The sequence below is a fragment of the Spinacia oleracea genome, chromosome 6 (genome assembly GCF_020520425.1).
Source record: "Spinacia oleracea cultivar Varoflay chromosome 6, BTI_SOV_V1, whole genome shotgun sequence".
NCBI classification, from domain to species: domain Eukaryota; kingdom Viridiplantae; phylum Streptophyta; class Magnoliopsida; order Caryophyllales; family Amaranthaceae; genus Spinacia; species Spinacia oleracea.
In genome coordinates this window covers 57,154,354-57,226,442 of record NC_079492.1, presented here as the reverse complement: position 1 = coordinate 57,226,442, position 72,089 = coordinate 57,154,354, and the positions used below count along the sequence as shown (strand labels likewise).

The following is a 72,089-nucleotide window of genomic DNA, read 5'->3' as shown; positions in this document are numbered from 1 at the left end:
ATAGTATACAAAACTCCAGTTGTTGTTTTTATATTTGTTATACAGGTTGCGTTATTCTATTATTGTTTTGACAGGTTTCTATATTTGGTGCAAGGCACTCTAGGTATCCCTAAACAAAATTAGAATTTTCCCGCCAAAAGTGCTTTGTTGCAGCGTACATATATATTGTACGCTGCAACAAGGGAAAAAATTTCGCAAAAATTCAGACTTGTTGCAGCGTACAAATAAATGTACGCTGCAAAAAGTTGAGTCTTTTGCAGCGTACATATATATGTACGCTGCAACAAGTCCAAATTTTTGCCAATTTTTTGGCACTTGTTGCAGCGTACATCTAAAAGCCCGCTGCAACAAATCACTTTTTGCAGCGAACTTGTACGCTGCAACAAGTTCAGACTTGTTGCAGGCCCCCCAGTTGCAGCATACGATGTACGCTGCAACAGGGGTCTAAAAGCCCGCTGCAATAAGGGTTTTTTCTACTAGTGGCTGTAGGAACTTACTATTTGTCGTTGCCCTCCGGGCTAGTTTTGGAACTGGAAGAATGTTTCCATGTTCCAAGTCTTACTAAAAACATCATTTCAGTTTCTTGCTTAGATGCTAAGGGATTTTCCTTTTTAATAAAAGACAATAGTTGTTCGTTTTATTTTAAAGAGATGTTTTATGGATCTGCTAGATTAGTCAATGGACTTTATTTATTAGATCACGACAAACAAGTATATAACATAAATACCAAAAAGGCCAAAAAGGATGATTCAGATCTCACCTATCTGTGGCATTGTCGATTAGGCCATATAAACTTGAAACGCTTAGAAAGACTTCAAAAGGAAGGAATTCTAGAACCATTTGACTTAGAGGATTATGGTAAATGCGAATCTAGTTTACTTGGCAAAATGACAAAGCAACCTTTCTCTAAAGTTGGAGAAAGAGCAAATGAACTATTGGGTTTAATCCATACAGATGTATGTGGACCAATGAGTACAAATGCTAGAGGTGGTTTCAGCTACTTTATCACTTTCACTGATGACTTCAGTAGGTATGGTTATGTCTACCTAATGAAGCATAAGTCTGAATCCTTTGACAAATTCAAGGATTTTCAGAGTGAAGTAGAGAATCAATTAGGCAAGAAGATTAAGGCACTGCGGTCTGATAGAGGCGGTGAATATCTGAGCTATGAATATGATGACCATCTGAAAGAATGTGGAATTCTATCAGAATTGACTCCTCCAGGAACACCACAATGGAACGGTGTGTCGGAACGGAGGAACAGAACCTTGCTAGACATGGTCAGGTCAATGATGGGTCGGGCCGAAATTCCATTAGAATTTTGGGGACATGCACTAAATACAGCTGCACTCACTATAAATAGAGCTCCGTCTAAAGCTGTCGAAAAGACTCCATACGAATTATGGTTTGGAAAGCCTCCAAATGTGTCTTTTCTTAAGATTTGGGGATGTGAAGTATACGTCAAACGATTAATTTCGGACAAACTTCATCCAAAATCTGACAAATGTATCCTTGTGGGCTATCCAAAGGAAACAAAGGGGTATTACTTCTACAATACATCTGAGAACAAGGTGTTTGTTGCTCGAGATGGTGTCTTTTTGGAGAAAGATCACATTTCCAAAATGACAAGTGGGAGAAAAGTAGACCTCGAAGAAATTCGAGTCGAACAACAAACTCTAGAGAATGCTCAAGATGACATTCAGGATGAAACTCAGAGATCTTTAGAAGAATCTGGTGAGAATCATGGTCAATCTAGAAATGTTACCCCGCGTAGATCGCAAAGATATAGATCTCAACCGGAAAGGTACTTAGGTATTTTAACGAACGAGAGCTATGACGTTCTATTACTTGAAAGTCATGAACCTGCGACTTACAAACAAGCTATGACGAGCCCTAGCTCCAAGCAATGGCAAGAAGCCATGCAATCAGAATTAGACTCCATGTCTGAAAACCAAGTATGGGATTTGGTCGATTTGCCAGATGGCTACCAAGCCATTGGAAGCAAATGGGTTTTCAAACTGAAAAAGGACAAGGATGGGAAACTTGAAGTTTTCAAAGCTAGATTGGTTGCAAAAGGTTACAGGCAAGTCCACGGTGTGGATTACGATGAAACCTTTTCACCAGTTGCAATGCTAAAGTCTATTCGGATAATGTTAGCAATCGCTGCATATTACGATTATGAAATATGGCAGATGGATGTCAAAACTGCTTTCTTAATAGGCGTTTTAACAGAAACTGTGTTTATGACACAGCCTGAAGGTTTTGAGGATCCAAAGAATGCTAAAAAGGTATGCAAGCTAAAGAAGTCAATCTACGGATTGAAGCAGGCATCTAGGAGCTGGAATATACGTTTTGATGAAGCAGTCAGTGACTTTGGTTTCATCAAGAACGCGGACGAATCTTGTGTATACAAGAAGGTCAGTGGGAGCAAAATTGCTTTCCTAGTATTATATGTCGACGACATATTACTTATCGGAAATGACATTCCTATGTTGAACTCTGTCAACATTTGGCTTGGGAAATGTTTTTCGATGAAAGATCTAGGAGAAGCACAGTACATATTGGGCATCAAGATTTACAGAGATAGATCTAAAAGGATGATTGGACTTAGTCAAAGCACTTATATCAATAAGGTGCTTGATAGGTTCAAGATGGCGGACTCCAAGCGAGGCTACCTACCCATGTCTCATGGAATGACTCTAAGCAAGACTCAGTGCCCAAAAACACTTGATGAGCGTAGACGAATGAATGGGATTCCATATGCATCATTTATTGGTTCGATAACGTATGCTATGATATGTACACGCCCGGATGTTGCGTACGCACTCAGTGCTACGAGCAGATACCAGTCAGACCCAGGAGAGGCGCATTGGACTGAAGGAAATAATGCCCTTGGTCCAAGTATGCATTCTATGATAAGTCTAATAAATGCGGTTCAGTATTAATTAACAAGTTAATAATTCAGTGAGATCAAGTGAGCTGAATGCCTAGCTAGAGGCCGCTTCAGTTCAAGTGGAATTAATGATATTAATCCACAGCTTACTCTTGACTGAACCCGTAGGGTCACACAAATAGTACGTAAACGGATCAAGTATTTAATGGCATTAAATACTCTATCTATGGATATTCGGAATCGACGGATCTTGGTTTCAGTGGGAGCTGAGATCGTCACAGGAATGAAATGAATACTCCGGAAACGATGATATTGCCGGAAACGGAAATATGGATCGTATCGGAAATATAAATATTATCCAAGTCGTAGATGTTGCCGGAAACGGAAACATGGTACGTATCGGAAAATATTATCGGAAATGGAAATATTACCAAAATCGGAAATATTGCCGGAAACGGAAATATTGTCAGAATCGGAAATATTATCGGAATCGGAAAATAATTCCGGAAACGGAAATATTAAATATTTGTTCGAAACGGAAATTAATTCCGGAATCGGAAATATTAAATATTGTTCGTATCGGAAATGAATTCCGGAATCGGAAATTTAATCGGAAGCGTATCGTACGAATAAGCATCGGACGAGGCCTGCCGGACGAGGGCCCAGCACGAAGCCAGGCCATCGCCCAGCAAGCCAAGCGCGCCACACAAACAGCCAAGGCCACGCCAAGCCCAGCGCAAGGCCAGGCCCAGCAGGCCGTGGCAGCGCGCACAGCGCGCGCAGCGCGCGCAGGAGCTACGTGGGCTTGTATCTCGCGTAGGCCACGCTGCGTGGGCTGCTGCTCGCACGCACGCGCATGGGCGGCCCATCGTGGCTGCCATGTGTGTGTGCGTAAGTGTTTGTGTTCATGCACGATTCCTAAATCATGCAGAGTTCGGTTAATGATTAAGTTCCTAATTCTATTTGATAAATTAATTAATTAGAGTTCTTGTAGGAGTCTAGGTTTAATTAATTTGTATCTGAATAGGATTCCAATTCCCTTTCCATACCCCTATAAATATGTGGCTTGGGTTCACAATTTATAACGAGTTTAAAAGTATTCAAAGTGAGTTTTTGAGAGAAAAATTCAGCCACACATCTTGCTCAAAAGTGCCGAAAATTCTAGTACCTTAAGGGCGATTCTAGTTGGTCAATCTTAAGGCGGATCCGGACGTGCTGTGGACTATCTACGGAGGGACGACACTTGGAGTCCTAAAGACTTGTTCTTGCTCGGTTCGGGCGCAGCTAGGGAGGGCACGCAACAAAGAGTATGCATCTAAATTATGCTATATGATTATGTGTAAATAATATGTATTCCTGGGTTAATGGTTGTTTTCGCATGATTTATGTAATATCATATGTATCATAACCTAACAGTGGTATCACGAGCCCCTTATTATTTTCATAATCTAATTTGCATGAACATGGTTAAATATTACAAATTTGCAAGAATTAAAAGGGGTGATTAATTTTCGTAATTGTTAATTAATTGCAAATTGCGTTTATTTAATTATACGTACGCAGTTTTTCGGCAGTTTCTTCGTTACTCATCCAAATCGAGTGATTTTTTTGTCAATTCCGCATGTAAAAGGCATTCTAAAATTTTGACAAAAATAAAATTTTTCTGCCGAACCCAGAATTCTCAAATTCGAAGCCTAACTATGACTTTTCGAAGGTTTTAGTTTTTCGAATGCAAAATTTCGTAAATTTAATATGTTAAATTAAATATTTCCGATTCTTGTTGATAAATCTTGAATTTTTGATTGACCTACTGTATATGTTTAACAAGTTTGAATGCCTAGCCTTGTTAATTATGCAATCTAATTTGTAATTATGATTAATTTGTTGAAAATTAGAATAATTTAGAATTAATTTGATTTTCATAATTAATTATAATTTAATTAGAAACCTATGATTAAAAACCACCATAAAAATTGTAAATTTATGATAAATTTTAAATTTTTATGACCTAGACTTGAATCCATAACAATCGGAAATCAATTGAATAATAAATTTTCGATTTTTCGCCCTAAAATTATGAAATTAATATTATTTATTAATTTGTCATTAATTTTAAATATAAATTTTAAATTTTTATGCGATTCGTTCATAAAACTTGCACGCACAAAGCAATGGACGCTTCGTGTTACCCTTAAGGGGTGTTGTATAGTGCGGGCATGCGACGACGAGCAAGGGAGCTCGTCGCCCGTGCGGCACGAATGCAATGAGCAAGGGCGTAGTGCACGAGCACAAGGCAGCAGCCCTGCCTTGTGTCGTGGGCCACGAGCTATGAACAAATGGGCATGGGCGAAAGGCAAGCCTAGGAAGTCGCGTGTGGGCAGCAAGCGAGCTGCGCCACAACGCGCGCTGCCTCGCGCAAGAGCGCGCAGCGAGCGCAAGCTCGCGTGCCACGAGCGCTGCGCCCAGGGTTGCTCGCGCGCACAGCGAGCGATGTCGCGCGCCCAGCGAGCGATGTCGCGCGCCCAGCGAGCGATGGCTCGTGTGCACAGCGAGCGCTGGCGAGCGCGCACTGCGAGCGATGGCTCGCGTGCGACGAGCGTTGGCGCGCGCGCAGCAAGCACCACATCGTGCGATGGTTTGCGATGGAGATGCAGCAGCTATGCGACGAGCGCATGGGCTGCGCGCACATGGCCAGCGATGGCTGTGTGCGTGCGGCCCATGGGCGTGCAATGCGTAGGGTGTTTGCGTTACGATTAGATCGCTTTGAATGTTTAATTTGAAAATTTCAGTTCACGTAATTTTAATTAATTTTAAAATTAATAATTTAAATTAGTTTCTTGGATTTTAATTTTGAATATTGTAATTATAATAAATGTTATTTATTCTAATTATTTTACTAAAATTAAAATCATGAATTAATTTAAATAACAACTGAAATTAAATTAAACTTTTTGGATTCAATTATAAATTTATATGAGCTTTAAATTTTAATTAAATTTGTATGTTTCCGGTTAGACTAGAAATACATTTTTATGTTTAAAATTAGTAAAGCATATGAATTTATTGGTTTAAGTGGGAGCGCTTTTTAGTCATAAACTCTTGATTAGGTCTACAAATCCTTAAGGTTAAAACAACTTGATTAGAATTAATAAGGACTGAATAATTGGTAGATTATTGGTGCCCTTGATTAATTGCTGCAAATGTTTACGTGATGCATAATGTGTTTTACTAACCAGCTATGTGGGCCATTCATGATAATGAATGGGTGAATGGTATATATGTTGTATATGTACTGTTTTGCAGGTTATGAAGTGACTAGTATGGCCCAAATAGGATAGAAAATATGGTCTGCGTACCATTAATTTGAATGTAATTGGTCTAAAGTACCAAAGTTATTTTTCAATTCAAATATGGTCTGCGAACCATCAAATAGTTGTAATTAGTTATAGCTTATCCTATTTGAAGAAAATGGTGCCTCCCACGGAGATTTTCAAGACGGACTTTGAAGTCAAAGCTTCAAGATGAAGTCGGGCCATACTAGATCACATTTATCTTATGCATGTTTTAAGTTATTTATTGCTTTTAAATATGTCTTAAAATGCATGAGATGAAAAGCTTGATTATGTTGCATGATTAAGGATTTTAGTTCACTTAAAATCTAACCAACATAGTAAGAGCCTTAAGTTCCAAACTTAAAAATTGAGTTAAAAGGTGCCATGCCAAAATATACACTTGCTTGGATATCCTTTACATCAATCTAGTAATAGTTTTCGCTCAGCGAGGTGTTACTTATTGGTCCTAAAGGGGCAAGGTACACAAATAATTGTGAGTACATGTTAGTTTTGGTGAAACTCAACGATATAAGTAAGGAGTCCTTTTATGTCGTGGCAAAATCGATAGGTTTACCTAATAAGTTCTTAGACGTACCTATCAACCAAGAATAGTTTCTAGACTATTAGCAAAAGGCTTTTGCTTACCTAAGATGTTCTAGGATTAAGTCGACAAACTGTGCTTAATTCTTCAATGATTTTAGGATCTTCGAATCATTTTATTCACACCTGCCGGAACACATAACTTGAATAAAATGCTTAATAAACATTGAATTATGCATGTATGCTAGAATTTAAGTTTATTAAGAGAAACTGTGAATGGTTATTTATTTGTTTATTCTTTTCAATTGTAGTTTTTAATATGGCAAACAACAATTCATTCAACATTCGATCAATTCTCGAAAAGGAGAAGTTGAACGGGAAAAACTTCCTTGACTGGCAAAGGAACTTGCAAATAGTTCTTATGCAGGAAGAAAAGGAGTATGTCCTAGATGAGGCGATGCCCGAAGCTGCAGGCGACGGGGTCACTCAGGCAGCCCTCAATCGTTGGATTGATGCCAACAAGGATGTGAAATGTCTAATGCTCGCCACCATGAGTGTGGATCTGCAGAAAACGTTCATCAACTCAGATGCTTTCACAATCATCAGTGAGTTGAAGAACATGTTCCAAGATCTGGCTCGAGTCGAAAGATTCGAGACTCATAGGCAAATTCTTGAGACCAAGCTTAAGAAAGGCGAGCCCGTAAGTCCACATGTTCTCAAAATGATTGGACTCGTTGAGAATATGAGTCGGCTGGATCAGCAATTTTCTCAGGAAATGGCTATAGACACCATCCTCCATTCTCTTCATAGCGGGTATGATCAGTTCAAACTGAACTACAGTATGAATAGTCTGGACAAAACGCTCACTGAGCTTCACGGTATGCTGAAGACCGCTGAAAAGACGCTCAAAAGTGATAAGCAGGATGTGCTTATGGTGCGTGGGGGCAAGTTCAAGAAATCTGGAAAGAAGAGGAATGCTAAGAAAGGTGGCAACAAGGCCAGCCCAACTAAGCAAACTGGCGCCAAATCTGTAAAGAGGAAGGTCAGTCAACCCACTTCTGAATCCGAATGCTTCTACTGCAAGAAGAAGGGGCATTGGAAGAGAGATTGCTTGAAGCTAAAGGAAGATCAGAAGAACGGAACAGTCGTTCCATCTTCAGGTATTTTCGTTATAGACTGTATACTTGCTAATTCAACTTCTTGGGTATTAGATACAGGTTGTGGCTCACACTTATGTTCCAATCCACAGGGACTAAGAAGAAGTAGAAAGTTAAGCAAGGGTGAAGTCGACCTACGAGTGGGAAATGGAGCACGGATTGCTGCATTAGCTGTAGGAACTTACTATTTGTCGTTGCCCTCCGGGCTAGTTTTGGAACTGGAAGAATGTTTCCATGTTCCAAGTCTTACTAAAAACATCATTTCAGTTTCTTGCTTAGATGCTAAGGGATTTTCCTTTTTAATAAAAGACAATAGTTGTTCGTTTTATTTTAAAGAGATGTTTTATGGATCTGCTAGATTAGTCAATGGACTTTATTTATTAGATCACGACAAACAAGTATATAACATAAATACCAAAAAGGCCAAAAAGGATGATTCAGATCTCACCTATCTGTGGCATTGTCGATTAGGCCATATAAACTTGAAACGCTTAGAAAGACTTCAAAAGGAAGGAATTCTAGAACCATTTGACTTAGAGGATTATGGTAAATGCGAATCATGTTTACTTGGCAAAATGACAAAGCAACCTTTCTCTAAAGTTGGAGAAAGAGCAAGTGAACTATTGGGTTTAATCCATACAGATGTATGTGGACCAATGAGTACAAATGCTAGAGGTGGTTTCAGCTACTTTATCACTTTCACTGATGACTTCAGTAGGTATGGTTATGTCTACCTAATGAAGCATAAGTCTGAATCCTTTGACAAATTCAAGGAATTTCAGAGTGAAGTAGAGAATCAATTAGGCAAGAAGATTAAGGCACTGCGGTCTGATAGAGGCGGTGAATATCTGAGCTATGAAATTGATGACCATCTGAAAGAATGTGGAATTCTATCAGAATTGACTCCTCCTGGAACACCACAATGGAACGGTGTGTCGGAACGGAGGAACAGAACCTTGCTAGACATGGTCAGGTCAATGATGGGTCAGGCCGAACTTCCATTAGAATTTTGGGGACATGCACTAAATACAGCTGCACTCACTATAAATAGAGCTCCGTCTAAAGCTGTCGAAAAGACTCCATACGAATTATGGTTTGGAAAGCCTCCAAATATGTCTTTTCTTAAGATTTGGGGATGTGAAGTATACGTCAAACGATTAATTTCAGACAAACTTCATCCAAAATCTGACAAATGTATCCTTGTGGGCTATCCAAAGGAAACAAAGGGGTATTACTTCTACAATACATCTGAGAACAAAGTGTTTGTTGCTCGAGATGGTGTCTTTTTGGAGAAAGATCACATTTCCAAAATGACAAGTGGGAGAAAAATAGACCTCGAAGAAATTCGAGTCGAACAACAAACTCTAGAGAATGCTCAAGATGACATTCAGGATGAAACTCAGAGATCTTTAGAAGAATCTGGTGAGAATCATGGTCAATCTAGAAATGTTACCCCGCGTAGATCGCAAAGATATAGATCTCAACCGGAAAGGTACTTAGGTATTTTGACGAACGAGAGCTATGACGTTCTATTACTTGAAAGTGATGAACCTGCGACTTACAAACAAGCTATGACGAGCCCTAGCTCCAAGCAATGGCAAGAAGCCATGCAATCTGAATTAGACTCCATGTCTGAAAACCAAGTATGGGATTTGGTCGATTTGCCAGATGGCTATCAAGCCATTGGAAGCAAATGGGTTTTCAAACTGAAAAAGGACAAGGATGGGAAACTTGAAGTTTTCAAAGCTAGATTGGTTGCAAAAGGTTACAGGCAAGTCCACGGTGTGGATTACGATGAAACCTTTTCACCAGTTGCAATGCTAAAGTCTATTCGGATAATGTTAGCAATCGCTGCATATTACGATTACGAAATATGGCAGATGGATGTCAAAACTGCTTTCTTAAACGGCATTTTAACAGAAACTGTGTTTATGACACAGCCTGAAGGTTTTGAGGATCCAAAGAATGCTAAAAACGTATGCAAGCTAAAGAAATCAATCTACGGATTGAAGCAGGCATCCAGGAGCTGGAATATACGTTTTGATGAAGCAGTCAGTGACTTTGGTTTCATCAAGAACGCAGACGAATCTTGTGTATACAAGAAGGTCAGTGGGAGCAAAATTGCTTTCCTAGTATTATATGTCGACGACATATTACTTATCAGAAATGACATTCCTATGTTGAACTCTGTCAAGATTTGGCTTGGGAAATGTTTTTCGATGAAGGATCTAGGAGAAGCACAGTACATATTGGGCATCAAGATTTACAGAGATAGATCTAAAAGGATGATTGGACTTAGTCAAAGCACTTATATCAATAAGGTGCTTGATAGGTTCAAGATGGCGGACTCCAAACGAGGCTACCTACCCATGTCTCATGGAATGACTCTAAGCAAGACTCAGTGCCCAAAAACACTTGATGAGCGTAGACGAATGAATGGGATTCCATATGCATCATTGATTGGTTCAATAATGTATGCTATGATATGTACACGCCCGGATGTTGCGTACGCACTCAGTGCTACGAGCAGATACCAGTCAGACCCAGGAGAGGAGCATTGGACTGCTGCTAAGAACATTCTGAAGTACCTGAAAAGGCACAAGGATGACTTCCTGGTCTATGGTGGAGATGATGAATTAATTGTTAAAGGCTATACGGACGCAAGTTTCCAAACCGACAAAGATGATTTCAGATCACATTCTGGGTTTGTCTTCTGCCTCAACAGAGGAGCAGTAAGCTGGAAAAGTGCTAAGCAAAGCACCATTGCGGATTCTACAACTGAAGCGGAGTACATTGCTGCACATGAAGCAGCAAAGGAAGCTATATGGCTAAGGAAGTTCATAGGTGAACTTGGTGTAGTCCCCTCCATTAAAGGACCAATAGCCCTGTATTGTGACAATAACGGAGCTATTGCACAGGCAAAAGAGCCTAGACACCACCAGAGAGTCAAGCATGTACTTCGTAGATTTCACCTTCTACGAGAGTTCGTTGAAAGAAAAGAAGTCGAGATAAACAAAATTGGAACTGATGACAACATATCAGATCCACTAACTAAACCTCTGCCGCAAGCGAAGCACAACTCGCACACTGCAGCTATGGGAATCAAGCATATTGGAGAATGGCTTTGATGTCTCTATTTAATGTTTTAAAGTTTTAGAGTTTAAATCTTTGTAAAACATTATTGGTTAATCATTCACAATAAATGAAATGAATTCATTTTTCCATTTAATTTGTGGTTTATTAAATGATGAGTCCCTTCAATTTGACGATATATTCAAGATAGACTGTCAGGACCAGTCCTGTGACTAAGAAATGTCTATCAAGTGAACTTGAATGTCAAAGGTTGAAAATGGTCCCTAATCGGAGTTTTCTATAAAATTGGACGCATAGAAAACGTTAGACGATTAGAATGCAAGATGACTAGTAGTTCTGTTTCTTGAACTATGTGGACATGGCAATGTCATAATCATTTGCATAGATACTTACTTTGGGAAGACTAGTATCGGACAAGACCTATGAAACTTTACTGTAAGAGATGAAAGTCTGTCATAAGTAAATTTCATTAAATTATTAGACACTAAATCCTCAATACCTGAGTGATTTGAGATTACTTGTTTGAGAACTGGTTGCTTTGACGTTGACCAACCGTCGCACCGTAAAAGGAGGCTATAAAGGCAACGCTCAGGTAATCACCTATCAAACGAAGTCTAATCTCAAGATCGCAAGATTGGGATTGTCCTCCCATAAATCGGGATGAGATGCTTAAAAGTTGTACAAGGCCACTCGGAGAGCTAGAAACTGTAAAATGCATGGCCGTGCTCGGATGAATCATAGGCTATGATTATCTGTTTATTTGATCAGTTGAACTCTGAAACCGAGGAACACCTCTGGACATAATAAGGATGACAACTCTTACCTTATGTTCAAGAGCAAGCATCGAGCGACAAAGGAATTAGGAAATGCACACTTGTCCCTAAGGACAAGTGGGAGACTGAAGGAAATAATGCCCTTGGTCCAAGTATGCATTCTATGATAAGTCTAATAAATGCGGTTCAGTATTAATTAACAAGTTAATAATTCAGTGAGATCAAGTGAGCTGAATGCCTAGCTAGAGGCCGTTTCAGTTCAAGTGGAATTAATGATATTAATCCACAGCTTACTCTTGACTGAACCCGTAGGGTCACACAAATAGTACGTAAACGGATCAAGTATTTAATGGCATTAAATACTCTATCTATGGATATTCGGAATCGACGGATCTTGGTTTCAGTGGGAGCTGAGATCGTCACAGGCAAGAAATGAATACTCCGGAAACGATGATATTGCCGGAAACGGAAATATGGATCGTATCGGAAATATAAATATTATCCAAGTCGTAGATGTTGCCGGAAACGAAAACATGGTACGTATCGGAAAATATTATCGGAAATGGAAATATTACCAGAATCGGAAATATTGCCGGAAACGGAAATATTGTCAGAATCGGAAATATTATCGGAATCGGAAAATAATTCGGGAAACGGAAATATTAAATATTTGTTCGAAACGGAAATTAATTCCGGAATCGGAAATATTAAATATTGTTCGTATCGGAAATGAATTCCGAAATCGGAAATTTAATCGGAAGCGTATCGTACGAATAAGCATCGGACGAGGCCTGCCGGACGAGGGCCCAGCACGAAGCCAGGCCATCGCCCAGCAAGCCAAGCGCGCCACACGAACAGCCAAGGCCACGCCAGGCCCAGCGCAAGGCCAGGCCCAGCAGGCCGTGGCAGCGCGCACAGCGCGCGCAGCGCGCGCAGGAGCTACGTGGGCTTGTAGCTCGCGTAGGCCTCGCTGCGTGGGCTGTTGCTCGCACGCACGCGCATGGGCGGCCCATCGTGGCTGCCATGTGTGTGTGCGTAAGTGTTTGTGTTCATGCACGATTCCTAAATCATGCAGAGTTCGGTTAATGATTAAAGTCCTAATTCTATTTGATAAATTAATTAATTAGAGTTCTTGTAGGATTCTAGGTTTAATTAATTTGTATCTGAATAGGATTCCAATTCCCTTTCCATACCCCTATAAATATGTGGCTTGGGTTCACAATTTATAACGAGTTTAAAAGTATTCAAAGTGAGTTTTTGAGAGAAAAATTCAGCCACACATCTTGCTCAAAAGTGCCGAAAATTCTAGTACCTTAAGGGCGATTCTAGTTGGTCAATCTTAAGGCGGATCCGGACGTGCTGTGGACTATCTACGGAGGGACGACACTTGGAGTCCTAAAGACTTGTTCTTGCTCGGTTCGGGCGCAGCTAGGGAGGGCACGCAACAAAGAGTATGCATCTAAATTATGCTATATGATTATGTGTAAATAATATGTATTCCTGGGTTAATGGTTGTTTCCGCATGATTTATGTAATATCATATGTATCATAACCTAACATGGACTGCTGCCAAGAACATTCTGAAGTACCTGAAAAGGCACAAAGATGACTTCCTGGTCTATGGTGGAGATGATGAATTAATTGTTAAAGGCTATACGGACGCAAGTTTCCAAACCGACAAAGATGATTTCAGATCACAGTCTGGGTTTGTCTTCTGCCTCAACGGAGGAGCAGTAAGCTGGAAAAGTGCTAAGCAAAGCACCATTGCGGATTCTACAACTGAAGCGGAGTACATTGCTGCACATGAAGCAGCAAAGGAAGCTATATGGCTAAGGAAGTTCATAGGTGAACTTGGTGTAGTCCCCTCCATTAAAGGACCAATAGCCCTGTATTGTGATAATAACGGAGCTATTGCACAGGCAAAGGAGCCTAGACACCACCAGAGAGTCAAGCATGTACTTCGTAGATTTCACCTTCTACGAGAGTTCGTTGAAAGAAAAGAAGTCGAGATAAGCAAAATTGGAACTGATGACAACATATCAGATCCATTGACTAAACCTCTGCCGCAAGCGAAGCACAACTCGCACACTGCAGCTATGGGAATCAAGCATATTGGAGAATGGCTTTGATGTCTCTGTTTAATGTTTTAAAGTTTTAGAGTTTAAATCTTTGTAAAACATTATTGGTTAATCATTCACAATAAATGAAAAGAATTCATTTTTCCATTTAATTTGTGGTTTATTAAATGATGAGTCCCTTCAATTTGACGATATATTCAAGATAGACTGTCAGGACCAGTCCTGTGACTAAGAAATGTCTATCAAGTGAACTTGAATGTCAAAGGTTGAAAATGGTCCCTAGTCGGAGTTTTCTATAAAATTGGATGCATAGAAAACGTTAGACGATTAGAATGCAAGATGACTAGTAGTTCTGTTTCTTGAACTATGTGGACATGGCAATGTCATAATCATTTGCATAGATACTTACTTTGGGAAGACTAGTATCGGACAAGACCTATGAAACTTTACTGTAAGAGATGAAAATCTGTCATAAGTAAATTTCATTAAAATTATTAGACACTAAATCCTCAATACCTGAGTGATTTGAGATTACTTGTTTGAGAACTGGTTGCTTTGACGTTGACCAACCGTCGCACCGTAAAAGGAGGCTATAAAGGCAACGCTCAGGTAATCACCTATCAAACGAAGTTTAATCTCAAGATCACAAGATTGGGATTGTCCTCCCATAAATCGGGATGAGATGCTTAAAAGTTGTACAAGGCCACTCGGAGAGCTAGAAACTGTGAAATGCATGGCCGTGCTCGGATGAATCATAGGCTATGATTATCTGTTTATTTGATCAGTTGAACTCTGAAACCGAGGAACACCTCTGGACATTATAAGGATGACAACTCTTACCTTTTATGTTCAAGAGCAAGCATCGAGCGACAAAGGAATTAGAAAATGCACACTTGTCCCTAAGGACAAGTGGGAGACTGAAGGAAATAATGCCCTTGGTCCAAGTATGCATTCAATGTTAAGTCTAATAAATGCGGTTCAGTATTAATTAACAAGTTAATAATTCAGTGAGATCAAGTGAGCTAAATGCCTAGCTAGAGGCCGCTTCAGTTCAAGTGGAATTAATTATATTAATCCACAGCTTACTCTTGACTGAACCCGTAGGGTCACACAAATAGTACGTAAACGGATCAAGTATTTAATGGCATTAAATACTCCATCTATGGATATTCGGAATCGACGGATCTTGGTTTCAGTGGGAGCTGAGATCGTCACAGGCAAGAAATGAATACTCCGGAAACGATGATATGCCGGAAACAGAAATATGGATCGTATCGGAAATATAAATATTATCCAAGTCGTAGATGTTGCCGGAAACGGAAACATGGTACGTATCGGAAAATATTATCGGAAATGGAAATATTGCCAGAATCGGAAATATTGCCGGAAACGGAAATATTGTCAGAATCGGAAATATTATCGGAATCGGAAAATAATTCCGGAAACGGAAATATTAAATATTTGTTCGAAACGGAAATTGATTCCGGAATCGGAAATATTAAATATTGTTCGTATCGGAAATGAATTCCGGAATCGGGAATTTAATCGGAAGCGTATCGTACGAATTAGCATCGGACGAGGCCCGCTAGACGAAGGCCCAGCACGAAGCCAGGCCGTCGCCCAGCGAGCCAACGCGCACCAGCGCACGCCAAGCCTCGACCAAGCCCAGCGCAAGGCCAGGCCCAGCCAAGGCCTTGGGCGCGCGCGCGGAGCACAGCAGTGGGCCGAGCGATGTGCGCCTAGCATGGGCCGCAAGGCTTGCGCGGGTGTACGGTGCTCGTGCAATGCTTGTACGAGAATCCTGAAGCAATCAGGATTCGAAGTGTGATTAAATCCTAAAACTATTAGATAATGATTATTTAATTAGAGTCCTAGTAGGGTTATAATTAAATAAATTAGTATCCTAATAGGATTCCAAAACCCTTTCCATAACTCTATAAATAAGTGCCTAGGGTCACATATTTTCACAGATTATTCAAGTATTCAAAGTGAGTTTTTGAGAGAAAATTCAGACACATTTCTTGACTATAAGTGCCGAAAATCTTTAGTACCTTAAGGGCGATTCTAGTTGGTCAATCTTAAGGCGGATCCGGACGTGCTGTGGACTATCTACGGAGGGACGACACTTGGAGTCCTAAAGACTTGTTCTTGTTCGGTTCGGGCGCAGCTAGGGAAGGCACGCAACAAAGAGTATGCATCTAAACTATGCTATATGATTATGTGTAAATAATATGTATTCCTGGCTAAATGGTTTTTCCGCATGATTTATGAATTGTCATATGTATCATAACCTAACAATTATTTCGTTCGATGCGAGGATTCATAGATGTTTCTTTCTTGTTTTTATATCTGGGCAAAATTTGACAAGCAGAAAGATTCAGCGCCCAGGCTGGGGCGTTAAAGATATCGGCGCCCAGCTCTGGGCGTTGAAATTGATTTCTGAGCAGAATTTTGACAGTTTTTTCTTTCTTGATGTTTTCTTTCGCTTTTGCTTTGGAATGATGTAGACTATGTAACGGGCGCTTTATAGGGCGAGCGTTATGTGCAGTGGTTTGGTCGTAGTTTTGGTGACTCGCGATTTTCAGTTACCCTTGATAGTGGGGTGACTTTATATATTCTATGTAGTGCTTTATAATTTGGGAGGGGTTGTAGCCATACTAAGGTTCGTTTTACACGATTAAAGCTTAGGATTGTGCCCCTATGACGTATGTATAGCATTAGTGTCGAGAATTTGCGATAAAATCGTCATTTCGAGCATTTTTAGAGTGTTTTTCTCAAGCTCCCAATTGTAGCTACGGGATTGGCTTGGTGCTATAATGCTTGGCATACGTTTTTATGCATTCATGGCGACATGGATCATGAATAGTTTGAACCAGACTCGTTTAGTGCGAGGTACGTTCGAGTAGTGATTTGCTACTTTTCCTGTAAATATCGTATTGTGCGACATTGCCATGGTCAAGGTAGTCACATGTTGAAATGTGCCTTGACTAAAAGCTAGGTGCCTTTCTTTACCCATAATCATATTTAGAAATCTTTTTGGCTCACTTGCAACATCGAGATAAACGCATACTTAGCTTAAACCAACGACACTTTATTATGTTTGAAGAAGTTTTTGAAAATCATTTGAAAATTATTTAAAATCCGATTCCTACTGAGTGCAATCCGAGGTGTCCTAAGTAGGTTGACTTATAGAAGGGTTCGTACAGGATTACATGAGTGAATCAAAATACTGTTATAATTTTTGGAATGCTGTCTAAGGATTTGCTGGAAGCCAAGGTGCAGGCGTCAAGATATTACTTGTGCCCGTGTGGCACATGCGTTGGGCTTTTAGGGCTATCTTTCCAGAATGGCAGGAATATAAACCGTTTTCAAATTGACTTAGATTTAATTGGTGTATGTCCGTACAAAAGGTCAAGGTATATTTAGTTCTTTCCCTAGCTCTTTCATTTCAATTTTTAGCCCCAGTTGCTGTTATGTCTTCCCATTAATGATGCTTTCAGATTTCGATTTTAGATGCCCGTGTCATATGTCTGAGTAGGGTAAGCCTTGGTTAAGTGCCAAGTCCTATTGACAACGTCTGATCTTTTTTCAAAGGGGATTAGCAAGCATTTGAATTACCATGAACGGGTGCCCTGAGTTCGAAGGAACGATGGGGCGACGCCGTAGAACAATCCTCTTTATTGCAAGCTTACTGCCTTTACTACTTGTTGGCGATTATGACTGTGTCTAGTGGTGAAAGAAGGTCTTTAAGCGAACAACTATGTCTAGTGGTGAAAGAAGGTCTTTAAGTGAGTTAGTTTGCTTTAGGGAGGGTCAAGTCGAGTACTTTAGAGGTCATGGACGCTTGCGCTAGCCCCCATTCAATTGAGGCAAAGCGATCTTTTTGTGTCTTGGCTAAGTGCCTAGGAGTGTGAGTGCTCCTTCTAGCAAGGGTACGTGCCCTTATTATTTTTCGATGTGTGCTCATTTTGCATCTTGATGACTTGGATTCTTCTTTTGACTCAAGTTTTTCTTTCGACTTGGATTGCAAGTAATTAAATTTCAATAAGGGACTCTATTTCTTATTCTTGTTATTCTATAGGCTCTAACATTTTTGCAAATTGCTTGGACCGAATCATGGATTGCCAATAAGGGACTCTATTTCTTATTCTTGTTATTCTATAGGCTCTAACATTTTTTCAAATTGGTTGGACCGAATCATGGATTGCCTACGTATCCGCCTTAACTAGATTTAATTTGGAATCAGGTCTTGCATAGTTCTTAGCCAGAAAACGGTTTCTTAGAATGCCGATTTTAAACAAGTACGTTCTGAGGTGGAAACATATTATTTGAAGCGGTATAATAAGTGAAGTTTATTATTATTTTAATCTGCTGCCTTGCCGTAAGCCAAAAATTTGTTTTATATTTTTTTTTCTGAGTACATGTATTTTTTGGTGGTACGTATATCTGAATACGTGCTGTACCCCCCCCCAAGTGTTCGCTATTGTTCCGTGTATGTGCGGATAAAATGACGAGCACTTCTGGACAAATTTTAGCAAGTAGAGAGATTCAGCGCCCAGGCTGGGGCGTTAAAGATTTCGGCGCCCAGAGGTGGGCGCTGAAAATGTTTTCTGGGCGGATCTTTTTTGGTGCGCTAAATGCTTCTTTTTCTTTTTAGACGGACTTTTAAAGGCGCTTTGCAAAGTTTGCTTTTTTATTAATTTTTTTTTTTGTACTTTTCATTTGTCTTCTTTTTTATTCGTGACTCAAGACGGTTTGAAAGATGAGATAGGATAATTTGCATAGGTATTGGTCAAGAATGAGGATTATATCTGCTAGGACTCACAATTTGTAGCCTCAAGCTAGTGTCATGAGTTTTCATTGACCAAGGCCAATGAGTAGCATGGGGACGGCTCAAGGGTATATCAACAGGATGTATCCAAACAAGTTATATGGTCATTATGCTAATGGTGGTGTAAGAGAAGGTTTGGGCTTTGGAAGTAATGGGTATAACGCACGTGTCAATGGCCGTACGTGATTTGCAGTTGACGACAAGTTCAGGAACAAGAGTCGAGGTAATGGTTTCTTGGGTTATGGGAATGAGAACATGGATGGGTTAAATGAGCTGAACAGGGGCCCCAGAGCGAAGGTGTCTAAGAACATAAGGATAGGAAAGGGTAGACATCGTAGAACTTTATGTAGTTTTTGTGGCATGATTTGGATTGGTTGACTCAATTCTTTTTCTTCGTCCGCTCGGGTAAATTCCGCACTTTGGGAGGTACGGGCTAAGTATTTCATGGCTCGCTCTTTTCGCTCTCCCTTTTCTCTTTATATTTTCTCTTTTTGCTTGGGATTTCACCCCTTCAATATTTTTTATTTGGGTTAAAAGGTAGATGGTTGTGGTCTTTGAGTCACGAGGCGAGACTGAGTGAGCCTCGTTTGGTAGGCCTATAGTGGACCTTTAACTTTAGTAGGCCTAGGGTGGACCTTTAGCTTTAGTAGGCCTAGGGTGGACCTTTAATTTGTCTTACTTTGCAAGCGTATTTAGTCGTTTAAAATGTGCAAATAGCGTAGATTCAAAATGTTGTTTTACTTTATTGAAATTTAACGAAAGAATTACATCGAAAATAATTTTTTTTTGTTTCTTTTCAGACTCCAGTTTCTGGGATTTAATTGGAAGTTGTGATTTAGACTCGAACTTTCATTAATCTTTCTTATTATAACCCGTGTATGAATACAAGGAGGTGGCCTAGACTCAAAATAATGACGTGGCGTAAGCCTATAATACTTGACCAAGCAACTCTCAGACTTAGGCTAATTGGGCCATAACTTTTGTTGGTTGACACTTTAGATTTTAACCCTTGGGTGTTCATTTGTCACGCGCCATTTTGCTTAATGTTGGCAAGGTAGTTAATTGGGGAGATCGAATTTTCATTTTTGCAAGACTAGAATCATTAGTGCGGCTTCCCTCTTAGTGTGTATTGTTTTACCCCAATGGTAGCCTTATAGTATGCCGATCTGGGTATTTTCATGGTTGGTCATGTTGCATTCATGGAAAATCTTTTAGTCCGTACTTAGGAGTATTTAAAGGAGCGAGTGGCTCGAGAGGACTATGATAGTCGTGACCCAATGTGATCATAAGCCTTGAGGCCATTAATTTTTTGCTAATGGTATTGACACCTTAGGTTCACTTTGGGGGTTGTGCGACTATGGGGGAATGATTTTCTGAATGTGACTGTTTCGATTTTGCAAATACTATAATATATTCTTTTAATTGGTGAGAGAGAGTATTGAGGCCGTAGATTCTTAGCAAGGGATGACAATTACATATGGGTGCTTATTGATTTAGATGTTAGGAAGGGAGACTCAATATGGTTTAACCTTTTAACTTGCAGAACGACACCAAGCATTAGGACCGATTCTATGGATAAGACAACTAAGACTTAGGATTTAGATTGTACTTTGGCATAGCCTAGTCTAGACTCGGATTTACTTATTTTTCATTTGAACATTATTTTTTTTTCTTTGAAAACTTTATTCGAACATCATTTTTTGAATACTTTGCCCATGTGACATTCAAGGTTATTTTATTTAGCATGCTCGGTTTTGGTGCCGAACATTGTCGTCATAGGAGGCCTAATGACGACACAAGGAGTTATTTATTTTTTTATTTTTTAGTCGCTTTTAGAATCGAGTGCCTTTTCATACGCTCTTGCAGCAATTTTTACGAAAAGTTTCTTTTGCTACGTATATTTTTTTTTTACGTGGGCACCGAGGCTGTTGCGCCTGACCAAAAGGCCAGGCAGCAACTTCAGCGCCCAGCGTAGGGCGTGAGAAATTCTGGCGCCCAGCCAACGTCGTTGAAAATGCGTCCCTGGCTGGTTCTCGTTCTCTGTTTGCGTATACTTTTGTTTTTGCGACTTTAATTTTGCGTGCTTGCCTTATAACGTCCTTTACGCGTTGTGCAGCGTTCGTGGGGTTCGTTACAGGCCATCCTGAGCGTCGCTTATTTTTGTGGCGATCGTTCGGGTTTGCGGAACACGTATTTTGGTATAACTCTTTGGCAAATTGGTTTATGAATGTTCGGGGAATTTTTTAAGGTCGTTGGTTTTCTAACATTGTTTGCCACATACAATCATACATTTCGCTACACATAACTAACATTACATCATGAGGCAATAATAATATGTCATGTAGTTTTATGATGGGCTTCTATGGGTAGTACTTGCGCCTGGCTTGGTACCGCTTCTATCGCAGATCCAACACATGCCCCGGTCGAGGTAGTGTCTTCAACAAACGAATTTCGCCCAAGAGGCCAATCATGATGTAAGCCAAGGGGGCATGCACCAATGAGAGGGACCTAATGGGCGAGCGATTGGGTTTGGGACGGGTGTACTACTAGCGAAAGTGCCGAGTGGACAACATTCGAAGTGTATGCACCCCCCGGTTGGCGATGGGTATCCTTAGTCCAAACTCCCTGAGGGAGCCAAGATTCATTATGCGGTTCTGTCCGTTCGCATTAATATGCTGATATTCAGGTCGTCACAACTTGATGGGGAAATAAACGCGGGGTAGGATTTTTTCACCCTTCGGCTATTTTGATTACCTATGAGCACGAGTATTTCCTTCACTATCCCCAGTGGAGTCGCCACTGTGAGGGGGTCGAAAAAGCACGAGGCTAATGCGTGACCTCGTCCCTCGTGGGTGTGACGCTTCTATTTGTCAAATCAAGTGTAATTGGATTTCCTGTGAGTTTACACCCAATTGACTAGTAATATAGGAGTCGCCATTCAGTTTTTAACGACAATGACAAAACCCGGTAATCGTGACATAAAGGGAGTGCAATTATGTTTGACCACGACGACCGTAGGTTCCCTTGTGATCCCTGGTGTAGGGATCTCTCAACATACACCCGCAAGGTAGAGATTGAGGGTTCGGGAGACTGTAACTACCGAGAGGAGTACTCGCTCTTTGATAACTCCAGAGGCAGGATATCCTTACTAGCTCAGCATAAATAATTGAAGGGACATGTTTTAACTATTAAACTAATCTGAGTTGATTTTAACAATATGCAACATATAGTACTAGATCGAGCGCGATTATCTGATTTTGATTGTATTAAGGGACCTAGCATGATAATCCAATTTCCCAAAAATATCATATTTATTAGGCGTGATAGAACAATCAGATTTTGTTAGTTTAACAGTTCATAAAAAGGGCGAGGAAAGCAATTAAATCATAGAAAAGGGACACATTACGACGCACCCTTGAGAGGTGCGTCACGGTTCTCAGAGAACTAACCACTTTGACTTTGCTATTTCTCCTTTTATTTAACGAATCTCAAGTTATGGGACAGGATACGTTCTGTTCGATTTATGGATCGATTGCGACAGAACGCGTGATCATTTTTTGCAGCGTGAGGCTTAGGCTTAGGGGTTTAGAGTCAATACTCAGAATAATAATTGTGTGTCCTTTTTTTCACGTCGAACTTGGGCTATATTTATAGAAAAGAGTTCGTGGAAAGATAGAATTGTAGAGCTCTAATCCACGGGGAATTAGGAAAGAACACGTCCCAGGTAATTTCAACGCCTAGGCCTGGGCGCCGAAGATTTCGGCGCCCAGAGCCAGGCGTTGAAAATAGGATCTGGGCTGTTTTCTTAGTCAGATTCGGATTCCTAGAATCCGGAGTGTTTGAGACTTAATCGAGTCTGGGCCCGTTACGAACTCTAGGCTCGTTAGGATTTTAATTAATACGTGACTCTTATTTTCAAATCATATTAGGAATAGGATTCTCTCGTAATCTCTATCTCATTCAGGATTTATGTTGGAGTGCAGCACCTAATTCTGACAGGTGTCTATCTTTTATGACTTTCCACTTTTAACAACTACCCATTACGGCAGTTACTATTTTTAGCAGGCTTCCATAAATAGCATGTTTCTATAAATAGCAGGTTTCTGGTGAAATGAAAAGGGGTGATCGAGATTCGTTATTTTATAGGAGATGCGTTGTCAAGTGGAGATTTATGCTTTCATCATCGAACCTTCCCTTTCGGGAATAAGGACAAAAGTAGGTGTCTACAGGGGGTCTTTGAGGTCCAAGGAAGCAAAAGAGCCAATAGAGTCTCCCAAGTAATAGTGCGTGAGCCGATGCCCATTCACTTTGAAGGACCCGGAATCATCATTCCGAATCTCGATTGCACCATGGGGGAAGACCCGAATAACATCGAATGGACCGCTCCACCAGGATCTGAGTTTTCCCGGGAACAACTTCAAGCGGGAGTTATAAAGGAGGACCTTCTCCCCCTCCATGAACTCTCTCTTTTCGATCTTGGCGTCATGATATTGTTTAGAACGGGCTTTGTAAATGCTCGCCGAGTCATAGGCATTCATGCGGAGCTCCTCTAGCTCATGGAGGTCGAGCAAGCGCCGCTCACCCGCACTAGTGAGCTCGAAATTCAAAGTTTTGATGGCCCACATGGCCTTGTGCTCAAGCTCCACCGGCAAGTGGCAATTCGTGCCATAAATAAGTTTGTAAGGAGTCATCCCAATCGGCGTTTTGAAAGCCTTTCTATACGCCCATAAGGCGTCATCAAGTTTGATGGACCAATCCTTGCGGTTCTTGGCAACCGACTTTTCTAAAATAGACTTGATCTCCCTATTGGTGACTTCCACTTGGCCGCTAGTTTGAGGATGATAGCCCACACCAACTTTGTGACGAACACCATACTTCCGCAAGAGAGCCTTGAACTTACCATGGGCAAAATGGGATCCCCCATCACTAATCAAAGCCCTAGGAACCCCAAAATACGGAAAGATGATCTTCTTAAAGAGGTTGATAACCACTTTGTGATCGTTAGTGGGAGAGACAATGGCTTCCGCCCACTTGGAAACATAGTCAACCGCTACAAGGATGTAGAGGTTGCCATAAGAAGAAGGGAAAGGACCCATGAAGTCGATTCCCCACACATCGAAAACCTCCAACTCTAAGATGGGGTTTTGTGGCATTTCATGTCTCTTGGAAATATTACCCGTTCTTTGACAACGATCACAAGACTTGACAAAAGCCCAAGCATCCCGAAAAAGGGTAGGCACCACAACATACTTTGAAGAATCTTGGAAGCGGTTCTATCACCTCCCATATGTCCACCACAAGGGGAGGGAAGCACACTAGGGAACTCCTCATCCGGGACACACCTCCTTAAAAGGCCATCCGGGCACCGTCTCAACAATGTGGGCTCATCCCAAATATAGCACCTAGCATCATACTTCAACTTGCGGCGTTCTTGAGTTGTGAGATCTTCGGGGATCGCCCCACAAGCCAAGTAATTCACAATGTCAACGAACCAAGGGAATTGGGAACTTTCAACCATGTACAAGGTATCATCTCTCAAAGCATCCTCAATTGGCACATCATCCGGAACCTCACTCCCAAGTTCTAGCCTAGATAGGTGGTCGGCCACCACATTCTCGGCTCCTTTTTTATCTCTAATCTCGATGTCGAATTCTTGAAAGAGGAGTATGTTAGGTTATGATACATATGAATAAACATAAATCATGCGGAAAAACCATAAAGCCAGGAAACATATTTCTTACACATAATCATTTAGCATAATTCAGATGCATACACTTTGTAGAGTGCCCTCCTTAGCTGCGCCCGAACCGAACAAGAACAAGTCTTTAGGACTCCAAGTGTCGTCCCTCCGTAGATAGTCCACAGCACATCCGGATCCGCCTGAAGATTGACCAACTATAATCGCCCTTAAGGTACTATATATTTTCGGCTAATAGGGCAAGAATATGGCTGATTTTTCTATTTAAAAATCTTAGCTTTTTATTGTTTGAATACTTGAAATTGTGTCTTATAAATTGTGACCCTAGGCACCTATTTATAGATTTATGGAAAAGGACTTGGAATCCTATTAGGATACTAATTTATTTAATTATAATCCTACTAGGACTCTAATTAAATAAACTAAATCTTTTAGGATTAGATTTAATCATATGATGAATCCCGGTAGCCTTAGGATTCGAGTAACACACTTCGAGTGATACGCTAGCACCGCACGCAGGCCTTACGGCCCACGCACAACGCCAGCCCACTCGTTGCAGCCCATGTCGCAGCTCCGCGCGCGCGCCATTTGCTGGGCCTGACCTTGCGATGGGCCTGGCGTGGCTTGGCAGCGTGTGTTTGGGCGCTTGGGCTTGCTGGGCGTAGGCCTGGCTTCGTGCTGGGCCTTCGTCTAGAAAGTCTCGTCCGATGCTAATTCGTACGACGCGCTTCCGATTAAATTCACGATTCCGGAATTCATTTCCGATATGAACAATATTTAATATTTTCAATTCCGGAATTAATTTCCATTTCGAACAAATATTTAATATTTCCGTTTCCGGAATTACTTTCCGATTCAGATAATAGTTCCGATTCTGACAATATTTCCGTTTCCGGTAATATTTCCGATTCCGGCAATATTTCCATTTCCGATAATATTTTCCGATACGTACCATGTTTCCGTTTCCGGCAACATCTACGACTTGGATAATATTTATATTTCCGATACGATCCATATTTCCGTTTCCGGCAATATCATCGTTTCCGGAGTATTCATTTCTTGCCTTTGACGATCTCAGCTCCCACTGAAACCAAGATCCGTCGATTCTGATCTGTTTACGTACTATTTGTGTGACCCTACGGGTTCAGTCAAGAGTAAGCTGTGGATTAATATCATTAATTCCACTTGAACTAAAGCGGCCTCTAGCTAGGCATTTAGCTCACTTGATCTCACTGAATTATTACTTTGTTAATTAATACTAAACCGCATTTATTAGACGTACCATTAAATGCATACTTGGACCAAGGGCATTATTTCCTTCAGTCTCCCACTTGTCCTTAGGGACAAGTGTGCATTTCCTAATTCCTTTGTCGCTCGATGCTTGCTCTTGAACATAAGGTCAGAGTTGTCATCCTTATTACGTCCAGAGGTGTTTCTCGGTTTCAGAGTTCAACTGATCAAATAAACAGATAATCATAGCCTATGATTCATCTGAGCACGGCCATGCATTTTACAGTTTCTAGCTCTCCGAGTGGCCTTGTACAACTTTTAAGCATCTCATCCCGATTTATGGGAGGACAATCCCAATCTTGCGATCTTGAGATTAGACTTCGTTTGATAGGTGATTACCTGAGCGTTGCCTTTATAGCCTCCTTTTACGGTGCGACGGTTGGTCAACGTCAAAGTAAGCAGTTCTCAAACAAGTAATCTCAAATCACTCAGGTATTGAGGATTTAGTGTCTAATAATTTTAATGAAATTTACTTATGACAGATTTTCATCTCTTACAGTAAAGTTTCATAGGTGTGTCCGATACTAGTCTTCCCAAAGTAAGTATATATGCAAATGATTACGACATTGCCATGTCCTCATAGTTCAAGAAACAGAACTACTAGTCATCTTGCATTCTAGTCGTCTAACGTTTTCTATGCGTCCATCTTAATAGAAAACTCCGACCAGGGACCATTTTCAACTTTTGACATTCAAGTTCACTTGAAAGACATTTCTTAGTCACAGGACTGGTCCTGACAGTCTATCTTGAATATATCGTCAAATTGAAGGGACTCATCATTTAATACTAAACCAAGATTAAATGGAATATGAAAATACATTTCATATATGATAAATGTTCAACCCCATTGTTTTACAACCATGGGCCTCAAACCCATCTTTAAAACAGTTCATGGAATTCAAAGCTATACTTGATTTCCAGTGCTACAACGTGAGTGTTGCTTCTCACTTGTTGCATAGGTTTAGTTATCATGCTTTGCCAATCTTAATATCCTTTTCATCGAATGTTCTTCGAGATATGATGATAAGATCTTTTGAGTATGTTTATTTTGTGATCTAGTCTTTCTTGCTACATTAGTGGTTCTACGCATTTTGCAATGAAGAACCATTAATTCAACTGACAAGTGATCTTCCAAGTTCAATGAAGAACTCATTAATATAAACAACTCTGTTTTATTGCTTCTTAGGCAATAAGTACTTTTACTTCAACTGTTTAGGTTGCTAGTGATGTTGTGTTTGGACTTACTTATCCAAGCAGTTCACAGATATGTGGAAGACTTTCCAGCTGTATCTTAGAACATAGAAATTAATATTTAATTTCCCACGCAACAACTCCAAAGGAATCCATGTTGCCATTTCGAAACACGATGCTCTTTAGCTCGTCCTTGTCAATGGTTAACTCCAATCCATGTTGCCATTTCGAAACACGATGCTCTTTAGCCCGTCCTTGTCAATGGTTAACTCCAAAGGAATCTTGTTTGATCCTTTGCCAGTGTTTATGCGTGTAGCATCAACTGTTTAGCATATCTTTATTTCCTTGAATCAAAAACTATTCCTATGTACTTTTTCAAGTACCATAAGTTTTTCTTGATCTCAATCTAGTTGATCTTCACTTAGATCAATAGAGATTGGTATATGTTCGTCATGCCTAAAGCCATACGATACATTTTTAGCGATCCTCATATTATATCATACATGATAAATTCTTTGCAGAATAATTCCCAATTGAGTTCTATTCATGTAACTTTAGCTCATTCAGTTCCAATAGATACTGAATCCAACTAAAATCTTTAACATATAATATAGGTGAAGAATCTTACTTAGATCCTTTGATGTTTAACTTAGTAAATGCTTATACATAGTTCAAACATTCATTACTTAGATTTTTTCATATGGGTCGATTGTCTCCAATGGAGTCTTCCGTGTTTGATTTAGTAAATGCCATTACTTAATCCAAAACAATATTATAAGATCTTTGTAAATAGATCTTAATACCCAGTATGTACTAAGTTTCGCCATGGTCCATCATTGATGAATAATTTCAAATCTAAGTCATTAGCATTTGAATGTTGTTTCACAATAGAGAGATATGTGTGTGATACACATAGGACCAATTAAGTTTTATGTACTCCCACTAAACTTCTTATATATCTATAAGAATCATGTACATTTTATGAAACTAAAATACTTATTAGTTTCACTAAAATACAGTTCCAATTCCCAATTGCTTGCTTAAATCTGTACTTAGATTTTATAAGTTAGCTTTCCTTTTCAAGCATTTATTTGGATCCACAAATCCTATGACATACCATGTACATAGTTTATTCCAACATTTGATTGAGGAATAGGTTTTGTCATCCAATTGCCATATGTACCAATATGAAATCATTACTTGATTTATAGACTTGAGCATTACGATTATGCATGAGGTTTCAATACAATCCATGCCATGAATTTGCTTATAACCTTTAGCAACTAATCTAGCTTTGTGTGTGAATACAATTCCATGTTTGATGGTTTTTATCCTTAAAACCAATTTGCAACCAATAGATGTAAATCATTCTTGCAAATCAACAAAATATCAATTTTGTCATCAGAACATTGAGTATTTTTTTATGGCCTTTAACCAATTAAACATTAAGTCTATATATGGCCTCTAACCATTTTAGGGAATCTAGGTTTCGTCATAGCTTTCTTACAAGTCCACAAACTCATTAATCTACATGATGATAGTTGGACTGTAAGTTGTAGGTTTTCTTCACTATCTAATAGAAGAATCTCATAGCTTTAGTGACCTCAACTCCATGTTTCTTCACTATCTAATAGAAGAATCTCATAGTTTCAGTGACTTGAACTCTATGCCTACTTGGGTATAGAACATCAAACAATAGAATATCAATAGACACTTCAAAGTCTTTTGAATATTCTGTTCTCCTTGAAGCACTTGTAAAGTCTTCTAAGAGATGTCTATTCTTTAAACCCACTTCTAAAGTCCTTAAAGAATACGTGTTCGGATTTTCTAAAGAACTTCGAAAAGCCTCCGGAATGTCCGTTTATGTTTGTTGTTCGCCTTGAAGACTTTCAAGGTCTATTTTCTCCCACTTGTCATTTTGGAAATGAATCTCCAAAAGGACATTATTTCGAGCAAACAAACATTATGTTCTCAAAAATTCGTGGTAGAAACAATACCCTTCTGTCTCATTTGAATAAATCACAATGAAACATATATCTATTCTTGGGCCTTAGTTTGTTGAATAACAAACGCTAAGCTCCCATTGAGTTTAGCAACTCTTTAGATATATATTACTGAAAAGATATTATGAAATTACTTTTCAATAGCTTTGACGAATTTGGTTTAGTTTGGTTGTAGTTGAGCATTTTGTTTTAGAAATTATAGGAAATGTCTTTATGATTCATCATTGATCGAATCAAATACTAATTGACTTCGATCATTCCAACTTAGATATGCTATATCTTATGGAGCTAGATCGTGAAATTACAACACACAATCATTGATGATCATTTTTGGTCTCAAGTAATCATCAACATGATCTATCCTAGATCTTTATGATTTCTTGCCATGTGGATTTTATACTTCTGAATCTTTGAACTAGCCAAACAGATTCAAACTTATATCACTTTGAATAAATAAACCAATATTCACTCAAATTTAAGTGAAATAATAAAGTCATAAAATCTTTTTTTAGCTCTGAACAACTCTATCGTCTAGGCGTTCTAACAATAGTTCATATCTTTTGTTACTTTCAACAAGTAAGACTAGCACTACTACAAAAATGTCCAAAGAGATCTCTAAAAACAGATCCCTTAGAGTAGTTAACGGGTCTCTTTGATTAAAAGGACCTCATATAACAAATAACAGGTCTCTTATATTAACATAGACCCACTTACTAGACAATGAAAGATAAAAAAGAGACCCGTTGACATTGATGAGAGGTCTTTGGTGTCGGGGGGGTCCACTGAGGGAAAAAGAAGAGACCCGTTATCTCTGTAACGGGTCTGTTCCTAATTCAATTAAAATTAATACGCAAGACAGAACTTGGAATCAAAACCCCTAAATCTTCCTTCCTTGTACCAGCGAAAACCAAGCCCCCTCCCCCATTTTTAGATCTAATCAAATTCGCAATGAACTCTATCATTCCCAAATTCGCATCCCTTTTCCCTCAATCAAAAACCCACAAATATATCTTTCTACAGCTCACCAATTTCTTCAGCTCATCGGAGTTGAATAACAAACCCTAATTTCCGAAATTTAAATTTCTGTTTTTGAGCTTCAATTGTTTCAAATGCCAATGTTGTCATTGAAAGATGTATCAGCGTTGGAGGTTTTGTATGGGGAGTCAAGTCGCATAGCTCAAATAGAAGCTAACAGAACAAGGGATGAATCGCAAGCTAAAAGAAAAGTTTAAGAAATTTTTGGTAACGAATCTGTAAATCTATTTATCTCTCTTTACATTTTCAGGTGTTTTGGTGATTTGGTGTTTTAATTTTAATTGAATTTCGTTTTTTGGATTTGGTGTTGTACTTTTAGTTGAATGTTTGAGTAATTGCAAAGTTTTTCTGTGAAAATTATGAAGGAAATAATGCCCTTGGTCCAAGTATGCATTCTATGATAAGTCTAATAAATGCGGTTCAGTATTAATTAACAAGTTAATAATTTAGTGAGATCAAGTGAGCTGAATGCCTAGCTAGAGGCCGCTTCAGTTCAAGTGGAATTAATGATATTAATCCACAGCTTACTCTTGACTGAACCCGTAGGGTCACACAAATAGTACGTAAACGGATCAAGTATTTAATGGCATTAAATACTCTATCTATGGATATTCGGAATCGACGGATCTTGGTTTCAGTGGGAGCTGAGATCGTCACAGGCAAGAAATGAATACTCCGGAAACGATGATATTGCCGGAAACGGAAATATGGATCGTATCGGAAATATAAATATTATCCAAGTCGTAGATGTTGCCGGAAACGGAAACATGGTACGTATCGGAAAATATTATCGGAAATGGAAATATTACCAGAATCGGAAATATTGCCGGAAACGGAAATATTGTCAGAATCGGAAATATTATCGGAATCGGAAAATAATTCCGGAAACGGAAATATTAAATATTTGTTCGAAACGGAAATTAATTCCGGAATCGGAAATGTTAAATATTGTTCGTATCGGAAATGAATTCCGGAATCGGAAATTTAATCGGAAGCGTATCGTACGAATAAGCATCAGACGAGGCCTGCCGGACGAGGGCCCAGCACGAAGCCAGGCCATCGCCCAGCAAGCCAAGCGCGCCACACGAACAGCCAAGGCCACGCCAGGCCCAGCGCAAGGCCAGGCCCAGCAGGCCGTGGCAGCGCGCACAGCGCGCGCAGCGCGCGCAGGAGCTACGTGGGCTTGTAGCTCGCGTAGGCCTCGCTGCGTGGGCTGCTCGCACGCACGCGCATGGGCGGCCCATCGTGGCTGCCGTGTGTGTGTGCGTAAGTGTTTGTGTTCATGCACGATTCCTAAAACGTGCAGAGTTCGGTTAATGATTAAATTCCTAATTCTATTTGATAAATTAATTAATTAGAGTTCTTGTAGGATTCTAGGTTTAATTAATTTGTATTTGAATAGGATTCCAATTCCCTTTCCATACCCCTATAAATATGTGGCCTGGGTTCACAATTTATAAAGAGTTTAAAAGTATTCAAAGTGAGTTTTTGAGAGAAAAATTCAATCACACATCTTGCTCAAAAGTGCCGAAAATTCTAGTACCTTAAGGGCGATTCTAGTTGGTCAATCTTAAGGCGGATCCGGACGTGCTGTGGACTATCTACGGAGGGACGACACTTGGAGTCCTAAAGACTTGTTCTTGCTCGGTTCGGGCGCAGCTAGGGAGGGCACGCAACAAAGAGTATGCATCTAAATTATGCTATATGATTATGTGTAAATAATATGTATTCCTGGGTTAATGGTTGTTTCCGCATGATTTATGTAATATCATATGTATCATAACCTAACAGTGGTATCACGAGCCCCTTATTATTTTCATAATCTAATTTGCATGAACATGGTTAAATATTACAAATTTGCAAGAATTAAAAGGGGTGATTAATTTTCGTAATTGTTAATTAATTGCAAATTGCGTTTATTTAATTATACGTACGCAGTTTTTCGGCAGTTTCTTCGTTACTCAACCAAATCGAGTGATTTTTGTGTCAATTCCGCATGTAAAAGGCATTCTAAAATTTTGACAAAAATAATGTTTTTCTGCCGAACCCAGAATTCTCAAATTCGAAGCCTAACTATGACTTTTCGAAGGTTTTAGTTTTTCGAATGCAAAATTTCGTAAATTTAAGATGTTAAATTAAATATTTGCGATTCTTGTTGATAAATCTTGAATTTTTGATTGACCTACTGTATATGTTTAACAAGTTTGAATGCCTAGCCTTGTTAATTATGCAATCTAATTTGTAATTATGATTAATTTGTTGAAAATTAGAATAATTTAGAATTAATTTGATTTTCATAATTAATTATAATTTAATTAGAAACCTATGATTAAAAACCACCATAAAAATTGTAAATTTATGATAAATTTTAAATTTTTATGACCTAGACTTGAATCCATAACAATCGGAAATCAATTGAATAATAAATTTTCGATTTTTCGCCCTAAAATTATGAAATTAATATTATTTATTAATTTGTCATTAATTTTAAATATAAATTTTAAATTTTTATGCGATTCGTTCATAAAACTTGCACGCACAAAGCAATGGACGCTTCGTGTTACCCTTAAGGGGTGTTGTATAGTGCGGGCATGCGACGACGAGCAAGGGAGCTCGTCGCCCGTGCGGCACGAATGCAATGAGAAAGGGCGTAGTGCACGAGCACAAGGCAGCAGCCCTGCCTTGTGTCGTGGGCCACGAGCTATGAACAAATGGGCATGGGCGAAAGGCAAGCCTAGGCAGTCGCGTGTGGGCAGACAGCGAGCTGCGCCACGACGCGCGCTGCCTCGCGCGCAGCGAGCGCAAGCTCGCGTGCCACGAGCGCTGCGCCCAGCGTTGCTCGCGCGCACAGCGAGCGATGTCGCGCGCCCAGCGAGCGATGGCTCGTGCGCACAGCGAGCGCTGGCGAGCGCGCACTGCGAGCGATGGCTCGCGTGCGACGAGCGCTGGCGCGCGCGCAGCAAGCACCACAGCGTGCGATGGCTTGCGATGGAGATGCAGCAGCTATGCGACGAGCGCATGGGCTGCGCGCACATGGCCAGCGATGGATGTGTGCGTGCGGCCCATGGGCGTGCAATGCGTAGGGTGTTTGTGTTACGATTAGATCGCTTTGAATGTTTAATTTGAAAATTTCAGTTCACGTAATTTTAATTAATTTAAACTTAATAATTTAAATTATTTTCTTGGATTTTAATTTTGAATATTGTAATTATAATAAATGTTATTTATTCTAATTATTTTACTAAAATTAAAATCATGAATTAATTTAAATAACGACTGAAATTGAATTAAACTTTTTGGATTCAATTATAAATTTATATGAGCTTTAAATTTTAATTAAATTTGTATGTTTCCGGTTAGACTAGAAATACATTTTTATGTTTAAAATTAGTAAAGCATATGAATTTATTGGTTTAAGTGGGAGCGCTTTTTAGTCATAAACTCTTGATTAGGTCTACAAATCCTTAAGGTTAAAACAACTTGATTAGAATTAATAAGGACTGAATAATTGGTAGATTATTGGTGCCCTTGATTAATTGCTGCAAATGTTTACGTGATGCATAATGTGTTTTACTAACCAGCTATGTGGGCCATTCATGATAATGAATGGGTGAATGGTATATATATTGTATATGTACTGTTTTGCAGGTTATGAAGTGACTAGTATGGCCCAAATAGGATAGAAAATATGGTCTGCGTACCATTAATTTGAATGTAATTGGTCTAAAGTACCAAAGTTATTTTTCAATTCAAATATGGTCTGCGAACCATCAAATAGTTGTAATTAGTTATAGCTTATCCTATTTGAAGAAAATGGTGCCTCCCACGGAGATTTTCAAGACGGACTTTGAAGTTAAAGCTTCAAGATGAAGTCGGGCCATACTAGATCACAAATATCTTATGCATGTTTTAAGTTATTTATTGCTTTTAAATATGTCTTAAAATGCATGAGATCAAAAGCTTGATTATGTTGCATGATTAAGGATTTTAGTTCACTTAAAATCTAACCAACATAGTAAGAGCCTTAAGTTCCAAACTTAAAAATTGAGTTAAAAGGTGCCATGCCAAAATATACACTTGCTTGGATATCCTTTACATCAATCTAGTAATAGTTTTCGCTCAGCGAGGTATTACTTATTGGTCCTAAAGGGGCAAGGTACACAAATAATTGTGAGTACATGTTAGTTTTGGTGAAACTCAACGATATAAGTAAGGAGTCCTTTTATGTCGTGGCAAAATCGATAGGTTTACCTAATAAGTTCTTAGACGTATCTATCAACCAAGAATAGTTTCTAGACTATTAGCAAAAGGCTTTTGCTTACCTAAGATGTTCTAGGATTAAGTCGACAAACTGTGCTTAGTTCTTCAATGATTTTAGGATCTTGGAATCATTTTATTCACACCTGCCGGAACACATAACTTGAATAAAATGCTTAATAAACATTGAATTATGCATGTATGCTAGAATTTAAGTTTATTAAGAGAAACTGTGAATGGTTATTTATTTTTTTATTCTTTTCAATTGTAGTTTTTAATATGGCAAACAACAATTCATTCAACATTCGATCAATTCTCGAAAAGGAGAAGTTGAACGGGAAAAACTTCCTTGACTGGCAAAGGAACTTGCAAATAGTTCTTATGCAGGAAGAAAAGGAGTATGTCCTAGATAAGGCGATGCCCGAAGCTGCAGGCGACGGGGTCACTCAGGCAGCCCTCAATCGTTGGATTGATGCCAACAAGGATGTAAAATGTCTAATGCTCGCCACCATGAGTGCGGATCTGCAGAAAACGTTCATCAACTCAGATGCTTTCACAATCATCAGTGAGTTGAAGAACATGTTCCAAGATCTGGCTCGAGTTGAAAGATTCGAGACTCATAGGCAAATTCTTGAGACCAAGCTTAAGAAAGGCGAGCCCGTAAGTCCACATGTTCTCAAAATGATTGGACTCATTGAGAATATGAGTCGGCTGGATCAGCAATTTTCTCAGGAAATGGCTATAGACACCATCCTCCATTCTCTTCATAGCGGGTATGATCAGTTCAAACTGAACTACAGTATGAATAGTCTGGACAAAACGCTCACTGAGCTTCAAGGTATGCTGAAGACCGCTGAAAAGACGCTCAAAAGTGATAAGAAGGATGTGCTTATGGTGCATGGGGGCAAGTTCAAGAAATCTGGAAAGAAGAGGAATGCTAAGAAAGGTGGCAACAAGGCCAGCCCAACTAAGCAAACTGGCGCCAAATCTGTAAAGAGGAAGGTCAGTCAACCCACTTCTGAATCCGAATGCTTCTACTGCAAGAAGAAGGGGCATTGGAAGAGAGATTGCTTGAAGCTAAAGGAAGATCAGAAGAACGGAACAGTCGTTCCATCTTTAGGTATTTTCGTTATAGACTGTATACTTGCTAATTCAACTTCTTGGGTATTAGATACAGGTTGTGGCTCACACTTATGTTCCAATCCACAGGGACTAAGAAGAAGTAGAAAGTTAAGCAAGGGTGAAGTCGACCTACGAGTGGGAAATGGAGCACGGATTGCTGCATTAGCTGTAGGAACTTACTATTTGTCGTTGCCCTCCGGGCTAGTTTTGGAACTGGAAGAATGTTTCCATGTTCCAAGTCTTACTAAAAACATCATTTCAGTTTCTTGCTTAGATGCTAAGGGATTTTCCTTTTTAATAAAAGACAATAGTTGTTCGTTTTATTTTAAAGAGATGTTTTATGGATCTGCTAGATTAGTCAATGGACTTTATTTATTAGATCACGACAAACAAGTATATAACATAAATACCAAAAAGGCCAAAAAGGATGATTCAGATCTCACCTATCTGTGGCATTGTCGATTAGGCCATATAAACTTGAAACGCTTAGAAAGACTTCAAAAGGAAGGAATTCTAGAACCATTTGACTTAGAGGATTATGGTAAATGCGAATCATGTTTACTTGGCAAAATGACAAAGCAACCTTTCTCTAAAGTTGGAGAAAGAGCAAGTGAACTATTGGGTTTAATCCATACAGATGTATGTGGACCAATGAGTACAAATGCTAGAGGTGGTTTCAGCTACTTTATCACTTTCACTGATGACTTCAGTAGGTATGGTTATGTCTACCTAATGAAGCATAAGTCTGAATCCTTTGAAAAATTCAAGGAATTTCAGAGTGAAGTAGAGAATCAATTAGGCAAGAAGATTAAGGCACTGCGGTCTGATAGAGGCGGTGAATATCTGAGCTATGAATTTGATGACCATCTGAAAGAATGTGGAATTCTATCAGAATTGACTCCTCCTGGAACACCACAATGGAACGGTGTGTCGGAACGGAGGAACAGAACCTTGCTAGACATGGTCAGGTCAATGATGGGTCAGGCCGAACTTCCATTAGAATTTTGGGGACATGCACTAAATACAGCTGCACTCACTATAAATAGAGCTCCGTCTAAAGCTGTCGAAAAGACTCCATACGAATTATGGTTTGGAAAGCCTCCAAATGTGTCTTTTCTTAAGATTTGGGGATGTGAAGTATACGTCAAACGATTAATTTCAGACAAACTTCATCCAAAATCTGACAAATGTATCCTTGTGGGCTATCCAAAGGAAACAAAGGGGTATTACTTCTACAATACATCTGAGAACAAAGTGTTTGTTGCTCGAGATGGTGTCTTTTTGGAGAAAGATCACATTTCCAAAATGACAAGTGGGAGAAAAATAGACCTCGAAGAAATTCGAGTCGAACAACAAACTCTAGAGAATGCTCAAGATGACATTCAGGATGAAACTCAGAGATCTTTAGAAGAATCTGGTGAGAATCATGGTCAATCTAGAAATGTTACCCCGCGTAGATCGCAAAGATATAGATCTCAACCGGAAAGGTACTTAGGTATTTTGACGAACGAGAGCTATGACGTTCTATTACTTGAAAGTGATGAACCTGCGACTTACAAACAAGCTATGACGAGCCCTAGCTCCAAGCAATGGCAAGAAGCCATGCAATCTGAATTAGACTCCATGTCTGAAAACCAAGTATGGGATTTGGTCGATTTGCCAGATGGCTATCAAGCCATTGGAAGCAAATGGGTTTTCAAACTGAAAAAGGACAAGGATGGGAAACTTGAAGTTTTCAAAGATAGATTGGTTGCAAAAGGTTACAGGCAAGTCCACGGTGTGGATTACGATGAAACCTTTTCACCAGTTGCAATGCTAAAGGCTATTCTGATAATGTTAGCAATCGCTGCATATTACGATTACGAAATATGGCAGATGGATGTCAAAACTGCTTTCTTAAACGGCGTTTTAACAGAAACTGTGTTTATGACACAGCCTGAAGGTTTTGAGGATCCAAAGAATGCTAAAAAGGTATGCAAGCTAAAGAAATCAATCTACGGATTGAAGCAGGCATCCAGGAGCTGGAGTATACGTTTTGATGAAGCAGTCAGTGACTTTGGTTTCATCAAGAACGCAGACGAATCTTGTGTATACAAGAAGGTCAGTGGGAGCAAAATTTCTTTCCTAGTATTATATGTCGACGACATATTACTTATCGGAAATGACATTCCTATGTTGAACTCTGTCAAGATTTGGCTTGGGAAATGTTTTTCGATGAAGGATCTAGGAGAAGCACAGTACATATTGGGCATCAAGATTTACAGAGATAGATCTAAAAGGATGATTGGACTTAGTCAAAGCACTTATATCAATAAGGTGCTTGATAGGTTCAAGATGGCGGACTCCAAGCGAGGCTACCTACCCATGTCTTATGGAATGACTCTAAGCAAGACTCAGTGCCCAAAAACACTTGATGAGCGTAGACGAATGAATGGGATTCCATATGCATCATTGATTGGTTCAATAATGTATGCTATGATATGTACACGCCCGGATGTTGCGTACGCACTCAGTGCTACGAGCAGATACCAGTCAGACCCAGGAGAGGCGCATTGGACTGCTGCCAAGAACATTCTGAAGTACCTGAAAAGGCACAAAGATGACTTCCTGGTCTATGGTGGAGATGATGAATTAATTGTTAAAGGGCTATACGGACGCAAGTTTCCAAACCGACAAAGATGATTTCAGATCACAGTCTGGGTTTGTCTTCTGCCTCAACGGAGGAGCAGTAAGCTGGAAAAGTGCTAAGCAAAGCACCATTGCGGATTCTACAACTGAAGCGGAGTACATTGCTGCACATGAAGCAGCAAAGGAAGCTATATGGCTAAGGAAGTTCATAGGTGAACTTGGTGTAGTCCCCTCCATTAAAGGACCAATAGCCCTGTATTGTGACAATAACGGAGCTATTGCACAGGCAAAAGAGCCTAGACACCACCAGAGAGTCAAGCATGTACTTCGTAGATTTCACCTTCTACGAGAGTTCGTTGAAAGAAAAGAAGTCGAGATAAGCAAAATTGGAACTGATGACAACATATCAGATCCACTAACTAAACCTCTGCCGCAAGCGAAGCACAACTCGCACACTGCAGCTATGGGAATCAAGCATATTGGAGAATGGCTTTGATGTCTCTATTTAATGTTTTAAAGTTTTAGAGTTTAAATCTTTGTAAAACCATTATTGGTTAATCATTCACAATAAATGAAATGAATTCATTTTTCCATTTAATTTGTGGTTTATTAAATGATGAGTCCCTTCAATTTGACGATATATTCAAGATAGACTGTCAGGACCAGTCCTGTGACTAAGAAATGTCTATCAAGTGAACTTGAATGTCAAAGGTTGAAAATGGTCCCTAATCGGAGTTTTCTATAAAATTGGACGCATAGAAAACGTTAGACGATTAGAATGCAAGATGACTAGTAGTTCTGTTTCTTGAACTATGTGGACATGGCAATGTCATAATCATTTGCATAGATACTTACTTTGGGAAGACTAGTATCGGACAAGACCTATGAAACTTTACTGTAAGAGATGAAAGTCTGTCATAAGTAAATTTCATTAAATTATTAGACACTAAATCCTCAATACCTGAGTGATTTGAGATTACGCTCAGGTAATCACCTATCAAACGAAGTCTAATCTCAAGATCGCAAGATTGGGATTGTCCTCCCATAAATCGGGATGAGATGCTTAAAAGTTGTACAAGGCCACTCGGAGAGCTAGAAACTGTGAAATGCATGGCCGTGCTCGGATGAATCATAGGCTATGATTATCTGTTTATTTGATCAGTTGAACTCTGAAACCGAGGAACACCTCTGGACATAATAAGGATGACAACTCTTACCTTATGTTCAAGAGCAAGCATCGAGAGACAAAGGAATTAGGAAATGCACACTTGTCCCTAAGGACAAGTGGGAGACTGAAGGAAATAATGCCCTTGGTCCAAGTATGCATTCTATGATAAGTCTAATAAATGCGGTTCAGTATTAATTAACAAGTTAATAATTTAGTGAGATCAAGTGAGCTGAATGCCTAGCTAGAGGCCGCTTCAGTTCAAGTGGAATTAATGATATTAATCCACAGCTTACTCTTGACTGAACCCGTAGGGTCACACAAATAGTACGTAAACGGATCAAGTATTTAATGGCATTAAATACTCTATCTATGGATATTCGGAATCGACGGATCTTGGTTTCAGTGGGAGCTGAGATCGTCACAGGCAAGAAATGAATACTCCGGAAACGATGATATTGCCGGAAACGGAAATATGGATCGTATCGGAAATATAAATATTATCCAAGTCGTAGATGTTGCCGGAAACGGAAACATGGTACGTATCGGAAAATATTATCGGAAATGGAAATATTACCAGAATCGGAAATATTGCCGGAAACGGAAATATTGTCAGAATCGGAAATATTATCGGAATCGGAAAATAATTCCGGAAACGGAAATATTAAATATTTGTTCGAAACGGAAATTAATTCCGGAATCGGAAATGTTAAATATTGTTCGTATCGGAAATGAATTCCGGAATCGGAAATTTAATCGGAAGCGTATCATACGAATAAGCATCGGACGAGGCCTGCCGGACGAGGGCCCAGCACGAAGCCAGGCCATCGCCCAGCAAGCCAAGCGCGCCACACGAACAGCCAAGGCCACGCCAGGCCCAGCGCAAGGCCAGGCCCAGCAGGCCGTGGCAGCGCGCACAGCGCGCGCAGCGCGCGCAGGAGCTACGTGGGCTTGTAGCTCGCGTAGGCCTCGCTGCGTGGGCTGCTCGCACGCACGCGCATGGGCGGCCCATCGTGGCTGCCGTGTGTGTGTGCGTAAGTGTTTGTGTTCATGCACGATTCCTAAAACGTGCAGAGTTCGGTTAATGATTAAATTCCTAATTCTATTTGATAAATTAATTAATTAGAGTTCTTGTAGGATTCTAGGTTTAATTAATTTGTATCTGAATAGGATTCCAATTCCCTTTCCATACCCCTATAAATATGTGGCCTGGGTTCACAATTTATAAAGAGTTTAAAAGTATTCAAAGTGAGTTTTTGAGAGAAAAATTCAATCACACATCTTGCTCAAAAGTGCCGAAAATTCTAGTACCTTAAGGGCGATTCTAGTTGGTCAATCTTAAGGCGGATCCGGACGTGCTGTGGACTATCTACGGAGGGACGACACTTGGAGTCCTAAAGACTTGTTCTTGCTCGGTTCGGGCGCAGCTAGGGAGGGCACGCAACAAAGAGTATGCATCTAAATTATGCTATATGATTATGTGTAAATAATATGTATTCCTGGGTTAATGGTTGTTTCCGCATGATTTATGTAATATCATATGTATCATAACCTAACAAATTACCCTGCACTTTGGAAATATTTCTTCCACAAATTTGTATGATTCCTGTGAATTTTTTGAATATTAGATTTTTCTAACAAATTTGGTACTACAGGTCTTGTTTCTCTTCCTCTAAATCCTTTGAAAACTGTAAATTATTATGCAGGGGGGTTGAGGTTTTATCATGAGTCTTGAAAATTAAATCCTACCCTTGATTTATTTCGTAAATGATATTGATATTATAGATGTTCTTTAGAAGGTGCTTTGATTATCTGAATAGATATGATAGGTTGTGATTGTAACTTTTGACATATCAAGTTGACAGGACACTAGTCTATCTTCACTAACCATCTAAACTGGTTGTCTGTAGAAATTAACTCTAGCTTATTTAAGTTGTTAACTTGATTTTCTAATTTCCTGATGATTAGAGTGCTTGGTTGCTCGACCTGGATAGATGATGTTGGGTTTTCCTATGGTCATTGCAGATTGTGCCGTAAGCAAAACTTCTGCTAACATTCTCAACTTTGAGCCTTTTTTAAACTTGGTAAACTTAGTAACATGTTGTCATATTGTTGTATGTCTTAAATTCTGGTATATATGGCGGAATTTACTCGGAAAGATCTTCGAGGAGGGCGAATTCGACGTCGTAACTAATGTATAGTCTATAAGCAACTTCTTGTGCATATATTGTCTTGTGAACTTGAGATAAGACATTTTAATTAAGATAATCATGGGCAGAACTAGGCTATTGAGTCCTTTTTTTTTTGTCGAACATGTTGCTCCAAAAACAGGGATCTACCTACATCTCACAAATATTCATCATATTTGAGATCAAGCACTGTGTGGTTGTTGAGAACTAAGTAGAGTGAACCTTTTATTTCTCTCTTAATTTCTTTCATGTGCAAAGTAGTTTTGCTGATTCTTTAGAAGCTCAAGTCTTTGTTTCTTGCCTTTCATAATTCTGTCAAAATTTAATTGGACCAGATAACATATTGTTTTATTTTGAGGCATCGACTGTTGGTATTTTGTCTATGCAGGTTTCCGTTTAGGTAGGAGTAAAGTTCTTATTTGAATAGCTTAACAGAGATAAATAAGGATATATCCTTCAAAAATTGAGTTTAACACCATCATAGGATAAAAAAAAGTGTATGTTTGAATTTCTGTTGTGAGAGTCTTGCATATAAAACAACCCCTTCCACGAGATATTAGGTTAGTTGAAGTAAATGTTTATCTTTTAGGTCTATCACTATGAGAATTTAGCTCAGGATACCTGGTTATGTCACTATGCATGGTAAGCGGTTGATTCGCTGAGCTTGTGTAGTCTTAGATCCGTGTAACAGAAGTACTTCTAGTCCTTATTCGTTTGCCTTTTTTGACTGGACCATTGTTTCTCCTGGTGATGTTGTGGGTTGCGTGGGTTGCTTGGGTTGAAAGATGATGTTGCCTTTAGTTCTCAGATCTAGAAAGTAAACCAATTAGAGAAGTTTCACTAGATTTTTTTTTGGTGGGGGAGGTGGTGGCTTTGTAACTGGAGTGTGATCAACATAACTCTAAACCATGAATCAGGAAGTGATCATCTGTTGTATATTAGAGGTCCTCTGAGAAGTTATGATTGTCAAGGCGTAGAAAGTGTATGAGTTGAACCGTAGTCAAATTACAATTTATGTGCATCCTTGAGAAATATTTTAAAATTAGGTTAAACACCCTGGTTGGATGACCAAATTGTCAGAAGACTTGGATCAGGTGCAATGTGAAAGGGGGCACATAGTAGGAGTTTGATTAAATGCCATTTCTGGTTATTATTGGACCATGCAAGACAATACCTATATTCCTGATTACTAATCTGTTCTGTCGTGGAATTCATTTGTTTAATAACAACTATAAACTTTTGTTTTTGCAGAGTCCATGCGAGCATGCCTACTGTCTTAATTGCGCGAGGAGTGATTCTATTTGCTATCTGTAAGTGCTTATAGCTTTTGAAATTCTGGCTGGGATTTTTCCTTTTAGATATATGGCGTATTCCATAAATGTTAGTTACTACTGAATGATGTTTCATAGTTTATGAAAGCAGTTCAATACGTCCAAACGGGGCTTGTAGTTTTCAATTAACCTTTGGTATGATGTTGATGAACTGTCCTAAGCCCTTAATCGTAAGATTGAGTGAAATTGGTTACATAAAGCATGGGCAACAATTACCTTATAGGCTTATAGCTATCTTAAGCCCTGATGCGGATACCATCCCCATATAGTATGTTAATATTTATTTTATGCTAATGCCATTTACGAATGTGAAGAGTTGCTGCATTCTTCAACTCTTTAGTGGCTTATACAGTAGGTGGTAATAAATGGTAGTAATGCTAATATATTTATGTCATTCACTAAATCACGAAAATAGTTCTACAATCTTGTGCTTATCAGCTTGTCTTGTTCTGCTTTTTTAACTGGAGTTTCTTCATGTTGTTCTTCACAACTTTGGCTTGTGAATTAGTGATCTTATGCTTTATGTTTATGACTTGTAAAGTTGTGATCCGTGGACTCTCTCTCACTTGCTTTAGTTGTCTTGTAGTTATTTCTTCGAGCTCCCGGTGCCTACTCCGCAAACTAATATTGATGAATTCAAGGGCGTGATTGTGGATTAGATACGAATGTTGGAGCATGTTACGTTAGAATCATGCTTTGGGTGATCTTTCACAAATCATAAAGACACAACTTAGGAAAAATATAGGTGGTAGTATGAAATGGCTTAATTCCATTTAATGTTCCAGCAAAACTTAATTGCATATGTATTTAGTTCTAAATTTTTGTTGTTAAGCATTGTATATGATACTAAATATTATGATAATTTTGTTTTTGACGTTTTTCTTTTGGTGTTTATGCTACAGTTTTTTTTTATTTAAAATATAGCTGAAAAGAGACCCGTCATCTATAATAATAGGTCTCTCCTTTTTCATAATAAAAAAATGTTAAAATGTCAAAGAGACCCCCCTGTCTTCAATATTGGGTCTGAATTTTTTAACAAAGAGACCCCATTTCTTTAACAATGGGTCTACTCTATTTATCAAAGAGACCTCATTTCTCTAATGGTGGGTCTCTTCCGCTATTAAATTATTTTTTGAGTCACTAGGAAAACAGAGCCCCTTTCTCTAATAAAGGGTCGGTCTTTTCTTTCTTAATAAGAGATCCCCTCTAATGAGGGGGTCTCTTTATCAAAGAGACCTGTGAGATAGAGACCTGTCCAGAGAAGGTCTCTTTGGCATATTTGAAAGGGTCTCTTTACCAATTTTTGTAGTAGTGTAGCTTGTCTTGAATTGATCTAGAAATCAATCAACTTTCAAAAGTCCATAAAATAGAGCTTTTGAATGTTAACTTGTTGACATGGTCTAAGCAACAATACCAAAGATTAGTGGAACTCAAATCAAGGGGTTGATTTGAACCTAGTAAAGTTCTTTATTGTTAAAGATTTGTTTGTTTTAATCAAGCATATTGACTCAACTCGTAAATGACCATTTCATTCAAACAAACAAACAAACATTGTTTTTGTTTTTCTTGAATGCGAGTCTTTCTGTGTTTGAAGCAGAAATTTAGGTATGCTGATTATGGAACAAAATAGCCATTAAGTTCCAGCCTTGAAAGGACTTAAAACATACTAGATGACCCTACAACTAATGTAGCATTGCCATGCTTCATTTCCCACTTGTAGGCCATTAGTGTAGCCTAGCTTCCATTATTTGAGTTATTACCGAAGTAAGAACCTCAAGCGGTATATGATACCAAGGAAGTTTGATTGCTAGGTCACTTTTCTTTAGACATAAACTTATAGGTAGAAACGGAATTGTAAATTCCTTTCATTTGTTCCTTTGTTTTCCTATTTCTTGTACCCCTTCTTATAGTCTTAAGAATTGAATTATTTAGTGTTGATTTTTATACTTTGTTTAGACATGTCCAATGTCATTCCAACAAAGTTCTTACCATTTATGTTGAATATTTTTGTTTCAACTAGATGATCATACCAGAAGCTTCTAAAGTTCTCTAAGCCTCGATCTATTCGAATGCCTAGGGTCTAGACTCATTCGAGAATTATATGGAAAAAAATTTTAGGTTGTTAACCATTGGTAAAGCCGAGCGTTTAAACTCAATGCTTTATGATCTCAAAACTACAGTGTATTTTGAATTCACAAGCACCAATCGGTTTGCCATTCGACTTTGATACTCGAAAACAACCATAAAAGTCGCTAAAAGAAACGTACATTTTATATTGCTCATTTTCTCTCATTTCCGTGAATCGTTCTTGGATTCACTACCAATCGAGGAAACTTACTGTTACCTTTCTAAAAGGATTTACTGCAGTGCAAGATATATAATTATAAACATTAATTAAAACATATATTGAAGCATGCAAAGTCTAAACATTTATCATGAGTAATAACTTGAAAATTAAAGCAATCATGCAATTTAAACAAGTCATTGTCATTTTATTCGAATTCATTGTTCCGGCAGGTGTGAATAAAATGATTCCAAGACTCTAAAAACCATTGAAGAATTAAGCACATTATGTATTTTGACTCAATTCTAAAATCTTTTAGGTAAGCAAAAGCCTTTTGCTAATAGTCTAGAAACTACTCTTGGTTGATAGGTACGTCTAAGAACTTATTAGGTAAACCTATCGAATTTGCCACGACATAAAAGGACTCCTTACTTATATCGTTGAGTTTCACCAAAACTAACATGTACTCACAATTATTTGTGTACCATACCCCTTTAGGATCAATAAGTAACACCTCGTTGAGCGTAAAACTATTACTAGATTGATGTAAAGGTTATCCAAGTAAGTGTTATTTTGGCATGGCACCTTTTAACTCAATTTTTAAGTTTGGAACTTAAGGCTCTTACTATGTTGGTTAGATTTTAAGTGAACTAAAATCCTTAATCATGCAACATAATCAAGCCACAATTTCATGCATATTCAAGACATATTTAAAAGCAATAAATAACTTAAAGCATGCATAAGATAAGTGTGATCTAGTATGGCCCGACTTCATCTTGAAGCTTCAACTTCAAAGTCCGTCTTGAAAATGGATTGGAAACTCCGTCTTGAATTTCACCGTGGGAGGCGCCATTTTCTTCAAACAGGATAAGCTATAATTAAACTAATTACAACTATTTGATGGTACGCAGACCATATTTGAATTGAAAAACAAATTTTGGTGCATTAGACCAATTACATTCAAATTAATAGTACGCATACCATATTTTCTATCCTATTTGGGCCATACTAGTCACTTCATAACCTGCATAACAGTACATATACAATATATACCATTCACCCATTCATTATCATGAATGGCCCACATAGCTGGTTAGTAAAACACGTTATGCATCACATAATATTTGCAGCAATTAATCAAGGGCACCAATAATCTACCAATTATTCAGTCCTTATTAATTCTAATCAAGTTGTTTAACCTTAAAGGATTTGTAGGCCTAATCAAGAGTTTATGACTAAAATTTCTCCCACTTAAACCAATAACTTTATATGCTTTACTAATTTTAAACATAAAAATGTATTTCTAGTCAAACTGGAAACATTCAAATTTAATTAAAATTTAAAGCTCATATAAAATTATAATCGAATCCATTTATTTAATTTATTTTTCAGTTGAATTAAATGAATTTAAATTAATTCAAGGTTTAATTTTAGTAAAATAATTAGTATAAATTAAAATTTATAATAATTATAATATTCAAAATTATAATCCAAGAAAACAATTTAAATTATTAATTTTAAAATTAATTGAAATTATTTCCGAACTGAAAATTTCAAAATTAAAATTCAAAACGACTTAATCGTAACATGACGATCACTTGAGCTTGCGCCCAAGTCCCATCGTGCACCCAAGTCCCTCCAAAAAGACATAGTTAGGCTTCGAATTCGGGATTTCTGGGTTCGGCCGAAAAATACATATTTTTGTCAAAATTTTAGAATGCCTTTTACATGCGAAATTGACACAAAAATCACTCCATTTGGTTGAGTAACGAATATTCTGCCGAAAACCTGCGTACATATAATTAAATAAACGCAATTTGCAATTAATTACGAAAACTAACCACCCCTTTAATTCCTTGCAAATTTGTAAAATTTAACCATGTACATGCAATTTAGATTATGAAAATAATAAGAGGCTCTGATACCACTGTTAGGTTATGATACATATGAATAAACATAAATCATGCGGAAAAACCATAAAGCCAGGAAACATATTATGTACACATAATCATTTAGCATAATTCAGATGCATACACTTTGTAGCGTGCCCTCCCTAGCTGCGCCCGAACCGAACAAGAGCAAGTCTTTAGGACTCCAAGTGTCGTCCCTCCGTAGATAGTCCACAACACATCCGGATCCGCCTGAAAATTGACCAACTATAATCGCCCTTAAGGTACTATATATTTTCGGCTTATAGGGCAAAAATAAGGCTGATTTTTCTACTTAAAAATCTTAGCTTTTTATTGTTTGAATACTTGAAATTGTGTCTTATAAATTGTGACCCTAGGCACCTATTTATAGAGTTATGGAAAAGGACTTGGAATCCTATTAGGATACTAATTTATTTAATTATAATCCTACTAGGACTCTAATTAAATAAACTAAATCTTTTAGGATTAGATTTAATCATATGACGAATCCCGGTAGCCTTAGGATTCGAGTAACACACTTCGAGTCATACGCTAGCACCGCACGCAGGCCTTACGGCCCACGCACAGCGCCAACCCACTCGTCGCAGCCCATGTCACAACTCCGCGCGCGCGCCAAGGCCATTTGATGGGCCTGGCGTGGCTTGGCAGCGTGTGTTTGGGCGCTTGGGCTTGCTGGGCGTAGGCCTGGCTTCGTGCTGGGCCTTCGTCTAGCAAGTCTCGTCCGATGCTAATTCGTACGACGCGCTTCCGATTAAATTCCCGATTTTGGAATTCATTTCTGATACGAACAATATTTAATATTTTCGATTCCGGAATTAATTTCCGTTTCGAACAAATATTTAATATTTCCGTTTCCGGAATTATTTTCCGATTCCGATAATATTTCCGATTCTGACAATATTTCCGTTTCCGGCAATATTTCCGATTCCGGCAATATTTCCATTTCCGATAATATTTTCCGATACGTACCATGTTTCCGTTTCCGGCAACATCTACGACTTGGATAATATTTATATTTCCGATACGATCCATATTTCCGTTTCCGGAGTATTCATTTCTTGCCTTTGACGATCTCAGCTCCCACTGAAACCAAGATCCGTCGATTCCGAATATCCATAGATGGAGTATTTAATTCCATTAAATACTTGATCCGTTTACGTACTATTTGTGTGACCCTACGGGTTCAGTCAAGATTAAGCTGTGGATTAATATCATTAATTCCACTAGAACTGAAGCGGCCTCTAGCTAGGCATTCAGCTCACTTGATCTCACTGAATTATTAACTTGTTAATTAATACTGAACCGCATTTATTAGACTTAACATTAAATGCATACTTGGACCAAGGGCATTATTTCCTTCAGAGTACCCAACGAATGAGTCTCGGTTTGGCCTCTTTTTTCGCCATAAGATATCGAATAGCCGCATGATCCGTGTACACAATTGTCTTTGACCCTACCAAATAGGTCCTACACTTTTCAAAGGCATGCACAATGGAGAGAAATTCCTTCTCGGTCGTGGTGTAGTTGGCTTGTGCTTGATTAAGAGTCTTAGACATATAATAGATCACATGAAGCTTTTTGTCTTTTCGTTGACCAAGGACTCCCCCAACCGAGAAATCACTTGCGTCACACATCAACTCGAAAGGAAGAGACCAATCCGGAGCTTGAACTATAGGAGTAGAAATAAGGGCACCCTTGATTGTGTTGAAGGCCTTGAGACACGCGGCATCAAAGTGAAAGTCACATTCCTTTTGGAGAAGGTTTGTGAGAGGCTGAGTAATCAATCGAAAGTCTTTAATGAACCTCCTATAGAATCCGGCATGCCCAAGAAAGAACCGGATCCCCTTAACATTCACCGGGGGAGGCAACTTCTCTATGACTTCGATTTTCGCTCTATCTACCTCTATACCATGGTGAGAGACCTTGTGCCCTAGAACAATTCCTTCCTCCACCATGAAGTGGCATTTTTCCCAATTGAAAACCATGTTAACCTTTTCACACCTCTCAAGACACTTTCCAAGATTGATGAGGCACTCGTCATAACAAGCACCCCCCACCGAGAAGTCGTCCATGAACACTTCAATTTCTTCCTCGAGCATGTCACCAAAGATACTCATCATGCACCTTTGGAACGTCCCGGGGGCATTGCAAAGCCCGAAAGGCACCCTCCTATAGGCAAATGTCCCATAAGGGCAAGTAAATGTAGTTTTCTCTTGGTCTTCCGGGTTTATGGGAATTTGGAAAAACCCGGAATACCCATCAAGAAAGCTAAAATACTTGTGTTTGGTTAGCAGTTTAAGCATTTGATCAATAAATGGTAAAGGAAAGTGGTTTTTTTTGTAGAAAGATTGAGTTGGCGATAGTCGATACACATGCGCCACCCGGTTACGGTCCGGGTGGAAATGAGCTCTCCATGTGCATTCTTCACTACCGTAATCCCACCCTTCTTGGGGACAACATGGACCGTGGATATCCATCGACTATTTGAAATAGGATAGATAATCCCGGCCGCCAAAATTTTCATGATTTCCTTCTTAACCACCTCTCCCATAGGTGGATTAAGTTTTCTTTGCCTTTCACGATGTGGGACGGCATCGTCCTCAAGCTCGATATGATGAATGCAAAGTGTTGGGGGTGTAGCCCAAATCCCTTTGATGACGTTTCAAAACATTAGTGAGCTTGAGCACTTGCTCGTCGTCCAAAGAAGAGTTTATAATAACGGGGTAAGAAGAATTTGGACCGAGAAAGATGTACCTTAAGCTCGAAGGTAGAGGTTTTAGCTCTACCTTAGGAGCTTCCTTACCAATTCGGCATTCATTATTATCCGAAGCTTCATTTTGATCAAGCACAATCAAGCATTGCTCCGATTGAGCACAAGGTGAGGTAGAATCCAATAGTTCCGTGTAGTTGGCTCCTTCAACCCCTAAATCACCTAAGATTTCTCTATTCAAAAGAGCACACTCAAGTGAATCGTTAGTAGTGAGAAAGTGATCATGCATGTCATACACTAAGGGATCAAAAGAGTCGACCAAGAAACATTTCTCATTAGTAGAACTAGGATAACTCATGGCCTTGTTCAAGTCAAAAAACAAACTTTCCTTCCCAACTTCCAAAGTAATTTTACCTTGCTTGACATCAATAATGGCCCCCGCCGTGGCCAAAAATGGGAGACCAAGAATAATAGGGACATGCACGTCCTCATCTATGTCTAGGACCATAAAATTGACGGGGATCACAAATCCACCAACTCTCAAGGGTACATCCTCAATCTTGCCAATAGGGTATTTGACCGAACGGTCGGCAAGTTGCAATGTAATGTTGGTTGGGACAAGATCACCAACTTCAAGCTTGGTATACACCGAATAAGGCATTAGACTTACACTAGCACCCAAATCACACAAAGTATTTCTTATTTCAAGCGTCTTAATAGCACAAGGGATAGAAAAACTACCCGGGTCTTTGAGTTTGGGTGGCATTTGGTTAAGAATAATAGCACTACAATTTTCGATGAGGTTCACCGTCTCCTTTATGTCACAATCTCGCTTCCCACTCAAGATTTCCTTAAGAAATCTTGAGTAGGTTGGCATTTGTTTCAACGCATCCGTAAAGGGGATAGTGATATGCAATTTTCGAAGAACATCAAGGAATTTTGAGAATTGCACATCTAACTTGTGCCTTATGAATCTTTGGGTAGGGAAGTTTAGGAGTGGGGAGAGGTGGAAGAGTTGCCTCTTTTGGAATAGGAGTATCTCCCATATCATCGATGGGAGGCTCCTCTTCTACCACATCATTGTCGCTAGACTTAACGACTCCCTCTTGATCCTTCCCATTGGACTTAGAAACCTTATTAGCTCTAGGAACATCATCTAAAATTCTCCCACTCCTTGTCACTATGGCATTCATTTGCTTTGGAACTTGACTTTGGGGTGGGAGACTAGCATGCACATGATGTTCCTTAATGGTATTAGCAAGTTGAGCTAATTGGGTTTCAATCATCTTCAAGTGAGTGTTGGATTGCTTAAATCCATCCTCAAACTCAACATTCTTCTTGACTTGCGCCCCCACAAACGACTCCATGAGAGCCTCAAGATTAGACTTGAGAGGCGGGAGTGGTGGAGGTGCATTGCCATAACCACTAAGGTTTGATTGATATTGGTTGCCAAAGGTCCTCGGTCCATTGAATCCGGGAGGTGGTAATTGAGACGCACCATATGGACCTCCCGAGTTCAAAGGATAACCCCCACTAGAGGCACCCCTAAATTGCTCATAAGCGTAGTTATAACCCCCTCCACCTTGATGGTTGGGATTATAACTACCTTGATTGTATTGGCCTTGATTGCCAAAACCTTGAGGTTGACCATAGGGCGCTTGGCTTTGATAGCCTTGTGCTCTATAGCCACCTCGGTTTTGGCTATCATACCCACTTCCTTGGCCATAGCCTTGGTGGGAACCATACATGGGGGGCCCTTTAGGTTGCCTAGCAAAATTTTAATTGTTGGGGTTATCATTCCTAGACCTCTCATTCAAGGCATGAGTATACTCCATATCAAAATCACCTTCGTACGAAGGGCCATAATCCACAAAAGACACATTATGAACCAAGGGACATGCATTGGGGAAGTGACCATAATCTTGGCAATTATCACAAAAAGAAGTGCCCGAAGGCATAGTGTCATAGGAACTAACCTTGCTCTTCCCCTTAGTGAGAAGAGTGGCCGAAGGAGATGGAATTGTAGATGGTGATGGTGGTTGGCTTGTTGCTCTTCCCGCAAATGGTGACGGCGGTTGGCTTGGCGTGCTTTCAAGTTTCTCCAACCTCGAGCTAAGCTTCTCAATGATCCTAGCTTGCTCCATAGCATAAACCGATCCTTTACCATCATCATTCCTTCCCTTGCCATCATAGTCCCTTGCACCAACGTGCCAAGCTTGATAATTTTGGACCACGTCCTCAATTATCTGTTCAATTTGATCTTCGGTCTTCTTCATGATGGGACCTCCCGCGCCCGCATCTAGACTTGTCTTTGAACTTGGGCTAAACCCCAAGTAGAAGGTTTGAAGTAACAACCACTTAGGGATCCCATGGTGAGGGCATTCCCTTTGGTACTCCTTAAAACGATCCCAAGCTTCGAAAAGTGACTCGTCTCGCCTTTGCTCAAAGGATTGGATTTTGTGACGATATTTCGCCGTCTTTCCATGCGAGTAAAACTTGCTCAAGAAAGCACTAGTCACCTCGTTCCAAGTGCGAAGTGAGTTGGGCTTGACCTCCTTGTCAAGCCAATCACTAGCTCGCCCAAGTAAAGAGAAACGAAACAAAGTCAACCTCACGTAGTCCGATGTCACACCATTGTGTTTGATTGTGTCACAATAGTGCTCGAATTGTTTGAGGTGCTCGTGAGGTGACTAGCTGCTCTTCCCACAAAAAGGGTGGCTTTGAACCAAGTTGATCAAGGAGGGCTTAATCTCAAAGTTGTTAGCACTAGTTGTGGGTGCTTGGATACCGCATGTTGCTTCAAATGCCCCCGGTATTCCCAAATTCTTAACCGGGAGCGCCTTAGTCTCACTAGCTTCCTCACTCTCTTCTTGTTCCTCACCAACACTCAACGATTCGAACCGGTTGTGACTCGATGATCTTGTTCGAACACGCCTAAGTCTCCTTAGTGTCCTCTCCAATTCAAGGTCAAGAGGATGGAGGGTCCTTTGACGAGCACGACCCCTATAAAGCATACAAACTCAAGAAAACCGTGAGTAATGCCAAGGAAAAGAAAGCTAAGCAAGAATTCTAGAATGCAATGTTTTTTTTGTATTTTCTAATGATAAAATAGTCTCAACTTAAACTCAATAACAACGACCGCTCCCCGGCAACGGCGCCATTTTGATAAGGTGTTTTTCCGTCGTTGAAAGATCAACACCTCACCAAACAAAATTTATAAACCGGCTATATGAACTATAGCGACAAGTATAGGGATCGTCCCATAGAAACGGTGGTTATCGAGTTTAGATGTCAAGCTAGTTCGAACAAGTATTTGGTTTGAATTATCACTAAGAAACTAAAACTAACAATTATGCGAAGTTGAATCAAGAAAAGGAAACGTTAGGGACTTGGGGATAGGCTAGGGAAATCGGGGGGAAATGAACTAAACTATCTAGCAATGACGATCATGCAACGACTTGGCAAATAGGCAAATAGCATCAAATGACAAACCCGCCACCTCTCGGATGGGGTACGCTAAGCGTCTAGTCTACGGAAGAGCTTTCGCCTAATCCTAGACTAAACTAACTTGCATATAGTAGGCACAACTATTTGCTAACACAAGATAGGCTCACAATCTCTTGCCAAACCTAACCTATGCTTCCAATTGAATCTAATCGAATAGCATTTGCAACTACCACTCAATTAAGCATGGATATCCTATCACCAAATCATATTTAATCACATTAATCAATCAACAATCAATCATCAATTTCCCCTAATTAAGCCCCTATATTCTCCCCTTTCCCTAACCTAATTCTACTCACTAATCATTCTAAAAATCAAGAAATCCATTAATTCTAGACTAGCAAGCATGAAATTGAAAGATTAGAAAGAGAGAATCAAAGAGTAGAAAAACTAATTGAACAATCAACTAGAGAATTAAGAATCAAAGTAACAAAAGTCAAGGCAAAGAAGAATTCAAGAATTTAAGGAATTAAAGAACAATCAACAATCATAACAAGAGCAAGAAGTAAGAAGTTGAATTGAATTGCAAGAAATTAGAAGAAGAGTTTAGGAAATTACAACTTTGATGCTTCAATGGAGGTGAGTTTGTCTCTCTAGAAATGCTGAAAATCTACTTTGAGATTCTAAAAATGTAAATTAAAATTCTACACAAAATAAAATAAATGAAAAAACTATTTATAAGTTTCCCCAAATAGAAGCCGAAATTAGAAAATAAGCAGCCCGCGCAGCCATTCGGTCGCACATACCCTCTGTGCAACCGAACATAAGAAACCCATTCGAGGAAACATTAATCCATGTGCGAGCAAACGCAGCGAAGAACAATTCCTTCGTCATGTGCGACCGAACGAGAAATCTTGTTCGGTCGAATGGTGTTTCTTTGGCTAATGACTCCTTTGCAGTTTGATTCGGTCGAACAGGAAGACATGTGTGGGCGCACAACTTTTATGCGGTCGAACAGAAAAACCTGTGTGGGCGCACAACTCTTGTGCGGTCGAACACAATAACCTGTGCGGTCGTTTACCAATTTTCAGGCATTCTGTCTCCAAAATCCAATTTGTGCGACCGAACAAAAAGAGACGTACGGTCGCACAAAACTGGATATTCCTTAATGTCCATTTGCACTCCTCTGTTCGGGCGCACAAGTAACCACTCGATCGCACAAGCCCTGTTTTGGCTCAATTCTACTTATTTTCCATCACTTTTCATCATAATCACCTATAAAGCACAAGATGGAACGAAACTTATAAAAATCACACAAAAAGCTGTAAAAACTATAAAAAAGCATAACAAACTAACATAAAATCCTAAGCTAAGAGCGACATAAATGTCGCTCATCACATAATAAGGATGACAACTCTTACCTTATGTTCATGAGCAAGCATCAAGCGACAAAGGAATTAGGAAATGCACACTTGTCCCTAAGGACAAGTGGGAGACTGAAAGAAATAATGCCCTTGGTCCAAGTATGCATTCAATGCTAAGTCTACTAAATGCGGTTCAGTATTAATCAATTATACAAGTTATTAATTCAGTGAGATCAAGTGAATTGTATGCCTAGCTAGAGGCCGCTTCAGTTCAAGTGGAATTCATAATATTAATCCACAGCTTACTCTTGATTGTACCCGCAGGGTCACACAAATAGTACGTGAACGGATCAAGTATTTGAGTGAATTAAATAATCCATTTATGGATATTCGGAATCGAGGAATCTCGGTTCCAGTGGGAGCTGAAATCGTCAAAAGGCAAATTATGAATACTTCGGAAACGATGATATTGCCGGAAACGGAAATATGGATCGTATCGGAAATATAAATATTATCCAAGTCGTAGATGTTGCCGGAAACGGAAACATGGTACATATCGGAAAATATTATCGGAAATGGAAATATTGCCGGAAACGGAAATATTGTCGGAATCGGAAACATTATCAGAATCAGAAAATAATTTCGGAATCGGAAATATTAAATATTTGTTCGAAACGGAAATTAATTCTGGAATCGGAAATATTAAATATTTTACGAATCGGAAATGAATTCCGGAATCGGAAAATTAATCGAAAGCGCATCGTACGAAATAAACATCGGACGAGCTTGCTAGACACAAGGCCCAGCACGAAGCCAGGCCTGCGCCTAGCAAAGCCCGAGCGCAGCAAGGCAGCAAGCAGCCCGCCAAACACCGCAAGGCCCAGCCAAGCAACACGCAAGGCCTGGCCCAGCGAGGCCAACAGGCTAGCACGCCCAAGCGTGGGCTGCAGCGCTGCTGGGCCGAGCTCTGCGCGCGCGCGCGCTCAGCGCCCTTCGTGGGCTGTGCATGTGTGTGCGTTGAGTTCGTGCATGCATCAAATTCTTAAGCGTTTAGGATTAGTTCGATTAGTTATTATTTCCCTAAAACTACTAGAGTTAGTTGTTGAATTAAACACTAACTTAATAGATTTAATTAGTATCTAATTCTAATAAGATTAGGTTAATTAAATCCTAGTAGGTTTCTAGTTCCGATGATCCTACCTATAAATAGGTGATGGGAATCACAATTTATAATACATCAAAAAGTATTCATATAGTTTTAAGTTAAAAACTAGAGTTAATAATTTGCCACAAATTATAATCGAATAAACATAAAACCTTAGGCTAAATTCTAGTTAACTGAATCTAAGGCGGATCCAAACGTGCTGTGGACTATCTACGGAGGGACTACACTTGGAGTCCTAAACTTGTTCTTGTTCGGTTCGGGAGCAGCTAGGGAAGGCACGCTACAAATGTATGCATCCTAAATTATGCTAATTGTTATGTGGCAATTAATTTGGATTCCTGGCTTTATGGTTTTTCCGCATGAAATATATATGTTTTATATTTGTCATAAACTAACAGTGACCACCAAGAAGCTTGTAATGAAATTTGCATCCGGTCCAGCCTCAATTTGTTTTTTTTTACTATAGTAGTTCAAAATTTTCTGAAGTGATGGGACCTTATTCCCAAGAGGATTCCACTTTTCATGTATGAATGTCTTCTTCCATCTGTTTTTGTTAATGAACAAAATTTAATTAAGAAAAACATTTTCCAAAAGAAAGAACAACTAATTCAAAGAGAAAGAACAAACGCAACAACTATTATGAACAAATTTATAAATCAGGGTTATAGAAAAAGAACAAACAACATAGAAATACGAACAATATAATATAATTTAAGAACAAATAGTATAAAACAAATGAATATCAGGGACAAACAAGTTGAATAAATAAAAAACTTTGAACATAATGGAGAAACACTTTCAACATAATGGAGAAAAACTTTGAACATTTAACCAAAAACTTTGAATAATTGTAGAGAATTTTGAACATATGACTAAAAACTTTGAACATAAAGGAAAAAAACTTTGAACATAATGGAGAAACGCTTTGAACATAATGGAGAAAATTTTTGAACATAATTGATAAAAACTTTGAACATAATGGAGAAAAACTTTGAATAATTGTATGAGATAAACACAGAAAGAACTTTTTACGCAGATAAAAAATATATTTTATGATAATAAAATGATCATTCTTCGAAAAAAATTAAACAATGTTAAATGTAAAACCTTTGTGCTGCTCATCTCTCACTTCTTCAATATCATTTCTTTTGCTTCTTTTCATTCCTGTCCTAGCAGGGAGAACTCTTGGGTTAACAGATGTTTTTTTCTCAAATCCTGTAAAAAAAGATCTTAATGTATTTAATATATTTAACATTTTACCAAATATCTTAGAACCTTTATCTTTCGTTTTTGTATATATGTGTACCTTTGTGTTTTTGAGTTTTTATGATCTCAACATCAACAGGCTCAGGCACATCTTCTTTCTCAGCCACTTTCCTTTATTTTGGAGTATTTGTTACTTTTGAAGTAACTTCAGAGACATCTGCATCAATAACAAATACTAAGTATAACTTATATAATAAAATATTTGAATATTTACTGAAATAAGATTGAACAATGTAAATGGTTACCTTTGCTTTCAAATTCTTCTTTGCTAACAATTTCAACAGTTGTGCTACACTCTAGCAGGAGGAGAGACCAGAGACCCTCAATCATCCCTACTGGGAACCATTTTCATGTGTTGGACACTGAGGAGAACAGATTGGATAATGGTGGGAGTGAAGGGGGAAATGAGGATTGTGATGTTGGAGGAGGGGAGGTAATGCAAATTGTTGTTTCTAGGAGAGGGGACTCTCCTGGTAACAATGGAAAGGATTATTAATTGGAATGTGAGGGGGATCAACACCCAGAGGAAGCAAAATGAGGTGAAAGCTTTTGTTCAATCTCATGGAGCTGGGTTAGTTGGTCTCCTTGAGACAAAGGTGCCCTATGCTAAGATGGGGGCCTTGTATGTTAACATGTTCAATGGTTGGTGCTTTACTACCAACAGTTGTAAAAGTAAAGGGGGTAGGATTGTGTTGGCATGGAACCCAAATGCCTTCAGTCTTAGTGTGTTGATGGTCAGTAGTCAATTGATTCATTGTTTGGTTTGTCAAAAGAGTGGTGATGTGGAGTTTTGCTGCACTTTTGTCTATGCCTTCAATCATAGCAGAGAGAAAGAGGATATGTGGAGGGACTTGAGTGGTCTTGGCAATGGTATATCCAAGCCTTGGTTGGTGTTAGGTGATTTCAACTGTGTTCTGAATGTGGATGAAAGAGTTGGTGCCCCTGTGAGGTACCAATCAATGGTTGACTTCAGAAACTGTGTCAATATACGTGGCTTAGAGGATGTTAAAGCTGTTGGTCACTTCTACACTTGGAATAACAAGCAAGCAGGAGATGCTAGGGTGTTTTCTAAAATTGATAGGATTCTGGCAAATGACCTATGGTTTCAGAATTACCCTAATGCAGAAGCTGGTTTCTTGTCTAAGGGTGAGTATGATCACTGTCCTGTTGTGCTTGCTGTTTATCCTATTGATAACATTGCAAAGAAGCCATTTAGATACTTTGCTATGTGGAAACATGCTGAAGGTTACACTGATCTGGTGAAGATTAACTGGTCAAAGGGGGTTGTTGGCACCAGGATGTACCAGGTGGTCCAGAAGCTTAAAAGAATGAAAGGAGTGTTTAGGGAACTAAATAATACAGGGTTCAATGATATTCATGTTGCTGATCTAAAAGCTAAACATGATTTGGAAATATGCCAGAAGGAGCTCCACTCTAACCCCAGTGATAGTGAGCTTGCTGATAGAGAGGTGGAAGCTGCAAAAAAGTATAAAATCATGCATTCTGCTTTCATGTCTTTTTTAAAACAGAAAGCAAAGGAAGCTTGGGCTAAGGATGGTGATGAAAATAGTTCTCTATTCCACAAAAGCATCAGGGCTAGAACCATTCACAACGTTGTTCATGCCATACATGATATGAATGGTAATTGGGTGTGTGATCCCAAGTCTGTGTCTAATGCCTTTTTGGAGTACTATCAGAAACTTTTGGGTACCAAAGATGTTAGTAGAAGCACTGTCATGCCTGAAATTGCTGCTTTAGGGAAGTATGTATGGGCAATAGCTAGGAAGCAAGACACAATGTGGGTTAGATGGGTGAATGCCATCTACATTAAGGCTACTGATTGGTGGGAGTATCAGCCAAAAGCTGATAGTGGATGGTACTGGAGGAAGATCTGTAGTGTTAAGGAGGATCTGAAGATGTTGTTCACTGAGAATGAGTTGGCTCAAATGCCTAAATACTCTATTCATAAAGTTTACCAGAAGCTGATCCAGCATGATGACAAGGTCCCTTGGGGGTCTGCAGTGTTGAATAGAGCTTCTATTCCTAAAACTAGAGTGATTTGTTGGCTGTTGGTGTAAGGGAGATTGCAAACAAGAACAAGACTGCACAAAATGGGTATATGTAATTCTACCAAGTGCCTGTTATGTGAGGCAAAGGATGAAACTCATTCACATTTGTTGTTTGACTGTGAGTACAGCAGAAGGTGCTTACAGGGGATTGAAGAATGGCTAGATATTCCTACTAGCAAAGTTCATTATACGTGCCTGTTGAGATTGGTCAAATGGAAGAGCAAATGCAGCAAATTCCAGACAGCAATGCATACTGCTATAAATGCTACTGTCTATGTCCTGTGGAGAGCAAGGAATGATGCTCTGTGGAATCAGAAGATTCCCACTCCTTCAGCTACTATTAGATTCATCCAAAGGAGTGTCATTGAGACACTAGCTCACATAGGTTCTAGGTATCCTAGCACTGCTGACCAGCTTTGGTGGAAGAACAAATGTGTAATCTAGACTTTGGTTTTCTTTTCCTTTTCTCATAACTTGGTGTCATGTTTGTGTGTTCCTTAGTTTGTTTGGATTTGGACTTTGTTTTGTAATCTGGTTTCTCTTTTGAGCAATGAAAATCTACTGGCTTATCAAAAAAAAAACGATTTCAGCAGAAACATTTTCTTGCACTTTCACCATTGATCTTGTATTTCTTCTTGGTTTGTATGAATTTGATATCTTGTGCAACTGCTTTTGTAGTGCTTCATCGATATTTATAGTTGGAAGGGTCCTCTTCTTGTTAGTTGTTGTTTTCCTTCCTCTTTTTCTGCCATTACCACTAGTGGTTTGACCTTCACTCTCGGAAGCATTTACATCTTCAACCACTTTGGTAATTGCTTTTGTGGCATCATCATCATCTTTTTTCTTTCTCTCAGCTTCTTTCCTTTTTTGTGCTGCTTCCTCAATCAACTCTTTGTTTTTCTGAGCCATGGTCTGCCTTAATTTAGCTTCATATTCTTCCTTCCTTTTCTCAGTATCCTTCTTCATTGCTTCAGCTTTATCTTCTTCTTCCTTTTCCTTGTCAACCTCTATCCTCTTGTTTCAGCTTCTTTCAGCTCAGCTTCTCTTTGGGCTTCTGCAACCGCTGTAAATGTCTTTTCCTCATTCTCTCTTCGGGCTTCTGCATCAGTTGCAGATGCCTTTTACTCAGCTTGTCTTCGGGATTCTGCATCAGCTGCAGGTGCCTTTTCTCAGCTTGTATTTGTGCTGCTACGGTAGGTGTAGCTATCCTTTCCTCAGCTTCTTTGATGGCCTTTGCAGCAGCTGCAGCTACCCTTTCTGCAGCCTTCTTTTTGTTGTTCTGCTTGATGCTCTTTTCTAAAAGTTTCTTCACTAAAATGTTGCCCCTGATAAACAAAGAACAAAAAAATTCAATAAACAAAGCAAAAAAAAGTATGATCATATATATGAAAATGTATGAACAATATCATTTAAATATAAACTTACAAATAAACAAGAAAGAAAGAGCAGTTCAGTAATAAAGAATAAACCATAAAAAATAAAGAACAAACAATTCCAAAAGAAAGAACAAACAATGAAACAATTATGAACAAATATGCAGAAGAAAATGAATTGTAAAAAAGAAAGAAAAATTAATACAAAAACAAAGACCAAACTTATTTTTTGTTTTACTTTGTGATTGTATTGAGTATTTTGATCGATAATATGATGTTAATAGACATTTTATTTTATATGATGTTAGTATGATGTTAAAATTTAAAATCACTCAACTGGAATGAACATATAGAAGTAAAACTATGAACATCTACATAAGTATTCAAACAAACCAAAAACAAAGGAGGTCAAAATTTTCAATAAGAAAGAATAAGAATATGAAACAAAGAATATATATAATTCCAAAAGAAAGAACAAAAAATGAATTAATTTTGGATATAGAGGCATATGATTATTTTATTATTTTAAAATTTCAAAAAGTTCAAAATGGAAGATCAAATAATATAAAAAGAAAGAACCAACATACCAAAGCTTTAAAAATCAATTTAGGTTTAAAATTGTACCTTTTTTTTGTATCACTCTTTCTTTGTACCAAAGATTTTGAAGGACCTTTCTAATCTACTTCACTGTTATTTGAATAATATATTGTCAATATACATGTTGTTTTATATAAAATTAAATACTATTCAACTAAATTGAAAATTCACATTATTTTATACCTTGATGTTTTTTGAACTTCTGGCTGGGATTTTGATGAAGATTCTCATCTCCTTCATCGTAATTTGAATAGTAAGGTGTAAACGTACAAGTCATTTTATATAAAATTAATAAAAAATCATTCAACTAAATTTAAAATTGACATTATCTTATACCTCAATGATTTTTGAACTTCTGGCTTGGAAGTTGAAGATGCTTTTTCATCTCATTCACTGTTTTTTTAATAATATGATGTTAAGGGACACACTGTATTATATAAAATTAAAAGTATTCACATCAAATAAAAAATTGACATTATCTTATACCTTAATGCTTTCTGAACTTCTGGCTGGGATCCAGTTGGTCCCCGCTTAAATTTGAGTATTAACCTTTTTTGTTGAGGACTAGATTTTATAAATGTGTAACTAATGAGTGTCCAGAGTAAATACAGTTTGAAGAAATGAATATTTTATGAAAACAAAATGAACATTTAACATAAAAACAGTTATCATGAGTTCGAGAGTTAATATTAAAAAAGACTGACGAAATGAACAAAAGTTCTAAACATTTAAATTATGAACATAGAACTTGAATATTGAACATTTAAAACCAAACTCAGTATATCAGAATTAACAGTTTTATAGAAATGAACATTTTAGAAAACGATATTGAATATTTTACGAAAACAAAATGAACATTTTACATACATGATTGTAGGTTAAAAATTTTAGGATAGAAAAAATGAAAAAAAGTACAAAAAACATTTGGATTATGAAATAATATTTGAAATATGTTTCTAAACAAAACTCATTAACAAAATATATTCCAGTTAAACAATGAACATTTTTTTAAAAGAAATTGAATTTTTTACAAAAAACATATTGAACATTTTGCAAACAGACAGTTATCATGAGTTTTAGACTTAATTTTTTGGACAGAGGAATGAAAAAATGTTCAAATCATTTGGATTATACATATAACATTTGAAATAATTTAACTTTCTTAAAGAAAACTCAGTAGAACAAAAAGGATATCCAGTTTGGAAAATATGAACATTTTTCAAAAACAAATTGAATATTTTGCAATAATCAATTGAACATTTTGCGAAAGACAGTTTTCATGAGTTCTAGACTTATTTCATTGTACAGAGGAATGAACAAAAGTTCAAATTATTTGGATTATGCACAACATTGGAAATAATTCAACATTTCTAAACAAAACTCAGTATATCAAAATGAATATCTAGTTTAAAACATATGAATATTTTACATATAGAAAATGAACATTTAACATATAGAAAATGAACATTTAACATAATGATAGAAAAACTCAACTAATTGACATTCCTAATCCAAATTTGAATCATCAATAAGATTATTCCTAAATCTCTATGAATATGAACAATTGATCATTATTTTGTATCATCAATAAGATTATGATTAAATCTTTATGAATATGAACAATTGATCATTATTTTGTATTTTAGTATTGTATCAAATGTTTAAAATGGAATATCCGTAAAATAAATAGAAATTGATATTCAAAAACGTAAAAAATTACTTACTGGACTGTGTGTTTTTGCTTTTCAGTTCCGATTTCAGTCTCAAATTTGTACTTTCCAGTTCTGTGATCAAAAAACCAAAAGTTAGGGTTTGGTTAAATCATTACGCAACAAAAATGAACATTAAAATAAAAATGATTGAACATTAATATAAAATCGATTGAACATTAATATAAAATCGATTGAACATATGTAAATTAAAATGAATTCTATCTACGAAAACTTAAAATTACTCACTCTGTCATGTCTTCTTCTTTTCAGTGCCGATTTTTGGCTGATTAGTAGATTTTCCAGTAATATAGCAAAAAAATCATAAGTAAGGGGTTGGTAAAATTATAAGCCAAAAAAATTGAACATTATAATGAAATAAATTGAATCTTATAATGTAAAAAACTGAAAAATTATTTAATTAAACAGAAATTAAGTAATAAAACCAGCTGCATGTACGAAATTTGAACTGAAATTACATACATTTGTTGTTTTTCTTTCGGCAACTTTGTACTTCTGAAATAGAACAAAAATCAGCAAAATTAGGTTTTACATTTAGTTCGAACATGAAATCGAAACATTAGAATCACTTGTAATTACCTACTTTATGTTTTTCTTTGGATTTTCAAGCTTGTTCATGTCGATTTCTTCCCGAACATCCATTTTTCCTATTTTTTCACCAAAAATTTGCGAACAGATTTCTTCTTATGATATTTTTTGCAAATATAGTTTTTATAATGAAGATTAGTAGCGGTTTAAAGAGAGGGAAAGTAAATTGAGGTGGTTGCAGGAAGTTTAATGGCGGTTTTAGGAGAGAGAAAACAATCGTGGTAGATGAGTGGGCGGAGGAGAGAGAAAATCTATTGCGTGTTAAGAATTTGAACAGGTTTCGAAATGATTTCCCTTTTTTGTATTTATAGGCAATTCCTACGCGAAATGATTTCCTTCACGTGCCATTTTTTAAAAAAAATTATCTATTCCGCGCGTGACTTCACGCGCTTATCATTGGCAGGGGGTACAGCCAACTTGGCTGTACCTGGGTATTTTACCCAAAACGACGCTGCGCGTCGTTTTGGGCAGGGGGTACAACCAGTCAGCCATCTTGGTTGTACATGGGTATAGCAATTAGGAGTATACAATACATACCTCCACATTACATAGGCTAAGACCGATCAAAAGGTCTTGTGCGCACAAGGTGTACAATAAATTTATTGTACACCAAGATAACTTTAACCATTTTTTTTGTAACTTTAACTTAGTTTTGATTAACTTTTATATTAATAAAAAAAATTGATAGATAAATATTTTAAAGGGTTAAATTATTAATTTTATACATTATTAGTGATTTTGAAGAAATAAGTTCTATTAAAATGAAAAAATTTATCATTTAAAAATAGATAACTTTTACATATATATGCTTAACTTTTAAGCGTTTTGAGTTAACTTTTATTCCGGTGTACAATATTTATTGTACACCCATTGTAAATAAGAATTTGTGAAGACCGATAATCCTTGGTGGATTTGCACGACATTTTCTTGGGAATTAGGACAACATGGGGTTATTGATCTGCTCAATTGGGGAGCAATTATTAAGGATATCTACTACATACGATGTTACCTTTTCTTCCGCCACATTTTCTTGAGTTTTAGGGCACGCTTGGATTGGGTGTAATGGATTATGGGGTCATGAAAGTCAAACCACCATAATAAAAGGACAATGAAGTTGAATTGAGGTGGTTACAAGGGGGGTGGTGTGGTGGTATTGTGATGAGAAGTTGTGGTAGTGGTGGTGTTGTGAGGAGAAGGGAGGAAGGGGGGAAGTAATTACCCCCTAAATGAGGGTAATAATCACCCTAGTGGGATGGTGGGTAACTATTCCCCCCATAATGAGGGTATTTGTTCCCCCTTCCCTTTTATTTTCTTCTTGCCAACACTAGCTTGTTCCCTTTGCCACCACTTCAACCCCTCATCATCACCTTCAATTACCTTAGTTTGACTTTTATTACCCCTTTAAAACATTACCCTCAATCCAAGCATGCCCCGTATATTTCGCGGTCAACATGGCATTCATGTCGTCACTCGTCAGTAACACAAGCTTGGACTTTATCAAGAACTTTGTGCATATCATTAGTGTTGTACGTTAGTAGTAAAAAGAGCCTGAAAATAGGTAACAAAAACAGCTTCCACCTCCTCCTCCTCCTCCTCGCCGTCTTTGCATGTACCTCCATCATGATAAACTCCCACAATTTTATTTCTTTTACGCCGCTACTCAGCCTTCATGTGAAAAAGGTTGTGTAATTGTGTTCTTGCCACCATTTCGGAGCCAATCTTGTGTACTTCTTTGATCCCAGGACGTCTCCTCCCTGCACTCTAACTCATCTATCTCAGCATCTATCTTGCAGGATTTCTTCCAAAATATGTGCCGTCAATTTCACTTTGTTCCATTGAAATCACCAATACAGAGCAAGTTAAAGTGTTTCCGAGACTAAGCTCCTTTAATATGCTCCTATGCCTCCCATCACCGCCATAATGAACACATATAGAATTATTCAGCTTTACCTTCCTTATCACACTCTCTCATTCCTTACCTTTTAACTTTGACTCTGTCAGCAAGACAAATTGGAGATGTTCCATTCTAGTTACACTTTTAAGTGCATTTTCCGCACTAGGACTCTCCAACCCCTGCAGTTCCAAGCAAGGCCTATCGTTGATATTTACGGGGTTGCTTAACAACCTCCGCTGCTATACTAGGGATAATATGCTCCTAAACCACCATCACAACCCTTGTGTTTTTCTTTCCTTGATCATCCTCTACACTAGCCACCTCATCTATCTTAATTTTACTTTCCCCTCCCTTTTTCCTGCTTATATTAACGTCTTCTCTTCATCATTCGTTACAGAGTACTTCCCAACTTCATTTCATCATTCAAATTTCTTCCGAAAATTGAAAATATATTGATTACGAACACTCATATTGACTTGATTTGGAGAATTGTTTTTAAATAACAAAAATATGTAAAAAATCAAGCAAGCAAGTTAATCAATTTAACTGAGTGATGGCTGGAATGCACCTCTGGTGTGGAAGTGTTTCGAAAGGAACGATGCTCATACTATTCCAGCCATTACAAAATCATAATTTTGACAATGTAACAAACAATCTGTAACATATATTGCTAAATGCATGTTCTCCTAGTCATAATTGATAATTTCTGTACCAACAACATTTAACATTATATACGCTCCTGAAAAGCATGTTCATTTAGAGATAACAAGAATTTAACATGTTAAGGAAACAACAAGGAAAGGATTGGACAAGCCAATATAATAGGCAATAAAGCCAACCCAAAGCCGAGAGCTCAAGGATCGGACTTATGAGTGGCTACTACAAGTGGTTTTCAACAAGCTATTTAAATAAGGGTCATCTTTGTATTTTGAGTAACCGGGAAGATCAAGTGCGTTCTCTGCTATTCTCCCATCCTCGTGAATTTTTGCTATAAGACTTTCCAAAGAAGGAAAATTGGCCTGTAAAAATATTTAAGTCGAAAATGTCTTGAATATAGTATACATTATAGTGTGGAGAGAGGATAGTGGAAGTTTACAAATATAAACCATACCTCGGGTCGTATATAACCAACAACAACTAGACGTAATTCTTCTCCATAAAAGTCATCTTCAAACTCATGAAGCAGCCAAGGTTCCTTCAAAAAAACAAAAGGAATTTACAGATTAAATCTTAAATACGTAACAATAGTAGAAGTTAAGCAAAAATGTGTACACGTCCAGAAATTTCATGTTCCACTCACTATTGTCTTTTCTGGATTGTTGAAGTAAGGATTCCAGCCAATGCTCATAACCATCTTGTAAATTCCTCGTTTGGAAACTCCCGCCCAACCAAAGTATACACCAGATGGATATTCAGAGAGAAGACTTGAGTAGCTCTCAGTGGACAAATTAGCTACAAAAGATTGAAGAAATTATCAGAACATAGATTCTGAAATATACCAAATCCAATTTAGTGTGATGTAACAGTAATGTAAAATCTTGACTATGACTCAACAATCCCCTAACCAGTTCAGATTTATTCAAATTTTCAATATCCTCCTATTACGTACAAAGTGCTTTAGGTTTAAATTCAAAAGCAATTATCCAAATCCCTATTTCTCAAGTAGTTAATAAGTTATAAAACAAACAGAGTAATGAGTATCACTCGATAGTCGACCTAGGATGTGAAATACATTATAATAACAAATTATATAGATATTGCAGAAATTTCATCTAACAAGGAAATCAGCAATGAATTGAAACACGCCTGTAGGGATGCCAAGAACCTTTGACCCACGGCCAAATCCCTTAATGACAGGACCACCGATATTCCAAGATTCTATGGGAAGAGTTCCATCAATCCCTGTACAGATTCAGTGAAAATTCAGTTACTTATACTGCAAAACAGGGAACCATCTCTGATATGAAGTTTTTAATTCAAAGCAACTTACAATCTTCAAATGGAGGCAAGCTCCATTGCTCTGGACGTAAATCAAAAAGAGAATTAATGACTTCATCCGCCATTGTGTAGAGATGTGATTGTTTTGGCAGTGACGGTACAGCAATCACTTTCATTCCAGCAGCCTTGCCCGCGGTAACACCGGGTCTAAATCAGACAGAAAAATCAAACTTGTCACATTTTATTCCAAGTGTCTAAGTATGACAAAATGCAACATATGATACAGATCCCAACTAAGAAAAATAAAAATGACTGTTTAAGTGTTCCGAAATTAAAGTTTGTTTACATAACTTTAAACTTGGTTTCACACACCTTGAGTCATCCAAATACGGGGTTAATCCAAAAAACATGTTGCAATATCATGAACCTCTTTGCAGAACCAAGCTGGGTGTTAGTTAGACTAAGGCTAATGCCACAGGCTTAGCACAAGAAAGCATGCATAGACAAAAGGGGGAACTAGTGATGGTAGTATAAAACAAGGTTAAAGAGTGGTCCATGTAAGTACCAAGTCATCGAAATTCAGAGGTATCAGATATCTTCTAAGCATAGTGGATCAAGATAATTAGATAAGGTTTGAAATAACCATGTACTAACTAGGAAAATTTGCCGAGGCTCCCCATACTAAGAATTACAACCATTTATAACTTATAAGTTGCTAGTGATTTTTGAGAACTGAACATCCACTTTTATATCTACAGACCTAAATTGTAAACATAACTTGCAAAGCAGGCAATGGATAGCTACCTTTAACCATCATAGACCCCCAGCGTCACAACAAACTACGGCTTTTTAGAAAAAAACACGATTCGGTTAATCATTGTTATTTACGTCCAGAGAAGTTTCCTAATAATTATAACACAACATCGACCATTTAATTTCTCATGTCCACAAGTAATTTCGCATTCTTGTAGAATTATGTGCAACTTTAAGCTGAGCATCTCTGACAACCTTTACTACACTCACATAGAATCTTCAATCACGAGGCAACTGGAAGGTTGGACGTTGAGCCTTTTGGCTGCTTCAAGGAACCTTGCCACATGAAAATACAAAGCATGCATATTAGAAAAGTATATTGCTTAACTAGATTAAAAAAACAAGTTACTGCCCAGATCCTCAGAAAGCCACAACAGCCCTCATGTAAATGCAAAAAATTGTACCCTTCATTGCACGATGCAAGGGGGAAAGAAGAGAGATAATAGAAGTTTGTATGTATACAAATATGATAAAACAATTTGGTAAACCAAAATTGTACTTGTTACTCACAAATCAGGAGATGGCTTTCCAGCCTTAACTTCATCTACACCAATTACAACAGAAAATGAATCTTTCCAGCCTAAAAATGAAAAAAATGAGTAAGCATATAATGATGTTGAAGAAGATACATAAACATTCAAGGAAAAGATTCTGCTCATCTTCGGAAACAATGCCACCAGTAAAAAGGAAAAGCCTTAAAGTGTTATGTACCCGGATGATAGGACAATTTCTTCTCAATGAAAGGTCTTGGAGAGTTTGACGCCAAGGCGATTGGTATTCCATGACCATGCAAATGATTAATCAATCGGTTGGCCCCTGGAAGAGGTTTGATGTTGTTCAAACTACAGTAGAAATTGCAATAACATGTTCAAGCAGCAATGAATACTCAAGAAGAAAAAACTTATTTACAGATCTAAGATATGCTTATTCTACATAAAAAGAAACAGCTAAACATTAAGCTATTCAAGCGAGAAACGCATACACTTTGCTCCACTAGAAAAGGATCAAAGTAAATCAGTAAACAATTACATACACAACAATAGCACAATTTAAATGCCAGATCTCCAAAGAAAGCGAAGGCTGAGACAGAACAAGTTACAACTTTCAATTGAACAAAAATTTCTACAAATGCCCTCGTCCTAAATAGGAGTTTCCTAATATGACTAAATCATCACCAAAATGGTTTAGAAAAAGAAATGAACATTCAGACAGAAGGACAATTATTCAATAAGAACATAAAACATATACTGACAAATGACGAAATGGAACCAACAACTGTCTAGATAGCTTCAGTAATTGATGTGAGATCAGCAATCACTATGTACGGAAGAAAGCACAAAAATGATATAGAGAAAAGGGAACTATATATTTGCTTCCAATCCTTAGAAAGCAATATCACTGCTTGATGTGCCATAATAGGCCTAAAAAGATGTTCATGCTTTATATATGAATTTCACTTAATACTTGGCACTTGCTAACACATTAACAACAAGAAAACAAAATGATAGCAACATCAACGTCCTTTGACTAGTGATCCTAATAGATATTGCAGGAAGAAGACAGGTAGAAGTTTCATTACTGATCAGAGAACATTGGGGTGAATTCTTTTACAAATTCCTCTGCCGTGCAAGGCAGTTCATAAGCTTCTACAACAGCAGTAGATGCTTCCAAGGGGGTCTTTCCAACTATCTTAAGAGTCTCTCTCCCATCCCACAGCTTTCCATACTTAACCAAGAAACTCTTCATGACATCAGTTATTACTCCATCTGTCATAAAATTGTAACTAAATCATCATTTAATCACCTAGCAGTGTTTCAAAAGGCATGACGCACAATAATACAATGGGGTCCTAGAGCCTAGGCATAAGTTCAGAGGCGGTTCCAAGCACCTCCTCAAAGCAAGGGCCTTAGGCACAATGTTTGTAATTTGGAACCACATACTACAAGAATAAGAACTAAAAACACGAAACTCATTAAAATGCATTATAACATTGTATAATAGTAATAAACATCACCAAGTTTCTCAATTTTAATAATATATAGAACAAACTAAAATAAATAAATTAAACAGGTTTGCGTCTTATCCTCAAGCACTTCTAGGCTCTCAAGAGTCTCAACAGTCAACACACTAGAGGTGAGCATCCACCAAGCCTTGTCCCTCATGTGTATTGACCTTTCTAAACTGCCAGAATAAAGAATCTAGTAGAGAAGCATAAATGTAATTCCAATTTCTGCATCCGCAAATAAAATCTTAACACGTCACAAATTTTATTTTCTTTCTTTTCTTATCAATTTTAGTTGAACGAAGCCACATTTTATCATTTTAAGTGCCTGATACAGTAAACCTGTCTGTTGTCAGTCTTGTCACTACAGATGCAGTGCAAGAATTCCAGATAACTGTTCTTTGGCTTTGGATGATTATAGACCAAGTTAAAATGGCAATTAGTAAATTGCCTACAGTTTTAGTTAGCATGAAGTACTACCTTCCCCCAACTCCCAAATTAGTTGCCACGAACACTTTTCAACAGGCTGTAATGAATCAAGTGTAAGGGAAGGACACAATATGCAGTGAGTGATATTAGGTAAAAGAAAAATTAGATAGGTGTAGTAGAATAGTTATAAATAAGGCACATTAGGTTATGGGAGGGATGTTGAGAATATGGTAAAGCTTAGGCTTTGGAGAGTGGTGACCTCAAGTCACTAAATATGGAGATTGGTGACCTCAAGTCACTAAATATGGAGATTGGTGACCTCAAGTCACTAAATCTGGAGATTGGTGGCCTCAAGTCACTAAATCTGGAGATTGGTGGCCTCAAGTCAGTACTTTTGTATTCCCTTTTGTGTTCTTCAACCATCAAGCAAACTAATATAATTTATGCCATTAATTTTCTGTCAAATATAGTCGGTTCATCACAAAGACTCCAAAAGACACATTTTGGACCATAATCTTTAATTGCGTATAAAAAAGATACTTCCTCCTTTTTTTTTACTTGCACCATTTGGGTTGGGCGCAAAGATTAAGAAAAATTGTACATACCAAAATTGTCCATATGATAACAAACAAAAGAGAAGGAAAATGTTAGGTAACAATGGTAAATATGAAATGTGAGTAAGGATAAAGTGAGTACTTAGTGTCTAAACACAACAAAAAACACGTGAGAACATACCATAAAAGAAAACGGTGCAACTAATATGTAACTTACACAAAAGGAAAATGGTGAAGTAAAGAAAATGGAGGAAGTATATAAGAAGTTGACGGTTTTAAATACACATTGAGATGAACCTAACAAGTACAATACCCACATGCTTATACATTTTCTTAGATATTGGAAAAATATGGTAAAAGTTAAAGGAGTTTGACCTTGAGAAAACATTTGTGGCAAGCTGGAGACTAATTAGGAGGGATTAGCAAATAGTGTTTTCCTATAAGATTGAGTGTTCATACTCTCTTCATTACAAAAATATGGCCCCCATACCTTCAAGTTTTCAATCTCCTTACCCGCACCATTGCAGAAACATTGATGTTTTTGTCTTTGAGTGCTAGGTACAATGAACAACAAAAAACAAAAACCCTCTTATCATGGTCCTAAAAACTAATGCGAGTCTTTAGCACCTTAAACAAAACTAGCACAAATGAAAAACGAACATAAACAACACTACTAAATGATCACAAAATTGGCATTGTAAAAGAAAGGCTTAAACTGATTTTTCAAGGGCCATCTATACTGAAATGAACGTTTCTTATGTAAACTGTTTCATTGGCAGACAGCCAAAGGCCACAATCCGTCCATCTCACAGTCTCTCCAACAACTTTAATAGGTGGGAGTCCGCAATCAAAACGCTCAAATCTAAGAGCAATGCAAAGTATCTTCAAAAGATCTCTTCAATATTTCTCATTCGTTCTCTCTCCTCGTGATACTATCTAAGACAAAAAGTAAATAAATAAATAAATAAAACAATTCAACAATATTTGAAGAGACTAGCAACATGTAAGACAAAGAAGTTCAGCTGCAACATGCAAATCATTTGGGTTCTTAGGGGAAAGAGTCTTCCATGAGTCTTTCCAAGTTTCCATACGAAACCCGAGGGAGGAGGAGGGGAGGTCTACAAACTCCGTGGAAATGCAGTGTGGGTCCATATTTACATAACGAAATCCACAAAGGAGGCAAGGAGCGCATGGTATTCCATTATTCTATGGAAATGAGCACATAACAAGTTCAGCATCAAGATTTAAAAGCACAACATAAATCGTACCTCTCGAATAAAATGTGAAACTTTATTTCGCTGTTTCAGGGTATGACATTTTGCGGGGAGG

The 72,089-nt window shown here is 38.2% G+C and overlaps 4 protein-coding genes and 1 non-coding gene across 6 annotated transcripts in view; 2 read left to right on the top strand and 3 right to left on the bottom strand.

The window, feature by feature from the left end:
- Positions 1 to 22,920: 22,920 nt before the first annotated feature.
- LOC130463177 (uncharacterized) lies at positions 22,921 to 49,298 on the bottom strand. The gene is made up of 3 exons (XM_056832229.1): positions 48,194 to 49,298; positions 23,948 to 24,349; positions 22,921 to 23,828 (listed from the first exon to the last, which is right to left on the bottom strand). Exons 1-3 carry the CDS (start codon positions 49,296 to 49,298, stop codon positions 22,921 to 22,923), a joined length of 2,415 nt encoding a protein of 804 aa, XP_056688207.1.
- Positions 49,299 to 49,421: 123 nt separating this feature from the next.
- On the bottom strand, positions 49,422 to 50,408 carry LOC130463176 (uncharacterized). The gene has a single exon (XM_056832228.1). It carries the CDS (start codon positions 50,406 to 50,408, stop codon positions 49,422 to 49,424), a length of 987 nt encoding a protein of 328 aa, XP_056688206.1.
- Positions 50,409 to 51,895: 1,487 nt separating this feature from the next.
- On the top strand, positions 51,896 to 51,998 carry LOC130464615 (small nucleolar RNA R71). Its single transcript, XR_008924993.1, has one exon. It is a non-coding gene; the product is annotated as a small nucleolar RNA R71 (small nucleolar RNA).
- A 5,254-nt stretch (positions 51,999 to 57,252) lies between these two features.
- On the top strand, positions 57,253 to 58,851 carry LOC110786456 (uncharacterized). Its single transcript, XM_021991014.1, has one exon. It carries the CDS (start codon positions 57,253 to 57,255, stop codon positions 58,849 to 58,851), a length of 1,599 nt encoding a protein of 532 aa, XP_021846706.1.
- Positions 58,852 to 65,668: 6,817 nt separating this feature from the next.
- LOC110786462 (bifunctional riboflavin kinase/FMN phosphatase) overlaps positions 65,669 to 72,089 on the bottom strand; it is a 7,839-nt gene continuing 1,418 nt past the window's right edge. Inside the window, exons 3-11 of one of the 2 annotated variants that reach the window (XM_021991019.2) lie at positions 69,355 to 69,541; positions 68,487 to 68,617; positions 68,286 to 68,355; positions 67,986 to 68,051; positions 67,015 to 67,169; positions 66,831 to 66,926; positions 66,325 to 66,476; positions 66,136 to 66,219; positions 65,669 to 66,043 (exon numbers count right to left, since the gene is read on the bottom strand). In XM_021991019.2, coding sequence (XP_021846711.1) covers positions 65,891 to 66,043; positions 66,136 to 66,219; positions 66,325 to 66,476; positions 66,831 to 66,926; positions 67,015 to 67,169; positions 67,986 to 68,051; positions 68,286 to 68,355; positions 68,487 to 68,617; positions 69,355 to 69,541 — 1,094 coding nt within the window. In that variant the 3' untranslated portion in view covers positions 65,669 to 65,890. The remainder of the gene's footprint in view (positions 66,044 to 66,135; positions 66,220 to 66,324; positions 66,477 to 66,830; positions 66,927 to 67,014; positions 67,170 to 67,985; positions 68,052 to 68,285; positions 68,356 to 68,486; positions 68,618 to 69,354; positions 69,542 to 72,089) is intronic. The other variant, XM_021991020.2, reaches the window with a different exon arrangement.

Coding starts and splice junctions, on each gene's coding strand:
- LOC130463177 (XM_056832229.1), bottom strand. CDS start 49,298: ATGGATATCCACGGTCCATGTTGTCCCCAAGAAGGGTGGGATTACGGT. Junction 24,350..48,193: donor GGCCAAACCGAGACTCATTC/GTTGGGTACTCT, acceptor TCCTCTTTCAAG/AATTCGACATCGAGATTAGA. Junction 23,829..23,947: donor CGCTTCCAAGATTCTTCAAA/GTATGTTGTGGT, acceptor ACCCCATCTTAG/AGTTGGAGGTTTTCGATGTG.
- LOC130463176 (XM_056832228.1), bottom strand. CDS start 50,408: ATGCCAACCTACTCAAGATTTCTTAAGGAAATCTTGAGTGGGAAGCGA.
- LOC110786456 (XM_021991014.1), top strand. CDS start 57,253: ATGGAAAGGATTATTAATTGGAATGTGAGGGGGATCAACACCCAGAGG.